The 72089-nt window shown below is 37.3% G+C and overlaps 4 protein-coding genes and 1 pseudogene across 4 annotated transcripts; 3 read left to right on the plus strand and 2 right to left on the minus strand.

The window, feature by feature from the left end:
- Window positions 1–13795: 13795 nt before the first annotated feature.
- On the minus strand, window positions 13796–14554 carry LOC113324853. The gene has a single exon (XM_026573138.1). The coding sequence runs from the start codon at window positions 14552–14554 to the stop codon at window positions 13796–13798; it is 759 nt and encodes a 252-aa protein (XP_026428923.1).
- Window positions 14555–28431: 13877 nt separating this feature from the next.
- Window positions 28432–29631, plus strand: LOC113324854 (putative F-box protein At5g62660). Its single transcript, XM_026573139.1, has one exon. The coding sequence runs from the start codon at window positions 28432–28434 to the stop codon at window positions 29629–29631; it is 1200 nt and encodes a 399-aa protein (XP_026428924.1).
- Window positions 29632–30804: 1173 nt separating this feature from the next.
- LOC113324855 (aluminum-activated malate transporter 2-like) lies at window positions 30805–32679 on the minus strand. The gene is made up of 3 exons (XM_026573140.1): window positions 32235–32679; window positions 31737–32137; window positions 30805–31619 (listed from the first exon to the last, which is right to left on the minus strand). Exons 1-3 carry the CDS (start codon window positions 32677–32679, stop codon window positions 30978–30980), a joined length of 1488 nt encoding a protein of 495 aa, XP_026428925.1. The 3' UTR covers window positions 30805–30977.
- A 3462-nt stretch (window positions 32680–36141) lies between these two features.
- On the plus strand, window positions 36142–37110 carry LOC113324856. The gene has a single exon (XM_026573141.1). It carries the CDS (start codon window positions 36142–36144, stop codon window positions 37108–37110), a length of 969 nt encoding a protein of 322 aa, XP_026428926.1.
- A 12291-nt stretch (window positions 37111–49401) lies between these two features.
- LOC113325547 lies at window positions 49402–49501 on the plus strand (annotated as a pseudogene).
- Window positions 49502–72089: the final 22588 nt, after the last annotated feature.

Genomic DNA, 72089 nt, shown 5'->3' on the forward strand with positions numbered 1-72089 from the left:
CCACTATTTTCCAAATTCAAAGTGATTTAATCCAATATTTATATTCATGCAATTTTTTTCGTTAAATTTGATTCTAAACTATTGCAACAAGTAGATTCTCAAAATAACAAGTGTAAATCCGAAATAGAACATCAAAAACCTAGGTCCAAGCATGCTCTATCAAAAGAAATAAAAATTGCTTAACAAGAATCATTCAAACAATTTTCACTCAAGGCAAAACAATCATAAAAATAATTGCGATAAATAAATAAATAAGAATATACCACTTTTTGTTGCAAAACTATCTTCCTCTATCGCCTCAGCAATGGGGTTTAGCTCTTCATATTAATCACTTGCTCAAAATACATGTTTGTTGCTCAAAAGTTGGTTAAAAGAGTGAAAGGTGTAAAACAGCTGATTTGCAACAGCGTAAAAGTGTTACAGATCTCTGGTACAAAGAGGAACAATGATTAACTGTTGTATATAAACGTTACTTATCTTCTGCTGTTGAACAACGACAATGTTCTGCGGCTTTTTTTCGTGCGTCAATGTTCTTCGCGTTCTTGAGCTGTGCAGCAGCAGCAGCAGAGTTTGATAAAACTCTGATTTTTTCTTCTCTGGCTCTCCTCAGGTCCCCAAACTCTCGACACCCCTTTTATATGACCCAAACAATCTATTTATATCAAAATACCGATTAAGTCTCTCCGAAATCTTCCAAAATCTCTTCCCCTCTCTTCACGGAAAGTTGCGGCAATTTCTTGTTTTAGAATTTCTACATGTTTCTGAGCTTTTCTTTTTATTCTAAACTCTTCCTTAGATAGATACAAATCTTTGGGAAGGTTCATAGCACTTTAATCTCTCTAAAATTCCCTAAAACAGGTCACACACGTGACTTTCCATATATTTCTGTTGTGATAAAAATCCGTCGATTGAGCCCAGTCTAATCGATTTCAACACCCATATCAGATTCCTAGACCCGTAAGGAGTCTATCCTATGAAAATCAGAGGTTTAATCGACCTCAAACTCCTCCAAATCAAGAACCCAAATCTGTTCTTCACTGCCACAAATTTTCCCGCCAATTTAAGGATTTGAAACCGTGAAGAAGAAGGGCACCTTCTATCCAGAGTAGGGGTGCCTTTAGCAGCTGCCTTAAGGGGTGTCCTGGGGGTGCCCCTTATCCAAACCGTGGGTCCGAATAGCAAGTGTCCTCCGGGTGCTTTCCGACAACTTTTCGAGCCAATTTTTTCCAAAAATGTTTATTTGCCAAAAATACCTACAAATAAATAAAACACCACAATAAGTACAAAAATGATCCCTAACAATATATAGAATCGAGACAAATCGGACACAAAAATGTGTCTATCACCGTCGACTTTAAAACAAGCGCTAAATGGGAGGCAACCCATAGGTTTTGTATTTCTTATCCTTTTGTTTTTTGTTTTGTTTATTTATTTTTTCTTGTTCCATATCATACTAGGATTTCCCACCTTGACTTTACTAGGAGGATTCAATTACATTGAGGACAATGTAAGGTTTAAGTGTGGGGGAGTGGTTAAGCATATTAAATTTTTTTTTTTTTTTTTTTGCATAAAACCTCCAACTTTTAGAGATTTTAGAGTCACTAGCATACTTCTAGGTATGTTTACATAGAGAATTCTGACTGACATAACTGAACTTGGAAGTGTTAGGGAACTACGTTCGGATTTCTTGCTTGTTAGAGTGTTAAATAATGGATTTAATCATGCCGGTGATGTAGATTAGGAACAGGGAGACATGCATTATTAGAGTTGTTGATCAATCATTAGTGGAGACTACCATATTTATATCATGCGAGGCACCGACCAGATTTCTTTATAAATAACTAAAGAGCTTTATTTTGAGTGTGTGTCACCGTACGTTAATTCCGGGTAGAATGGTGAGCTACCAAACCTCCCACCAATAGAAGCACTACTCTTTGATCTCTTGAGTGCTAATTTTGTCAATCATGACGGTGACGTCTATAGATGAAAGCCTCCTTCTTGTAGTTCGATTTGTAGTTAGAACCATTTTTTCTCTCGACAAAAACGGATCCATAGAAACACCATCATCATCAACAAGGGAGCGACATCAAAATCTATAAGGAAAGTTGAAAAAGTTCAAGGTTTACAAGCAACGGAACAACAAAAGAGTAAATTTCATATCCAAGTAAAACAACATAAAATGAGCAGATTTTTATATATACATGTTGAAGACTTATTTACAAGAGCAAAGAAAAGCAAAAGGTGAGAATTATTGAAGTTTATGATTTCGAGACGATACAAGTTGTGAAGAATCAAGGTTTATTTCTATTGTCTCTAAAAAAAAAGTAAATTGAAAAAAAAAAAGAAGAAAAAAGAAAAAAGTGAGACAAGAGAAAAATTTATCATTGATTTTATTTATTTAATAAGCTGTGGGGAAGGAAAATCTATAAGGAAGTTTCAAGCGACAAGGATTTAAGGTAAAGAGTTACAAATTGTCAAGGAATTACGAAGTTCGAGCATTTATCATCAATAGTTGAAGCCGAAGACGAAGACCAAGAAGATGAAGACGAGGAGTGGAAGATGTTTCTATTGGATGCCGTGAGAGTGGTGTTATCATAATTTTCAATCGGATGTGAAGGTAAGTAAGTAATCTCATCCTCGATAATAGTGGTTGATTTCCTTTCTTAGAGATCGTCAGAAAAATGGTTTTTCAAAACGTTAAAAGATGTGGGTTTTTAAAATATTTTGGAAGTTGTCCTTCCCACCATTCAACGTGTTGCAGGAATTCTCTCTTGATTCCTACCTGCACACATGTGAGAACCATAAAAGTACGTCCTTTGAGTGCAATTTCATAAAACCCTTTTTGGTGAGGCAGAAGTTGAGGCGAAATGCTTATTGATCGCTTCTCAAACACGCGTTCTCTCATTATGGTGTGGTTATTTATCACTCAACATTTAAGAATGAGAATATGTTATTTAGTATTTCTAACTTCTTATTACTAACATGCAGAAACTCTATGTCCTCATAGCTCTTTGGATGCTTGGGACGCTGGAATGCTTTGAAGTTGTAAGTTTTAGTTTGATTTGCTCGAGGACTAGCAAAGTCTAAGTGTGGGGAAATTTGATAGAGTGTATAATACATCCTATTTATTATCTATTGTTTATGCTTTCTCTGCTATTTTTCTTGTAAATTATGTATTTTACGTTTGTTTTGGTTTTATAGATACTTTGGAGTCATACGGAGGAAAAGAAGAAGAAATCACCCAAATTGAGTCGAAAATGAGCAAAGTAATCATTTCGCAGGCTAAACACTGTTTGGATCCAAACCAAAGGTTAAGGGACGACTCTTTTAGAGGAGTGTTAAACACAAATCAGATGAGGCTAAAGGGGACCCCATCTGGGTGGTTCTACAGTTGGGTGTCTAAATCCATCCCAAAATATAACCCTAAAATCGAGAGAAGCCTCTCTTTCTCTCATTCATTTCTAAACTTTCCTTTGAAATTGAGAAATAACGGCTGCTGCTATATATCACCTGAAACAGCAGAACCAAGAGAGAAGATGACGAAGAAGGATTCCCTGATCTAATCTCTCTTATTGATTTCAACTTTATCTTTTTAATTGCTTTGTTTATTCTTTTACTTTATAAAATCTAAAACCCTCCTTTTTGTGACATTATAAGACAACTAAAACCTCTTGCTCCTCGTGGGAATGATCCTTACTATCGTTATATTACTTGTTAATTATGTGAGAAAAATATTAATTAATTTGTTGTGGTTACGACACGCATCACCAAGTCCAATGCGTTCGAGGAGGTGATGGCCAAAATAGATCCTCTGTTTCATGAAGCTGGCCGTGCCATACAAGGTATGTCTCTTCTGCACTTGTGTCTCGTTCGGGAGCGTGTTCAGGATTTCCTGGATTCAGTTGGCATGGAGGAGGAATGGAGGCGCGCCGAAGCGTCTCAGCCACCGAGCGCGAGAGCTGAAAGGTTTGCAGCTCGGCTAAAACGTCGAAGAATCGAGCATGAGAGGCCTCCCAGTGAAAACAAGCATGATTACCCTATCTATAATGGAATCATAATTCTTGATTCTGACGTGGATGAACCGGATCATCCTGAGAAGTTTGTTGGGGAAGTTCCTGAGGAGGAGGTTGAAGTAGCTTCCGTAGAGGATATTGAAGCGACCGTTGGAGGGGCTGAGGTGGCTGCTGAGGAGATCATGGAAGCAGCTGTTGAGAGAAGCGTTGAAAAGGCATCGAAAAGGGAAGTCGAGGCGGATTCCAAAGAGGATGCAGTGGCTTGTGATGAAGGTGTTGAAGCATCTTCCAATGATGGCTCCGGTGAAGACACTGTTGAACTCGCTGATGATTAGACTTTCCGTTTGTTATCCTCTTTCTCCTTTTTTTTTTTGTAGATGAGCGCTTATTCACAGTTTGTAGACATTTCTTTTTTATACTCATTGGTGGCTGAGTTTAAGTTTATTTAAACAATGGTTCTTTTATTCACGTTATCTTGAGACCCTAACTATGGTGCTCTCCAGTAGGGTTACAATAGAATCTCTCAATTCCGTTGTCCAACCAAAGAGAACACAACATTCATAAGTGATGATGCGTTCTTATGTGACTGTGCACTGTCTTCATGATGATTGCATGTAGCCCTAAAAACAACGAAGGGGATGCAATAATGAAAATCATAGATTGAACACGAACCTATCTTTCCTCATGTTGCAATCCTCCTAATCACGTGATGATGGAGAGGCCGCTTTATTGTTGGGAGTAGACTGCTCTTCATAATACACTTGCCCTGATAATATACAATTCCTTTGGCCTTTATTCTTTCAGGACGTACCCCTCCAATGTTTCTCAAATGAGATGTTTCTTTTTAGGTTCTCAGGGTTTTGTCTTTCTGGTTTGAACCGATGAGTGATGATGAGGGTTTAGACCGGTTCAAGACTTTGTGTCACGATTCAGGGGTAAATGGATTTCTAAAAGCAAATAATACTTTGATTAATTGACAAATTAGAACCCTAATAATTATAAATGCAAGCAGTGCAATCATTTTGGAGGAATTAAAAATATTGCATGAGGGAAATTGTTGGAAGAAATACTACGGAAAACGCTGGAGAAAAAGGTAGCACATCGTTTTAGGTATGGAGAACGTTGGAGAAAAAGGTAGCACAGCGTTTTAGGTATTGTAGGGCTTGATCCATCATGAGCGAACCGTCACGCCTTCCATTTTGTTAGCATTGATGAGATTGCAGTAACCTCCCAAGATAACATCGGCTACCAGGTATGGTGCGTCTTCCCTTTCTGTAGGCAAATCAGACTGAGCGGTCATCTTCACTGTCATGTATCCAACTCTAAACGTGGTTACCTTCACTACCATATCTCCAATTTCGAATGGGTTTGGCGTTGTAAAACTACTTGATTCTGGGGACCGTTGTCTTTGACCGAGATATCTTCTAAATTTTTGACAAAACGTTTGAAAGGACCAGCATCCCATTCACATCTCCTAGTGGCAGCAGGGTTGTTGATCGAAGTGAGTCCCCGATCCTTAGCGGAAGAGGGAGTGACTGATTGCAAAAGGTGTTGTTCAATAAGACTTACTTGGGATCGAACCTTCGAAGGTATGCTGACAGGCTCTCCTCAGGAAGTTGCGTCACATTTGTGAGTGGCTGATACGACAACAAGTAGTCCTCGCGATTGGATGGCTTGTTGGAGATCCTTTCAGGTATAGACACCGGCAAAGGACATACTCCTAGGTTCGCCTTGTTGTCGTGTATCCATGAACGCCCCAGGACCAGATCATAACTCGGGTACTCTTTAACTATATGAAATTAAGCATGTTTTAGAGAATCTCTCACCTTAATTTCAAGATCGATGTACCCGTAGGCATATCTGACTTCTCCTTCTGAATTTTTGGTTATGGTTGGGCTGTGAACAACTTCCTGTTTTGAAACTTTTGCAGCTCTCAGAGTCTTGACGGTGACAATGTCGAAATCAGAGGCTGCGTCAATCAGTATGCTGTCGAACTCGACATCCTTCAAATGGGAGACGGTTAAGAGTCCCCAGTTGCATTTATTAGTCACGCCTTCCAGGAAAGATTGGGGTTTGGAAACGACTTCCTCGACTGGAAACAAACGCTTTCCTGATACAATGCGGTTGAGGAATGCAAATATGTCTTTACGCTGTGCCTTGAAGAAATACAGGATTTCACATAAACGCTCCATCATAGACTGTACGGTTTTGTGAATGAAGTATCCAGAAATCATGCCGCTTTTGACAGGAAGGGGATCTCTGTGAACACCTTCACTTCCTAATTGGAGTTCTTCTGCATCCACCTTTTCTATGAAAATGCACTTTAACTTGTTGCAGTCACTGGTTTGGTGATTGACGAACCTATGGTAACGACAGTGTTTGGGATTTGACATTTCTTGCTCGGCTGGTGGACGTCTGATAGGAGGTAGTTTTATAGCATCATCTTGAATCCACGCTTCTAAGATTTTTATGACTTCGTTCATTGGAAGTGGGAAATCTGGAGAAGCATCCCCAGTTTCTTGCGCGAGAGTCTTAGCGGCTTTCCGGGATGGGGTTGTCTGCACTGGTGTCATACGCTTGGGTTGTTGTTCCGCTGCTGGAGCTTTCCTTTTTCCTCCTTCACCTACCATGCTCACATAAGGGCAGGTGTTATATTGCTTGTTGATGAGACGTCTGTTTTCCGAGTTTTGCGCGCATCTTCACCCCTGGACGGTCTGGCTCTCTCTAACAACGTTAGCGCCGTCGTAGCCGAACGCTTGGCGGTTTCATGGAGTTCGGAGAACGTCTGGAAATACAAGTTTTCCAATAAAGCATGATAGATATGAACCATACCATTAATGCACGATTCCACCAGCTGCTGCTCAGTTACATTTGGGTCGTGACAATCCAAAGCTTGAATTCCGAATCTCTTGACATAATCGTTTGGATGCTCGTTTTTTCGTTGAAACATTCTTCCTAAGTATGAGAAAGTGATTTTCTCAGATACGAAGAAATATTTCTTATAGAAAGCAGTGACCATCTCACACCAGTTGGATATGTTGTTTGGTGCGATGTTATTGTACCAAGTGTATTCTCTTCCAGTAAGTGATTTTGAAAATTCCTTCAAGAGGAGTACATGGTTGTATTCATGTTCCCCCAAAGATTCCATAAAACGAGAAATATATTCACAAGCATTATCAGTGCCATCATAGAGGGATAACTGAGGAGAGGTGTATCTTCTCGGAAGGGGAACTATTTATACATCAGGAGGGTACGGAGGTTGATGCTGGTGCATATCCACTGGATTTTATTTGCCTCGGTTTTTGAGAAGACGCTCCAGATCCTCACGAGCAATGAAATTTGACGGCTGATTCCTCTCCCACGGTCGTTCAGGAGCAACACACACTTTTTCATCCATGAAGATTCTCTCTATCGAAGTGCTTGCGCCAGGAGCGTTAAATGTAGTCCTTATCGGCTCCGTAGGTTGACGTGGCTCTTGTGGTAACTGCTCCATCAGTGTCTCGAGGAAAGTAAGTACCTCCTTCTGAGTTGTAGGCATGTCTGTCTGGGCTTTAGAGAGAACTTATTTTCTTTCCATCAAATCAGCGATAGTAATAGGGGGTTGATTTCCCATTGTTCCTCCAGCCTCTCGTCCTGATGGAGGAGTAGCAGCTGCTCTGGTGACTGCCGGAGGCGTTACACTTGAAGAAATGTTGGGTTTGTAGCGGCTCTGGATCTGTTGATAGGAGGTGTCACGCCCAAAGGGATGCTTCCTGCTCCGCTGGTGTTGGTGGTAGAGGATGTAGTACCATGAGAGGCATTAATCGTATTTGTAGGTTGCACAGTAGTGCCGCTGACAGGAACATCAATGCCAAGAGTGTTGTCAGCGCTAGTACCATCAGAATTAGTTGCTGATCCAAACCTAAGATCCACCAATTTAAAATTAGGAAAATTGAATTGGGTATTGAAAAAATTGACTTCACAACCGAGAGATTAATCTCCCACTATGGTCGCCAGTTGTTTGAGGGCAAAAAATGATTTTGTTATTTTTTGGTAAATTTGGGGTGTTTTGATGAGAAACGAATTCAAACTTTAAACAAATGTACTGCACGGGAGTACTTTTGAGTTCGAGATATCAATCTGTAAGACTCTGGCCTAAACCAAGAAATGGTCGTTCCAGATTCAATTCGTCACAAGGTGAAGGAGAAGGGTTGATCTTAGGGAGGGAAGCGAAGAAGGTGTTTGAGATCAGAATGTTGAATTATGAAGGTGTGGTTGTTTATGACTTGTATCAGAAAATGGTTTCTGGTTACTTGTGTTGATAACACTTGTGTCGTCCGTCTGTTTGAATAGGTTGAAAACATATTTATACAAGTCATTGAGCGCATCCTGATCTCTTAGGAAATAGAGGAAGTTAAGCAGTGGAGCAGTGGGTTTGTGCGGAAGGTGGTGATCATCATGTTTCCATTATGAGGGAGGACTGATCACACGTTGACCCACTACTCTCATTAATGTTAACCGTCCATTGTAATGGGCGCGTTGCATGCCGCACGCTGTAAACCGCCAGACCAATACCCCAGTGAGAATACCCCAGTTTGTGACATGTTTGATGTCTCGATTGAATGGGTCAAGTCATGTGACTTGCCGCTAAAATTAGCATGTAGTGCTTTTAGGTCAAATAATAAATTATTTGTAAAACCGATATTTATAAAGCATTGCTTATAATCGATTTGTGTAAAGCATCGCTTTCGAATAAGAAGCTGAAAATAATCGACGTATTAGAAGCATCGCTGTTTTTGAGCTCAATCGAAATAAGGAACGGATTGAGCGTCTTAAAAGTAGAACGACCGGCCATCTTTGGGTAATCGTTTGAGGACCCTATGGTCGAGCTGTTTCTTGGTCGATCTCTCCCTATAGACGAGGGATGGCCGGTGATCACAATGCTACTTTGCTAGTTTTCTAAAAATAAATATACACCATCCAACTAGACTGGCAAAGTTGGATGGAAGAGATGATTTGCGGTAGTTGTATAATGTTGTTGATGCAAATTTAGGGTTTAGGGGGTCCACGCTGCCAACCCTCTTTGGGCGTGAGATTCGAGTCATCAGGCGTTAGCTCGAGCAGGCCGGTTGGTCACGTGTAAAGGTGGGCCGTCGGTGATCACGTTGAAATCTTCGGGGCCACCTGAAATAAAATCTAAGCCTCTCAACTAGGCCGACGAAGATGGATGGTTGTGATCGATTTGCGATAGTAGGGCGTTGCCGCAAACACAATTTTAGGGTTTTCAAAACAGCATGTTCACCCTACTTTGGGAAAGTGTTTTGATGCGCTCTGGTTTTTCCATGGACAGGTCGATTGACCATATGCAAAGGTGGGTTGCCAGTGAGCATGCTAACATCTCCCAAGCCATCTAAAATTAGATCTAAGCCACTCGATTCAGCTGGCGAAGATGGATGGCCGTGATCAATTTGCGTCAGTAACATATTGCCGCAAACACCAATTAGGGTTTTAAAGCGATTGCCCGTACCCTAGTTAAATCGAACGATTTGGTGTGCGATTGAATTCCCATGAGCAAGTCGATTGGTCGGGGATAATATCGGGCCATTGGTGAACACGCTGGCACTTCCTTAATCGCTTGTGGGAAAATCCAAGCCGTCCAACTAGGCGAGCGAAGTTGGACGGTCGTGACGCTTCTGAGACTGTTTTGGCCGGTCTAGCTCGTTTGAGCTCTCTTTTGATAACGCGATCATCCATGTTTGGGTCGGCGTTTGAATCACTTGCGGATGAGAAAAATAGGACTCGATCGACTAGAGCACTAGTGGGCCTGCTGGTGGTCACTATGGCGATTGCCTAGTTCCGTTAGGATTAGTCTAAGTTTGTTAAATCGCGCGGCCAAATCGTATGGCCGTGATTATTTTTGAGACTGATATGGACAGTCTGGATTTCCCTTAAGGAATTTAAACGCGTTTGATCGCGCTAACTTTTAATTAAAAGTTGTATAAACACGCTAATCCCTTTGTCATAGGGTGGTGAAGCCTACACGAGTGTTTTCATGTAGATTTCAATACTGACACTTCGGGAGATTCGTGCCACTCTGATGTGAGTGAACATCAATCGTCATATCATGCCAACATTGAAAGTTCAGTTGGGGAACATAACATAGAAAATACTAGGCGGGCCATGCATTAGTAAATAATGCGATAGGTTGAAATTTATAGAATATCTGGGGTCACTGCTTCATGCACCATTCCGATAAATTTCATAAATATGTTGAATTTCTTGATACGTATACAAGTAAATAGGTTTGAGCACTCATTACTTTGAAATAACTTTCATTCCTTTGCAGGATGACAACAAATTAAATACAGGATTTTACAGTTATGACCCTGAACTGAAAACCACCATCAACAGGGTTGTTGAAACTTTGATTGCACCTGGTTTGATTATTCTTGAGAGCCTTCTTTTCTGACATAAATATCAATCAAACTAGATCAAAGTATTAACTGGATCTTTAGAACTGTTTTTAGATCTATTGACAACTTGTGATCATCCATTGTTAACATGCTCTGTTCTGTGTGTGATCAATCATAAGTGGATTCAAGTTTGTGGTGTGCAGGTACATAAGAAGGAAATTCAAGATTTGAAGACAAGAAGATTTTTCTTATTGGTTTTCGTATCTCGTGATTTGTGCACACATCTTGATCGGCTAAGATCCGACTTAGATCCTATTTATCATTGATAGATTTGATAATATAGTCGTTTAGATCGCCAACTATCATTTGGTGGTATTTTTTAATATTTGAATCTATTAGTTGTGAATCTGAATCTAAGTTACCAATTTGGATCGATCTTACCCGACAAAAGAGTTTACTAGTTTAATTGGAAGAGCCCTTGTCAAACTCAACGAATCTTTTTATCAAAGTATTATTGAAGTAGTTACCAAACAACTTTGTTCCTTTACTGTTTGGAATACGATCAAAAGGAGTTGAGTGCTTAAGATTTTACATAGGTAAAGTAACTCAAGATAGTGATTTACTGTCTTGGGATTCACGTGCGTGACCAAATAGTCGTAGACACAGGGATACTAAGGGAACTAAGTAACTAGATGTGGATTACTTGGTCTCAACTATCCTAATTTTGCTTTTGTATAACAACTTAATTCTGAGAGAATTCAAAACTGGACTAGGTTCCGGGAGTTTTCTGCATTTTTTTTTCTTTTATTTTTTAACAAAAGGCATAAATTTTATTAGAAAAAACCAGAGTTAAAATTACAACCCCAAAATAAAAAAAACCAAAGAACATTGGAAAACAGAGCAAAAAGGGAAAAATAAAAAACTTGAAGCAACACTTAAACAAATTTATAATAAGGCTTCTTTGGGAATTCAAGGATTAGCAGGATGCTAGGTCTCTCATTGAAGATCACACTTTGTCTCTTTTGTAGGTGTACTCCCTTCTTAGCAAAGTGGTCAGCAGAGAAGTTGATTTCTCTGTAAACATGTTTGAAAGAAATTGAAAGAATGCTAGCCATAATCCTTTGCCATCTTACCAGGAGGAACCAAGGAATATTATTTTGATGTAAGGATGTAACACACATTTTAGAATATGATTGAATGACTAATGCTCAACTGTCCTTTCCAAAGCTTTAATACAGGAAATGAATTCTGCAACATAGTTAGTGGTAATCCCCAAACCACCAGATTATGCAAAAATGAAAGCACCAACATGATTTCTAACTATAAAACCATAGCCAGCAGTACTTGGATTCCTTCTAGAAGCCCCATCACAGCATAAGAGCAGTTCATTCTCATTTGGCAGATAAAAAAAGATCTCAATTATATTTGTTATTTTCATTTTCCTGGCTTGAATAGAGAAGTAATGTAAGATGTTTTTTTCAGCATCAGATCCCCATATTACTCCTTTTAATCTTCTTTCAATTCATGGACCATTCTTGTAATTATTAGCTGTAATTTGGATATAACAGGCTTCTCCTCATCATAATATATTGCATTTCTCAGGAACCACAGATCAACCATAGAAGTATAAGAGCTTATAATCCATAATTCTTTAACCACAGGACTAGAATATTTATTAATTTTCAAAAAAATCCTTAAAAGAATTTTGCCCGGGGAAGAGAAAGATACCTGATAGCCAGTTCCACATTTTTTTACTGAAATCACACTTCCATAAAATATGGTCCATGCTATCTTCTCCATCATGGAAAATGTAGCATCTAGAAGCAAAATGAAAGCCCTTTTTTCTCAAATTTTCCTCTGTTGCACAAACTTGTCTAGTAATTTTCCAAACATTTGCAGAGATAGAAGGGATTACAGCAGGATTCCAATTTTTTTTATACCAGTGAAATCTTGGATGATGCAATCTAATTTTATTCACAGCATCAGAGACTGTGAAATTCCCAGAATGGCTGTTACTCCAGATTAGTAAGTCTTCACCTTCTTTAATAGCAGGGAACTGTTCAATACTGAAAAACTGTAGGAAGTCCTCATGGAAACACCAATGATTATCAACAATCAAATCTTTCACTTTCAAATGAGGATGCAAGGCAATATAGGGATGGTTAGGGAATAACTTACAAATTGGTTCTTCAAAAATCCATCTGTCATTCCAAAGAGAAATTTTATATCCATTACCAACAATCCATCTAGTGTTCTCATTAAAATTAGGAAGGACCCATTTTATACCACTCCAAACTGAGGATCTTCTGTAGTAAGTAATTCAGTTCCCATTTTTATCCATGTATTTAGCAAGAAAATTTTTGGCCCATTCATAATGACAGTGGAGAATTTTCCATAAGAGCTTCATTAAGAGAGCTTTATTTATATCTTCTATTTTTCTGATGCCAAGACTACCTTCTTATTTAGAAGTACAAACATTATCCCACTTTAGAGTAATACATTTTCTCTCATCAGCATTGCATGTCCATAAGTAATTCCTATTAATTTTTTCACAAGCTTCTAAAACCTTTCTAGGCCATTTATAAATGGACATGTTATAAATTGGAATACTACTAAGGACATGATTCACCAACGTGAGTCTAGCTTGAAAATTTAAAAGCTTACCACTCCAAGAAGTTAGTCTAAGATGCATATATTCAACCAAATGCCAAATATGAATAGATTTTATTTTATTTTGAGCAAGAAAAACTCACAAATACTTGTCAGGGAATGAAGAAATATCCATTTGGGAAAAATCAACAATTTGTCTCTTTCTGGATTCAGATGTACCATCTATAAAACATTTGCTCTTAGTAGCATTAATCACTTGACCAGAAGCAACTTGGTATTCCTTTAGAAGGGATTTCAGATTTTCAATATTTTTCTTACCTCAATTGCAAAACAAGAAGATGTCATCAACAAACATTAAATGAGTAGGGTGTATACCATTTCTTACCACCATTTAAGGTATCCAGAAAGTAGAGTCACAGCTAGTATGAGATAGGTATTCCTATCTTGGCTGAAGTTTATTATCTAAGACCAATTATGAATATTTCTACTTAGAACATCTTGAGCAAGAATAAACAGAATGGGAGAAAGAGGATCCCCCTGTTTAAGGCCTCTCCCAACACCAAAAAAACCAATTGGGACACCATTGAGCATAATTGAAAATTTAGTAGATTGAAGTGGAACCATGATCCAATTACAAAATTTAGCAGAAAAACCAAATTTTTTAAAGCTCTGTATAAGAATTCCCAGCTCATAGTATCATAAGCTTGTGATATATCTAATTTGAGACCCACATTACCCCCTCTTCTAATGGATGACATTTCATTACCAACTCGGAAGATACTAAGATTTTCTCATGAATTTTCCTATTCTAATAAAAACATATTGTTGCTGAGAAACAAGACTTTGCAGATAACTAGTAAGTCTCTCAGTAATAATCTTAGTGATAATTTTAAAGCAGAAGTTGCTAAGGCCAATTGGTCTAAAGCTTTTAGCATTGTTAGCCCCTTTCATTTTAGGAATCAAGACAAGAAACTTGGAATTCATACCACTAGGAATCATGTTATTTTTCCAGCGGAACTGAACAACATCCAATAAGTTTCTTTTGATGATGTCCCAAGCTGCTCTATAGAAAACTCCAGTATATCCATCAGGACCTGGTGCACTATCAGCATTCAGATTAAAAACAAATTTCTTGATTTCATCTTCATCAGGACATCCTTCCAAAAAAAGATTGTCAGCATCAGAAATAATTTGAGGTACAACATCAAAAATTGAGTCATTAATCTGAACAGACTGATATTCAAATTTCTTTTTGAAGTATTCAATTAAAAGATCATAAGTACCCTGTTGAGTAGTTATAATATCACCAGAAGCATTCTCCAACTCAGTAATTGTATTTTGAGATTCTATCATTTTTATACTAGTATTGAAGAATTTAGTATCCACATCACCATCCTTGATCCAATTTAGCCTAGCTTTGTCTCTCAAAAAAGTATCACAATTATTTGCAGCCACTTCATATTTACCTCTAGCAGTAACTAAATTGTTTAATAAAGATATATTAGAAGGATTAACATCAGATTTTAAAGTTTCTTCCATAACCTTGTCTTCAGCCTTTTTTAAATTAACTTGACATCTCCAAAGACTTCACAGTTCCAAGACTTAAGACATTTTTTCAATCTCTTTAACTTGTTCATGAAAATAAAGATAGGATTACCAGTGATTTCTTCATTCCAGGAATCAATAACTACTTGTAAAAAGGAAGGATGAGAAAGCCACATTTGATGAAATCTGAAAGGTGTATTAAGAGCTCTACTAATAACAGTATCAGAACTTATAAGGGGACCATGATCAGAAATCCCTCTAGAAGCTACATGTAATGTCATCCACTAAAAGTGTCTAGCCATTTCAAATTAAAAAGAGCTTTGTCCATATTGCAAAGAATTCTTTTTTTTTCCCAACTCTGCCATTACACCAAGAGAAATCTAAACACTTTTAGGAGCCTGAATAAGCCCACAAGAATCAACACAATCATTAGAGTCACTCATAGTAGAAGTAAGAGGACTCCTACCACCAAGAGAAATTTTCTGCATTTGCGATACAATTTCCTTATTCAAAATCTGTTTTGGGTCCGATTCTAGTTATAAATCATATAATAGATATATGAGTTATAACTGGATCAAGAGTATACAGCTTATGCATGATGTTTCTTTTTTGCTTCTCACTGCCTTCTAACGCAGCACTTTCTTGAAGCCTCTGGCCACCAATTTTCTACTATGTTTTTCTCCTTTAAGCATCCATCTTTTATTTACTATATAAAAACATAAAATAAATTAGTAAAAGTAATTATACTTGAAAACAATGAAATTACTGAATCTGGGATAAGATTTGATATTAAAGCCCAAAAGATGAGATAAATGGCAATAAAAAGATGTAGAAATATGTAATATTTGGCACTCATTACTTCCATGTTGGAGGATATTTTTGTTTATTTCCTCTTCTCCTCTTGCTTGTAGGAGGGTTTTTATCTTCCTTCTTGTTCTGTTCAAGTACATTCTTCTTCTTCTCCTCAACTTTTTTTTTTAATTATTTATCTAGCCTTTCATCATATTTCTTCTCCTTGTTAGAAGGTGTAGGAGGAGTCTTTGAAGCTATTTTTTTTGGTACAATTGGTTCTTCCCTATACAATTTCAATTTGAATATGAGGTCTTATTCTCCTAAGATTTCAGGTTATTTGCATTATCTGATTCGCTGATAAAATATTCTCCAAGTGGCTTCCCTGGTCTTCTTCCTATTGTAATAATTCTGTGTCTCTCTGCAGTTTGCTTCGGGGTTTCTTAGGTGTTATCCAGTGAATAAGAACCAAGGTCATGTTGGTTTAAATCTGGGAAACAGTCTCAATTTGTTTTGCTGGATCACGAAATTGCTCATTTTCAAATTGAGACATACCAATGGAGAACAAAGGACGACTAGAGTTTATATGTTGGAGCCTATCTACTACAGCTATAACAACTTCCATTTTATTCAATTCTTCATTCTTCTGAATTTTAGCATCTACTTTTTCTGGAAATGTACAGATTTGCATATTTTCATGCCCTTCGAGTACTTGGTTGATTTTTGTTAATTGGAAATGGAAATAATAAACAACTATATAATCAAGGAATCAGGTGTTTCTATTTATTTACAATAGCTAGTGTTCATTATATAGGATGAAAATAAAACTACCAGAGTTCATTGTACAAAATGAATTGAAAACAGTCAGAATGAACTCCAACTACAAGTTAGAGTTCATTTAGAATGAACTGACAATAGGTAGAGTTTATTGTACAGAATGAACTCCAACTATAAGTTGGATAACTGTTAGAAGTTCATTTTTAGAATGAACTGATAAATAGCCAGATTTCATTGATTTAATTATAGTCTTATATTAATTTAAAAATTTTACTATAAGAAAAAAGACATTACCTAGATACATACTTTGGGTTCCATTTTCAGAAAGAACTCCATCTGAACTGTTGGATGATGGAAACAATCCGGCTTCTTCTTCATGCATCAAGTTTTGGAGCTTACTCTCAGGATCATTAAAATTTATTTTTCCAGAAATATCCTGAACTGTTAACCTTGGGAAATTGATTTCAATCCCACTAGCTCCTTCATCAGGATTCAATTAACATCTTCTTTATCATTACTAGGTACAATAACATCTTCTTCAACTTCCAATCTATCATTATCACCATGATTTTCAGAATTCACTTTATTGTTAATTTCATCACCCAACAATGCATTTTTGTACTCAGTGCTGAAAGCAGGTTGTAAGAATTCTGTCGCCAATTTTTTCATGTATTGAATCACATTACATTGTCATTTGCCTTTGCATAATGTCATAAACTTCAGATTTATTTGATACTAAGTAGTCAACAAGTTTCCCAATCTTCCTGGTAAAAGACGATTTCAAAATTGCTATTTTTGCAAGTAAAGATTATAGCTGTTGTTGTCCAATATCAAAATTTTCTATCTGCTCGTTATGGTCCAGTTTCATTTTTTCAATCTCTGCAGCATGTTTCACTTTCAGTGATCCCAACTCTTCAGCATGTTTAACTTTCAGTGTTTCTATCTGAACAGCCATATCGTTGTGTTCTTCTTCAAGCAACTCAACTTTCATATTCTTCCTTGCTTGGTTCATTATTCTTTGCTCAATTACAATGTATTTCTCCATGAAATTTTGTGACAGCTGTATATATATACAAAAATAAAATCTCAGGGTATATTTTGGAGTTCATCAAACATAATGAACTACTATAAGAAAACAATTAGAAATTTTAGAGTTCATCAAAAATGATGAACTCCATCTATATGGGTATGATCGACACATGATAGTTCACTAAACAAGATGAACTTCTCTAAGAATACAGTTCATCAAAGAGGATGAACTGCATCTGCATGGGAATGACTAGCACATGATTCATCACATAATATGAAAACCATTTTTTACATAAGCAAATTCTAAAGTAGTTTCTTACCTCTCCAAATTAAGAAATATTCATTTGAGTTGTTTGCGGATATTGCTGATTCTCCACCTTGCAAATCTGGGCCTATAGAGGTTGTTGTCTTCTGTTTCTTGCATTTTCCACTTGGATTTTGATTCATTTGAATGCTCAGCAAACCAAATATGTAAAAAAATAAGTCCACTAGTTAGTTATCAGAAACAAGCATATAAGCAAAAATATACAATTCATCATATATAATAAAATTTCATCTCACTAATAAAAATACACGTAATATCCTTCAGTAGAACATCTTCCAACACTTTCCATGATATGCTTATGAATCACGTGCGGCTAAGAGATTATACCTACAGACTCTAGGCACCCTATGTATATTTGTTCTGGATGGAACCTCCATCACCAATACTAAAAAAACAATCGACAAAAAGAAAAATTACATCGTTGTACAAGATCATCATTATGCGTTTTAGACTTAACCAACTGAATGATCTTTTCTCTAAATTTTTTTATTTCTTATGTCATAATATTTTTTTGTGGGTGGAATGAATTGGTGTATTGTATAAAACTTTCCTAGTATATAGTCTGTTATACTTATGCAGTCTAACAATGCAACTTTTATTCCTCATTCATCTTGGATACACGTAATGCCAAACATTAATGAAATCTATTCAGCTGAAAATCATAGGACGTCTGTTGTGAAAACGCAGGGTACCAAATACACCACCAACGTTTTTGTTCGACAACCTATGTGGATAAAATCTAATATAATTGCAAGTAGACCAACTTAATGATCTTTGACAATATGTATATAGATTTTATATCTCTAACTCTTCTCAATCAGTACATATATAGAAAATGAGTCCGTGAACCTGATTGTTAAGAAGAGTACTTGGACGATCTCAAAAATCAATATCCAAGATCAATCTAGTCGTATCCAAATAATCCAATCGTAATTCTGCCAACTAATAAAACTTGTTATCTATCTTTCAAGATACGAATTCTATAAAAAACGAGTCTCGTAATCGATCACAATTAGATGGACGTATCTAATGGAAACTGCAAGATGAAACTTAGCTTATATAAAGACAACTCTCTTTATTGATATTTAGAAAATCTCTCAAAACTAAACACAAGCTCTAATCTTGCTCATATGATCAACCACAACTTTGGTGATCATATATATATAGAATTATGAATTCCTTTTCCTAGTCCTATTACCTTATTACATGTCTTTCCTTTTCTTAGAACTAGATGACTTCTAATTCCCTTAGGATTACATCAATTTCCTAATCTTGTCCTAACCAGCTTGTTAGTGACTTCTATGTTGAAGTTTAACCAACATTCTCCCCGTTAAGATTCAACCTTACCCGTGACATATCTTGTACTCCAATCAATTGTCTCATTTATTCAAACTTGATCCGAGCTAATGCCATTGTCAATATATCTGCTTTCTGCTCAGTTCCTGGTATGTGTTCAACGTTGATGACCTCCTTCTCGATACATTCTCGTATGAAATGATACCTTTTGTGAATGTGTTTCGTCTTCCCATGAAACACTGGATTTTTAGTGAGTGCAATTGCAGACTTATTATCAATCTTGATGAGAACTTTTTCAGGTTCTCTTCCTTTGATTTCACCCAACAGTTCTTAAAGCCATATTGATTGTTTAGCTGCTTCTGTTGCGTCCATGAACTCAGCTTCACAGGATGAGAGGGCTACAGTATCTTGCTTCTGTGAACACCATGTAATAGGTGCTTCACCTAGATAAAATATATGACCAGTTGTACCTTTTCCATCATCTTGGTCAATATTATGACTGCTGTCACTATACCCAACAATTCCTTTTGATCCTCCTCGACCATACTTCAATCCACAGCTGATTGTTCCTCTTAGATATCTCAATATCTGCTTTATTACATCACCATGAGACTTGCATGGACTCTGCATATAACGGCTTTCTACTCCCACAGAGAAAGCCAAGTCTGGTCTTGTGTGTAACAAGTATCTTAGGCATCCAACATTTCTTTTATAACTCGTTGGATCAATCTCAGCTTCTTCTTGTGCCTTTGAAACTTTAAGTCCAAACTCCATTGGTATCTTAGTTGGATTACAAGTTTCAAGTCCTGCTTCTTTCAGAATTCTCCTTGCATAAGCTTCTTGTTTAATCTGAATCCCATCTACTCCTTGATGGACTTCTATGCCAAGGTAATAAGTGAGTTTTCCGAGGTCTGACATCTCAAACTTTGATGACATTTCTCTCTTGAACTCATTGATCACCTTAAGGGAGTTGCCAGTCAAAAATAGATCATCTACATAGACTGCAATCACAAGAAGCGTTCCATTTTCTTCTCTTCTGTATACTGATGTTTCTTTAGAGAACTTAACAAATCTGATTTCTCTTAAGATTTGATCTAACTTTGTATTCCAGGCTCGAGGAGCTTGTCTTAGACCATAGAGAGCTTTTGACAACTTGTAAACCTTATGCTCTTGTCCTTTTACTTCAAAACCTTCTGGTTGTTCAACATACACATCTTCTCGCAATTCACCATGTAAGAATGTTGTCTTAACGTCTAAGTGGTGAATTTCCCATGAGTTTGATGCTGCCTCTGCAATTAATAAGCGTATTGTTTCAATTCTAGCAACTGGTGCAAAAACTTCATCAAAATCTATGCCTGATTCTTGTACATATCCTTTAGCTACAATCCTTGCTTTGTATTTATTGACAGTACCATCAGCATTCCGTTTTATTTTGAAGATCCACTTAAGACCAATCACTTTTACCCCACCTGGCTTATCAACTAGAAACCAAGTCTTGTTTCTGTTGATTGAAATAATTTCTTCTCTACATGCTTGTGTCCATTTAGTCGAGACCTTTGCTTCCTGAAAATTACTTGGTTCATCATTAACAGAAAGTAGCATAATCTCACATTCTTCTGCAGCTTGAAGAACATAATCCTCCAGATACTGTGGCTTTTGTATCTGTCTTGTTAATTTTCGCAGTGGAATGGATTGAGTTATTTCATCGATCTCCTCTTCTTCTTCTTCTTCTTCGTTATTCTTTGGTAGCCCTCGAACCATCTTGTTCTGAGACATAGTTTTTAAGGTTCTGAAACTTATGTGTCCTAATCTTGCGTGCCACTTCCATGTCTGATCTTCCAGTCTCATATTCAGACATAATGGCCTTCCAATCATGAGACTTATCTTGTAGAGTCTATTCTGTGAGCGTGAAACTCTAACTGAAAGTCTTCCACTTGGGTCATGAACTGTTAGATAATCTTGTCGCATTTTAACATCACATCCAACTTCTGTAGCTTGTCCTAAACTTAGAATGTTGCTTTGTAAGTTTGGGATGAAGTAGAGTTTTGTGACAAGCTTCTGTTCTCCGGTCTTGCTCTGAAATAGAATTGATCCTTTCCCTTCAATTTCTACAGAAGATCCATCCCCAAACTTCAATTGTTCTTTGATTTTCTCATTGAGTTCAGAAAATTAGTGTCTCTTACTAGTCATGTGATTGCTGGCTCCATTATCTAAATACCAGATTCCTTCTTCTCCATCCTTTGATTCGTAGTTCTTTGGTATTAGTTTCCCTTCGTTTAAGAATACAACTTCGTGCATGAAAAGAGCTGTATCTGCTTCCCTTGTTTCATTCTTGTTTGCTTCTTCCATCTTTTGTATTCTTTCAGGGCATACAAAGGAGAAGTGTCCTGGTTTATCACATTTGTAACAAATAATGTTTGATCTATCATTCTTTTCTTTCCCTTGGTTTTGATCATTCTGAATTGTTGTTCTATCTTGTGAGTTAAACCTTCCTCCCCTTCCTCGGCCTCTGTTTACTCTACCACCTCTTCCACGACCTCTTCCTCTTGTCGCAGAGTTTTGTTGGTAAGAGTTTGTGTACAAGAGTTTTCCTTGAGTTTCTCCATTTTTTTCTTCATCAAGGATTCTCTCTTCATATGCTTTCAATCTTCCAATTATATCTTCATAGCTAGTCTTCTTTAAATCTAAGACTTGTTCGAGAGAAGCTATGATATGAATATACTTGGATCTTGGTAGGCTGTTGAGAAACTTCTTGACAAGCTTGTTCTCTTCAATAGTTTGTCCAAGTGATGCAGCTTTTGAGGCTATCTCTGATAGCTTTCCTGCAAAGCTATCAATAGTATCAGTGTCTTTCATCTTCACTCTTTCAAATTCAGACATTAAGGTTTGCAGACGGGATTCTTTAACTCGATCAGCTCCAATATAACGTGCCTTTATTGCATCCCAAATTTTCTTTGAAGTTTCCTGTTCACCAACTTGTAGAACAAGACATTCTGGTATTGCTTGAAAGAGTAATCCAATGGCAACATTGTTTTTGTCTGGGTCCAATGTACCAGGATCAATTGTTTCCCAAACTTTGTAGATTTTCATCAGTACCTTCATTCTCATGGCCCATACTATGTAGTTTGTGGCGTTGAGGATTGGAACTTGTATTGATGGTGGCGTGAACTGTTTTGCACCCACAATGGTGGTTTCTTTTTCCATGGCTCAGAAACAAGCTCTGATACCAATTAATGACAACTGCAAGATGAAACTTAGCTTATATAAAGACAACTCTCTTTATTGATGTTTAGAAAATCTCTCAAAACTAAACACAAGCTCTAATCTTGCTCATATGATCAACCACAACTTTGGTGATCATATATATATAGAACTATGAATTCCTTTTCCTAGTCCTATTACCTTATTACATGTCTTTCCTTTTCTTAGAACTAGATGACTTCTAATTCCCTTAGGATTACATCAATTTCCTAATCTTGTCCTAACCAGTTTGTTAGTGACTTCTATGTTGAAGTTTAACCAACAGTATCTACTAAGATTAAATACGTACAACTTGCATAAATCCAATTATAAAGAAAAACAGTATAATACGGATAAGAAAAAAAAAAGACACCAAAAGTTTTGTTAACGAGGAAACCACAACTGCATAAAAAATCCAGGACTTCATCCTAGATTTGAACACCAAACTGTATTAAGCCGCTATAGACACTAGCCTACTATCAGACTTTGGTATGGAATGTAGTTAAGACCCCATCCACCCTCCAATCGATTCAGTTACAATCGCCCTCCTTACGTCTCTTGAACCTCGCAAGGCTCTATGCAAGTGATTCCCTTACGTCCTTTACATCCTAAGAGTTTCTTTAGCCTAAGTAAAGACTTTTGATACCAATATTCTTCTAACAGATAAGCCTATTTGATCTCCCATTAGATCAAAGAACAAAGCTTGGAAATATGTTTGCAATAGAAAAGGATAACAAACCTCACAATCCGGAACACTTACTCTCACTTAGATAAGAAGCTTGAATCTTTTAACACCTCTCAAGAACAATCTTCAAATTATCAATTAAGATCAGTTTTCTAATATCTATCTTGAAGGATTCACAAAGTCTGAGACGAAAAGAACTTTGTCTTTTCTATCTATCTTGCCTGAAAGAGATTATGAAAACCTCAATAACAGAAAAGCAAGATCAAGATACACGATCTATCAAGGTAAAGATAGTCAAGCCTGACTTCACGAATCCCCAAAATAAATTCATTCAGTCGTAAACCTAATTATGTTTCTCAAAGGAAACTTAGATTCATAGAAGAAGACTCTATCACAAATAGGATATAAAGTGTCAGAGATTGAATTTCCCAGTTGAAAGAGCATTTCTATTTGTAGTTTTTCAAGACTGAGGGTTGCTAAGATAACTTGAGAATCAAGCAAACACTTTCTATGTTTAGATGAAACATTGTTTAGGGTTTCTATTAAACATGTGAGAAATAATTTTTGAAAATACAATAAAAGAATATACACTATGGTCCGGTTACAGACTGTGTATAATAATTGTTCGTTTTGTAAAATATGCCATATGAACAATAAGCAATTTGTCGTTCATTTAAACACCTAAGAATTTAATCATGTTGCACACACACAAGTGATTAAATGATCAATGAAGTCTTTGAAGTGTTTAAGAGAGTCACAACAACGCTAAACATATTTAAAAAATAAGTCTTTGAGCATATGTTAAATTCTACTGGGACAGTTGCTGAAACGGTGCTTGTTCACGATTCATGGTCATACGGTTTGTGAACCGGTTCCCCAACCCTAAAAGACTATCAAAGTCAGTTTGACACGGTTCACGAACTGGGTTCTCCAACTTCTAGCCTTTTAATACCAACATAAAAATTTAGTTCGCCACCGTTCATAAATCGGGGTCGTGAACTGTCCCAGTTTGAACTTGTGGTTTGTGAACTGGTTCGCTAACCTTCCCTGCGTTTCTGAAACTCAGATATCTATGGTTTGCGAAATGGTTCACCAACTTTCCGTGAGCAGCAATGTCAGAAGTTTTGAATTTCTCTCTTATGATGTTTAAAACATTCCCAAGTGATAAAATCATTTGCATGGGCAATTTTCAATTGATCCACAAATTAATTCTCAAACAATAAATTGTTTCGAACTAATATTTTTAAGGATCATTGAACATCTTTACTAGAATCATATTCCGTGATTTTTAACAAGACAATCTTGACTGGAATTTTTTTCTTTGTAAATCTACTAGAAGTCATACGATATAGTCTCAACAAATATAATGGTAAGATAATGAGTAAAATAGAATAGTTCAGTCTTCACATACCTGATAAAAAATTCTCCAAATATCTTCATCGATTTTCAGTCTTCGAGGGTGATGTCTGATACTCAACTACCAAATTCTAACCTAGTCCGAGACTTAACTTAGTAGACTAGAAATCAAGATATAGTTTTGATCATCTAACATTGAATACAAGTTTTAGATAGCAAAACTTGTGGGTTCAACCGAGAATTGGTCTAACATATTGTGCCCTTAACGATGAATTCAAATACACACTCTTTCCCAGGAATTAATGTGTGAGCGTCCATTATAACTTGACAAGATTTCACTATGTTATTCCACTCTGATCTAGCAATAGTATATACTAGAAAAAAATACATTATAATTAAGTGCAATCTGCTCGGCATTTAAAGCTTCCCATTCTTTGTAATCTCTAATACTCTTAGCAAGTGAAATGAAAGCATCAAAGCTACCCCTGTACTTTATCTTTTTTACTTGCTTTATTCCCATCCTCATCTGCATAGAAAAGGGAAAAAAGTAATTATTATAATGAAATCTGGACAAAAACCATTTGTGAAAGCAATATAGGAAGTCTTATTTATAAGAAAATCGCAAATCTTAAAATTTCATTGGACATAATAAAGTCCAACACCTAAAAAGTTAAGAGTATCATTAAACGGAATTAGCTCCCTCTACATAATTAAGCATGCCCAACAACTGATAGTTCATCAAATAGAATGAACTCGTACTCCATTCGTCTCTAAATAGATGATTAATTCATTTTTAAATTTTGTCTCACTAACAGATGACCTATATCATTAAACAAGGGGATATTTCTAAATCTACCATTTTAATTGATTATTTTTATTATAACCAATGGCCTTGTTTGGTAAAATTTATGATTATCTATTTATGAATAATCATAAATAAATAAATGATTTTAGTATAATCATTTTATAATAAATTCCCACAAACACCTTTCTCAAATAATTGATTATGTATGGAAAATGCTCTCAAAAAGGAGAGGGAAAATCAATGATCTAGGATTCTTTTTCTAAGTCCCCTATTGTCTTATTAGCTCTCTCTTGATAGTTTAGAGAAAATAAGAACAAAAAACCCAACTCAATTTTATAAAAAAAAATAATTGATTATAATAATTTTTAAAAACAATTTTTTTATGTTTCTGAAAATAATGAATTTTTTCAATTATGATTAAATAATCAATTATTATAATGGTTACCAAACACATACATAATCCGTTATGAGCTATATAATGGATTATGAGATGATAATCCATTATAATAATGGTTACCAAACAGCCCCAATATGTATAATTTGATACGCATGTTTATATTCGTTACACAGGTGTTTTAAAATGCTTTCCAATGGTATAAACTTTATGAATATCCGTGGTATAGTATGAGAAATAAATCATTTCTGAGTTTTACTAATTATTATCCATAAGGGTATAATTATAAAAAAATACTTAAAAGTACTATTATCTCCTCCTTGCCTTAACATTCGTGTAAACTTGAACTAGGTCATCTATATAGGGACATAGGGAGTATAAGAAAACAACTAAAAAATTAAGAGTTCCATCAAACAGAATGAAATTCATCTACATAAACATGCACAACAACTGATAACTCATCAAACATAATGAACTCTTATAAGAAAACAACTAAGAAGTTTAGAGTTTCATCAAAAGTAATGAACTTCATATACATAAGCATGACCAACATGAGAGTTCACCAAACATGATGAACTCCTATAAGAAAATAACTATAAATTCTCTAATTCACTAAACAAGATAAATTATATCTACATAAGCATGACAACCAACTAATATTTCATAAAACATGATGAACTCCTACAAGAAAACAACTAGAACGTCCAGAGTTCACTAAAAAGGATGAACTCCATCTCAATAAGCACGGCTAGCCCCTGATAGTTCACAAGAAAGGATGAACTCCTATAATAAAACAACTAGAAAGTACAAAGTTAATCAAAGAGGATAAACTAGACCTCCATAAGCACGACTAACACCTGATAGTTCATAAAACATGGTAAATTCCTACAAGAAAACAACTAGAAAGTATAAAGCTCAATAAATAAAATGAACTACATGTCCATAAGCACGACTAGCACATGATAGTTCACAAGACAGGATGAACTCTTACAAGAAAAAAAATAGAAAGTACATAGTCCACTAAAGAGGATAAACTCCGTCTCCATAAGAACGACTAGCACATGATAGTTCACAAAACAGGATGAACTCATACAAGAGAACAACTAGAAAGTACATAGTTCACTAAAGAGGATGAAGTCCATCTCCATAAGCACAACTAGCACATGATATTTCACAAAACATAATGAACTCTTACAAGAAAACAACTATAAAGTACAAAGTTCATCGAAGAGGATGAACTCTATCTCCATAGGATGAACATCAACAGAAACACAATGAACATGCATTTAAAGATCAAAATTAACTTTCCAGTACTAGATCTGAGATTAGGTTACAATTATTTTTGGTATCGTACCTTCGATTACGTCAAGATCTTGCTCCGATGTTGTTTACACAGTCGGTTCTTCTTGAACCACAACTATTTTCTTGTGTTTTATATGCTTTTGATTGTGATTCCTCTTTGATTTCGTCATTTAGGGTCTTTGTCGAAGTTTTCTGGCTGATTGTTTTGATGAAATTGATTATGGATAGCCGATTAGGGTTGTTTCTGAAAGAATATTAGCGTTTTGATTAGTTGATGGAGCATAATCAGGTTTTTCTCTCTGATTCTGAAATGGAAGTGAAAATGTATCTAGAGATGATTGGAATAAATGAGGGAAAGTTATATAGTTTCTGATATTTCAGGCGTTAACCGTTAACGAAGAATATTTTGGTCATTTTTGAAATTTTGGTTTTACCTATTTCCCATCCCAACTATACAAATCATATTTTGTATAACTCTTTTTAGATTGGGTAAACAAAACTCACTACAGTATTCCCCAATCTCCATACTTAACCTAAACTCTCACCATCACCACCACCACCACCGTCGCTGCCAAGTTAATCATCTTTAGAAATTCATTTGCAAGTTACGATCAAATGAGGTTCGGTGATCAAATCGCAAAACTAAGTTGGATTCCCATACATACTCTTGTAAGAAATTCCATTAATATAAAATTGATAAAATTCGGGGTAATTGAGTCCAAAACCTAATTGAAATAGTAAACAAAAACCCAAACTAAATAACAAATTTTGTGATCAAACTACATTTTTTGTGCTTTTCATTTTGGGTACCAAACCTTTATATCAAAAACAATTGAAATACAGTGGTACTGGTAGTAATGTATCGAGATTGGGGGGGGGGGGCATCATTGTGCGCATTGACTTATTACACATGTTATAATAAAGATAAATTACGCTGAGATTTGAGATTGAGGAAGAAGAACAAAACAGAGCCGATCAAAAAAAAAAAAAGAAACAAAGAAATAAACAAAAAAAGAAAAAAGAACAAGACAAGATTGATAAACCTTATTTGTTACCTATACAGTGTATGTTATGGTGTGTTTTGCTTGCCCAACCTAAAACATATTAGACAAAACTTAATTTGTATAGTTGGGATCGAATTTAGGGAAAATAGGAATATGAAATATGTAAAACCTTTTCAAATAATTATGGACCTAATGAACCAAACCAATATGAGCTCGGCTATAAATGGACTAAACCGAATCTTTCTCTTGCAAATAAGTATTTGTTTTTGAATTGGAGATTGCCAAGTTATTACGATTTTTTAAAATTTTATTAAAGGATAATCTTTTTTTAAGGAATGATGGGTTTCAAAGAGCCCCAAAGATTAATTTATTAGACTACTTCGTTTAGATTGAGGTTTGAAGGATTACATCGAAAAGATGATAAATAGATACACCCTTTTATTTCATCATTATATATTTGGTACCGATAGAACAATTGTATAATGTAATATGCGGTTTTTGAGATTATGTTAAAACCAAATAAAATGGAAGAAATCGATTTAAATGGTTATAACGTTGTAGTGACCACTGTGTATCGCGGGCATGATCCGTCCACCACGTGGCCACGATCCCTCGTACTGGTTATAACCGTCGTAACGTACCACTGTGTATCGGAACTTTGTAACGCATGTCGTCATAAAGGCCGTTACCACCTTACACGGCCCTTAACACTCCATAGCGGGATCGTAGGAAAAGGAAAGAAGCACGGTTGCACGATATAAATCGGTTCTGGGTCCATTATTATTCATCCATATTTGGGTCTCTTTCACTTCCACTGCTGTCTATCAAACCCTAGTTTTTGCTTCAAAATCCTGTTCCAATCTAACGCGATGAACAACAATGATTCAGAATCCCTTAAAGAAACTCCCGTTCTTCCTCATGATATCATAATCTATGATATACTCACCAGACTCCCTCTTGAGTCTGTGGTTCGGTTCACTTGTGTCTGCAAACTATGGTCCAAATTACTCTTGAACAACAAGAAATTTGCTAATCTTCATCAAAGGAGGAACTCTCCTTCCTCATCACCACCAGGTATTATTGATTACAAATTCGATAAAAATACTCGCAAGTGTTATTTGTCATTATTTGATGTCGATAAGAGTAAAAGAAGGATTGTTAGGTTTAAGCCAGAAACTGATTATAGGGTTGATAATATGGAAATTAAACAATCTTTCAATGGTTTACTGCTGTTCTGTCGATGTGTTAAGCGTAATTCTGTTTACGATTATATCGTTTATAACCCGATTACGGGTCGTTCTGTTAATCTTCCAGTACCAGATGGGATAGGACTGCATAATTGTGAATTTTGTTTGGGTTACGACCCTGTGGGGGAGAATTATAAATCTGTGTGTTTTGGTAATTATGATGATAAGTATTTTTGCAAGATCTTAACACTCGGAGAATTTGGAAGGGATTCTTGGAGAAATCTTGTAAAGCCTGGTTTTGGTTTCAATACACCTTTCTCTTTTGTAAGGAATGGAGTTGTTTTCTCTATTGGTGTTTTATATTGGATTAGTGATGGTACGGAAGAACCCAAGACTGTTAAGAAGACGATATATAGCATTGATTTGACCACAGAAACTTTGTATACCACTAAAATCCCTAATGACGCATCACAGAATGTGGATTTCTGTAATCTGGTGGAGATGGGAGGATTGTTATGCTATTATGAATTGAACCACAAAGACAAACTAGTAAAATTATGGGTTTTGAAGAAGAATATTGATAATCAGTGTGAATGGGTGAGAGAAAGGAACATTGAACTGGCGAAGAGCTTTCAAAATGCTGTTGGAGTACTATCCTACGAGGATTTCAAATATAACTGTCATTTAATTGAAATTGTCACAAATCCTAAACCAAAAATCATATTCATGTGGTATGGGGCTCGTGAAGTCGACGATGAGGATGCACTTTTAAGCTATGAGTACTACTCTTGTGATGTGGAGCTGAACAAGATTGAGTTAATACTTGGCTCAAAGATGGACGGCAAAGGTGATTGGCATGTGAACAGCATTGCTTACTTATAGACTTTATGTACTGATGGATTTGAAGACAAACAGAATTACAGAACATGTCAATGAAATGTTTGAAGATCTTCAAAGCTTTTTCACGAGGGTGCAGTTCGTATTCTATCTTCTCTTTTTAGTTCCTTCTGTTTTCTGTTTTGTTATGTTTTCTTAGCTTTGTTAGTGCAAGTGTGCTACATTTATCTTTTCCCCTATCAATGATATTAGTGTTTTTGAGAAAAAAAAAGTGCCTGCGCTTCTTCTGGATTCTGTTTCAGGTATAATTTCTCTCATTTTAGAGTGAAATTGGCAGTCTATTATTATTTTTATTTTTGATAGTCTTCCAAAAGGCTTACACACTTGAATAAGAGCTGGGAAGGACCTTATTTCAGCAGTGTGGTTGAGTTTACCAAGTTCCTTCAAGTTTAACCAATTTAACCAATTAAGATTGGCAGCAGCTTTAACCAATTAAACCACAACCTAATTAGATGGTGGTTGAAAATGATACTTCCGAGCCTTTATTTTTTAGTTTTCACTTGTTGATTTAACCCTCCGAGATCCCAAGCTGGGTTTGTCTTCTTCTCGCAAATCTGGGTAGCATAGGTCCAGTCACTTTCCACTACCAAGTTTTGGGTTCTCAGTGCCTTTACCCAATTGCCATAATTCTATGTGCCTCCCAAATATATTTAGCCTAAAAGCAACAAAAGGGAATTAAAGAAACAGTTCTCATTTCAGGATCCTTCCCAAATAGTATATCCCGAAGGATAATTATATCAATAGGCTATCATGCTTCAATTTTTTTTTATATCAATCGAATTTCATGCATCAAGAACTCTTTACAAAAATAACGTTCAAGCAAATCTTAACAAATATATATTGAGCCATTCTCCACGATGTAACAACCGTTGCTATTAGTAGAATTAAAGATGGAGAAAAAGCAACAAGTGGGGAAGCGGGCAAGCGTTGCTAATAGTAGAATTTGGGTAAAGATGGAGAAAAAGCAACGAGTGGGTAAGCGGGCAAGCGTTGCTATTAGTAGAATTCGGGTAAAGATGGAGAATTAGTAGTAGAAAAGTTGGGTAACGACGGAGAAAAAACAACAAATGTGAAAGCGGAATGTAACCCACAGAAGAAAAAAAAACTATGGAACATGATTTACAGAAAATTAATTATCACAAAAATTTCTCATAGGCATGGTAATTAAGGTTCTTTTACCATTATATCTACAACTGTACGTATACTGTTACAATTGTTAAAGCGCCTGCAAATACAAATTTCTTTACTTTTTTCCCATAGTTGTAGTCGATGTCAAGTTATTACCATTTGAAGCCAGGCGTTGTTTCACTGAATCATGTATATTGCAAGTCTTATAAGATCAAGGGATCTTCTAAAATCCCACTTTCCAGAGCTGTAGACAGTGCGCATACTGTAATAATTGCATGGGTTGCATTGTCATGGCTGCTTGTCTCCACAGTAACTGAAGTTAGTGTTTCTTCATGTTGTAATTGTTGCTTCGGCTTATCTAACGAGGTTGCAGTGGTCTCTGCACCTTTGAACTTTGCTAGGCGAGAAAGTTCATTGACGGAATCGACAATGTTACTTATGCACCCAATGATTTCGATTAATAGAGTAGTAACCTTAGCTGCTGGTATCAACTCAAAAATGTTTGTATTCTCCATTTTAGCAGTTCTCAGGGAGGATTTTAGGTTATCTGCTGCAGATATCGAGTTCTTCAGGTGTGTAAGAACAGAATCCGGATGCCTCATTGTCTTAACTGCAATTGATAATTCTTTTAAAGCCTTGCCTGATTCAATACTCATTTCCATGCATCCCTTTTGAACTATCTTCTTGAATTCCAATGGTTGGACTTGAGATTTATTAATGCAGTTGCTAAGAGACTCGATACGGTATGCACATTGACGAGTTAACATACCAATCTTTAGATATTGTTTCCATGGATGACGGAATCCAAATCCGCCGTGTGGTGGCTCCCAACTCGCAAAGTTTGCCTAGAAAAACAAACAACGAACCTATTTTACTCAAACAGTGTGAAATAAAAAGAATTGCGCTAAACATTTCTAGTGATAAAGAAAACTATAAAAAGTTTACTACAAAAGTTCACTTACGAATGATTCTTCGGCTGTCTTAGAATTCAATATAGTTTTGTATCCATTAAGATGAAGGAAGGTTTTCTTATCATCCTTAGCCATTACCCCGTCTTTCTCAAAATTTTCGAAATATTCTCCTCCAAATGCCTGTAAGAAATCTCCAAGTTTGTCTATATTGACAATAATGAGTTTATGCAAATCTTCACCAGCCCAAACAGGGAAAACAAAGATTGATATAACCACACATGAAAGACCACCAATTATAATTGTCGAGAATCTGTGAAGAGCAAGTCTTATAATTTTATCCTCTCGATAACCCGACACAGATACTAAACTAAACGTCAATATGAATATCAACACTCCATAGTCGTACCGCGCTTTAATTCCCGGAAAGAATCTCGAAAACGAAGCTACCGCAGCTGCAAAAACAGAAAAGCAAGATACAATCAAAATCTGAAAGAACCATATTCATAATCATATATAACTAGCTTATTAGAGTAAATCACAGGTAATTACCTAGTAGGAACACAAAGAGACCAAGAAGAATGGGCTCTCCTTCTTTACCAGCTAGGGTTGCCAAGTGATGAGCACCAACACCCAAAGCACCGGCTAAAAATGTAGCAATGGCTCTATTCAACCCTTTGCCTAAAGTGGCACCAACACTGAATTCAAAAACAACCACTACTGTTAAGATAGCCCACATAGTTGCAGAACCAAATCCACCATAAACCGGACTAAAATAGTAAAGAAGAGAAACTAATGCTAGTGTTATTCCAACTTTGATTGAATGAGTTATCCTTCTTGGATCATCTTTTCCTATTTCTTTTACTTTGTTTGCAAATTCAGCCACATTTTTTTTCAACTTCATAAACAAAGCTTTAAACCAGCACAACAAGAACCCATGTTTGGAAACTGCACCATTGTTACTCTTCAAGTCTATGTTACCTGATTCAATATCCATGGCTAGCTGATGAGCAAATGGGTGTTAGATAGTAGAATTAGGAAGAGAAAGATAGAGAGAGATGGTTGGAGGATGAAGGAAGGAATGCGTTGTGAATTTATAGGAAGAAATAAAGTAGGAAGGACATGAATGTTGAGTGCTTTACCTTTTTCCTTTGGTTTATGAGAGATTGCTACACATGTCCGGTGTTTGTATTTGTAGAAATGGAAAGCCAAATAGTTAAAGGAGACTTGAAATAAAGAAAAGATGATGAAACCATGAAAGGCAATTAACTAGATGATGGAGATGGTGATCATTGTCTCTTTGAAACTTCTCAGATGAAAACAAAAATTAGTGGGTGGTATTGTACGTGTAAAACTGTAAAGTTATAACACATTAACTGTAGCCCATTACTCCAATGCCGATCGAAGTTTCCTCTGGGGGGTTTTATTTTCAGACATGCTAAGTTCATAATTGTGAGTTTTCAGAGAAGAGAGCAAAAGATCACTTGTCAGGCTTGTACTACAGACTATAGTTTCAAGAGGCCAAGATAACTCCAACAGGTCAACTAGCTAGTGTATGATACCCAGTGGACATGCCATCATTCTGACATTCCATGATTCCATCATAGATTTAACAGTCAGGGATGACAAACCAACAAATCTCATTGCTCAATGCGAGTCAACTCAGTACTACACAAGTGAAATTCTGTACCGACTAAGAAAAGACAGAAAGAAGAAATTCTGTACCGACTGAGATTAAATTTGCCAATTTGGTCTGACTCTCTCTATTCATGATTCCAGGAAGCCGACTTTGCTTGCTTTTTTTTAAGTCAGCCCAAGGAAAGTGCATGTATAAACAAAACAAAATCACCACTTATTACAGTACTGTCAAACATGATCTATTGGTAAAAAACAATTGTTAAAAAGGACCCTTTACACATCATGCTAAAATTTGTATAATAACACCTAAATAATCCAAAACTATAGATGTTAGTTAATTAGATTACGTCTGATTAATCAGTTAGGTGATCAGGCACCGAATCAATGAATCATAACGTACTTGATTAATTAACTAAGGTTGCTGATTTTGTTCTTGGCAGTATAAAATCTTCCTCTCGTTTCTATTTCGACTTCAAAACACGTCATTAAGAGCAACTGCAATGGACGAGTAAACCCAAATTTTCAGTCGAGTGGGCTGGTGTAGTGGGACGGACCATCGATCAAAATTTGATCAAAGAGTAAAATCCAGACCAAATTTGGTCTGCGATCAAAACCAAATCCAAATATAGTCGGGCGTTGATATAATCTCCGCTACACATCGGGCGTTGATATAATCTCCGCCATTCATCGGGCGTTGATATAATGTCCGCTACACAAGGGACGTTGATATAATGTACGCCTGAAACGGGGCGTTGATATAATGTACGCCCGATAGGGCGTTGGTAAAGACAACGCGCGAAATAGGGCGTTCATATACTTAACGCCCCACTTTCACAATTTATGAAACTTGCATGGGGCGGGCTTTATACCTCCGCCCTTTTTTTTTTTTTTTGTTTCTGAAGCGTATACTATACCAACGCCCCACTCGCGCGTTATCTTTACCAACGCCCCACTCGGGCGTTATCTTTACCAACGCCTGATCCCAGGCGTAATGTTTATCAACGCGCGACCAAATATACTCTTTTCCCACTACGCCACATGACGGACTAAACCCAAATTTGGTCTTTTTTTTTTAGTCTTTGGTCTTTGGTTATACTCGCACCACTGTGGACGCTCTAAGACCATTGACCATTTTCCTCTTGGGCTTTACCATTATGCGTGCTCTTTTCTTCTGCCACAATGAACGTGCTCTTGGGCCTTACCATATGCATGGTCTTTTCCGGCACAATGAACAGTTCCTTAATTATTATGGCAATCAATCTTTTTCCAGATGATGCACCAATTCTGAACAATTTATTCTATCTTCTATGATTAGAAGTAGCTCGTGAAAGCTTGCAGTCTATCTGCTTTTATCCCTAAAAGGCAGATTGTTGATAATATAGAGATTGCCCATGAAATGTTGCATAGCATGAAAAAAAGTAAATCAACGAAGGGGTATTTTGCGTTAAAACTTGATCTTTCTAAAGCGTATGACAAAGTAGAATGGAATTTTGTAATTCATCTATTTAGGAAGTTTGGCTTTAGTCAAAAGTGGTGTGACTTGATTTTTGAGTGCATATCTACAGTGAAATCGACTGTTATATTGAATGATGTTCTTGGAATACAATTTTGTCCTTCGAGGGGTCTCCGACAAGGAGATCCATTATCTCCGTACTTGTTTATTACTGCTTTGGAAGGTCTGTCTAGATTATTCTTACATAAACAATTTTCAGGGGTTAAAATCAATAAGAATTGTCCTGTGATTTCGCATTTGTTATTTGCGGACGATTGTTTCATTTTCAGTAAGGCCGATATTGGTGAGATTAGGAAACTAATGCAGATTCTTGACATTTTTACCAGTTCCTCTGGTCAGAACATCAATTATCATAAGTCTGGTGTGTATTTTAATAAGAAAGTGCATCATAAGCATGAAAAAAATCATTGCAAGAATTCTGCGAGTCCAAAGAATTTCAAAAGACGAGAAATATCTAGGAACCCCTCTTTTCTTTAATAGGAAAAATGCTTTAAATTTTGAACCTCTTCTAGATAGAGCATATAAATCTTTGAGTGGTTGGAAGGCAAAAAAAATTTCGCAAGCTGGTAGAACGGTGTTAATTAACTCTACTCTTTCCGCTTATCCTTGCTATCAAACGGAATGTTTTGCATTTCCCAAATCTGTGTTAGATGGGATAGATAAGATGCAGAGAGATTTTTGGTGGGGCAAGAACAACCCTAAGAAGGCTTATTATCCTAAGGCGTGGAGTAATATTAGCACATCTAAGGCTAGTGGAGGTGTTGGGATTAGGAATCCTCATTGATTGAATATATCTCTACTTTCTAAACCGTCTTGGAGGCTTGTTAACAACTCTGATGATCTACGGGTCAGACTTCTTAAGGGAAAATATTTTCCTAGGTCACATCCATTTCATAAAAGTAGAGATAAATGTGTGTCTTGGATTTGGACCAGTATTAGAAAAGGAATTGCAATCGTTAAAAATAACAGTATTTGGGAAGTGGGAGATGGTAGGAGTATCAAAATAGCTTGTGATAATTGGGTTCCAAATGTGGGTATTCTCAACAACTGGAATCATGAGGAAATCAAATATGTTTCTGATCTTATTGATGAAAATGGATTTTGGAATGTGGATTTGATAGATTCTGTTTTCTAAGCTGAAATTGCCAATAGAGTAAAGTCTATATATGTTAATGTGAACAACCATGATAGACTGAGATGGAACGGAACCAAAAATGGGGAATTCACCACTAAGTCAAAGTCATCCTATAAAATCATTTCAAATGAACAACATCTAAATACGGATAAGTTCTGGCTTAAAAATGGCATATGAAAAATTTACCTAGAATTGCTATGTTTTTTTGGAAATTGGCTGCTGATGTTATTCCTTTGAAGGCCAAAATGAATAGTGTTTTGAATCATGTAGATCCATACTGTGTTATGTGCAATAACTTCCATTTGGAAACTTCTCAACATATGTTTCATTCATGTAATTTCATTAGGGCTGTGTGGTTTGGATTGGGAATACAAATGCCTAGTTACAATAATGATTTTTTAAATTGGATAAGATCTTGGTTTGTTTCCCCTCTAAACGAGTGGAAGGAAATTTTCAGCATAATCTGTTGGCACATTTGGAAGTATAGAAACTCTGTTGTTTTTAACAAGGTTAAGCCAAATCCTGTCGAGTGTATTGCATTGATTAAAAAATCTATTAGAGATTGGGAAACCACTTATGGAAGAAAAGATGTGCAACACCATTTACGAAATAGTAAATTTCATTCCTATACAGGTGGTCCAGAGGAATGGAAAGACAACGTCTTCTATATTAATGCTTCATTTGAAGAGTTTGATGGCTCGTATGGGATTGGTTTAACATATTGGTTAGATAATAGATTAACTGACATAAGAGTTTTTTCAGGATGGACTACAGGAACAACTGAACCAGAAGCCACAGCGATGCAGAAATGTATGGAGTGGGCTGTGGAGAAAAAGATACAAAACATAAAAATCCGAACGGACTGTGAGAATGTTGTTTCCTTTTTAAACAACAGGCCATCTACCTGCGAATGGAGAACAATGAGAATTCTGAAGGATGTGCTATCTTTTTTAGATGATAACAATAATGTTGATATTGGATATACTAGTAGAGACTACACAAGAGCGGCTGACCAATTGGACAGATGGAGTAGAGTAAAAAAAATCTCTTTTGTGAGAAATGATTTTCTTCATAATGTTGTAAAATGTAAGGTGCTACATGGGATTATAAATGGTGAAAACATAATGATGTACAACCCTTGATCTTAATATAATTTTCTTCTTATTAAAAAAGAAGAAGTTTGCAGTCTATCCACACTGGTGTTACCCACAATCATGGCCCTAATAGGGGTGTTCACTTGCTTGGGAGTATACCATTTCAAAGGTATAAGATGTTTTGTCTTATATAGGATTCGGGACACCCCCAGATAATAAGTACCCCATATTACAGTAAAACCTTTGGATAAGAATATCACAGGTAGACCAGAATCGGTGTATGAGATCATTGTACTTACTAAACAGGCGGTGACCTTATGGAGTTGCGATAAGGATACTTTCAAGATGATAACTGTAATCAAATTTTGCATAACTGGGAACTGGTAATTCATTTTTAAGCATCATTTTTGGGATGTGCAGTTATTAATTCAGTGTCTCACTCATGTCTGGTAGTCATTGTATTGATTCAGACTTCTCTTGGCAGTGAAGTAGGTTTAGAATGACATTCTTAGAACCGTGAAACTATTACTGCAATGTTTCTTGGAACTGGTTTTGCAGTTAGATCTTTCTTTGCAAACACAATCACTGTTTTTGGTGATCTGTAATCCAAGTAGGTTACTGAGATTGGCGCCTGCAACATTCGTTCTTATTTTTTTTATCTCTCCAGTGTATTTCAGAATGTTGCAGGATTTGTACTCCCACCACAAAATGCTACATTCTCTGTGTTTTGGTCTGAAGTCTCTGTGCATACAATCCTAGAGCGGAGTTTGGTGTTTCTTTGATTTTACAGCTGCAGTGTATTGCAGTTTACCCGTATAGGTTGGCAGTGTAGCGTTTTCTTCTGCAGATTTTTCATTTTATTTTCCAATCCAAACCTTGTCTGTTGGATACTTGGTTTCGTACTAGCTGCAACTTGTACTTAGGCTTGGTCTATCTCTTTCAATATAACTTTTCACTTTCGGAAAAAAAAAGAATATCCTAAGGATCACGAAAATAAAATCTTATACGAGAGTTATTCTTATACAGAGGTCTACCTTGAATAAACCAAAAGAAAATTTTTCATACATGTACTTGAAAAAATACATACATAAACATAAAATGTATCTAGGTAAATATAAACTCAACTATGACACCGAAAATTGTCAAATGAAATCATATAAGTGAAAGATATTTGTATTAAGTTATGCACAAAAAAGCAAATTAAAGATTCCACTTGGAAGAAAAATGATCTTGTAAAATGGTTACAAGAATCCCTTCTTCTTAAACTTTGATATATGACAAGACCTATGTTATTTATATTATATTATCAATTATTCTTATGTGGAGGTAGGATCCTTAAGACGGAACTGGATAAAATTATCACTTATTCCAATATGGAGTTTATGTTGAATATTTAGTAGTGAAATTTAATGTTTGGGTAGTTAGTTTGCCAGAGGTTATATTTAAAACTTGTTGACTTTCAAATCTTTTGTGTCCGACAACACGTTTTCCATTCCTTTGTAAATACATATCCTCATTTGTGAGGTAAATGATATACAACAATTGATTTTAATACCTTAAGTTTGAGTTGGTATCAGAGCTCTCATGGTAGAGCTGAGTGCTTCTATGGAGTTGAGTGTTTTTTTTAGAATGAGTGCTTCTTGCTTCAATCGATCAACATTCCGTTATCATTCTGCTGCGATTTTATTTGTGAAGTTTGTTTATCGTAACCCTGCTAATTGAGACTTCATAGTTTTATCATTTAAACGTTGATTATTTCTTTAAGAGAAATTTGTTCTTATTGCTGTAATTATCTCTTGCAATATGTTTGCAACTTTTCTGGATCCATTTGCATTTTCTCAGTTAATTTGATTTAATGGCTATTGGTAATGAATCTGGTGTTATTATTACACCTGTAATGAATAATATTTCTTTACAAGAGGCCACTACGAATCCCTGTGGTGTAAAATTGAATGATAAAATTTTTACTCTTTGGTTTCAAATTGTAACTATTGTTTGTCTCAAGTACATGCAAAAATGGATATTTAACCGGTTCCACCCCACAACCCACTTTAGGAGAACATGCATATGATGATTGGTTTATAAAAAATTCTTTTGTAAAAGGTTTGATTGTTGGTGCCATGGAACTGTAATAAATGAATGTATTTATCCGTTTGCCTACAACGAAAGATGTTTGGGATGCCGTGAAACATCGATACTATGAAGGAGATGATAAATCAATCATTTACGACTTATCTCGTAAAGTTATGGCAACAAAAAAAACAAGTCCATCGATGGCTACCTTTTTTTATGATCTTACAATTATTTGGAAAGAGCTTGATCATCGTAAACCAATTACTTTTACCTAAGCAGATGTAATAAAAATTCGCAAAGCAGAAATCGATGAAGAGCGAGTTTATTTATTTCTTGCTGGTCTTGATGATGCTTATGATTCTATGAGAGGAGAAATACTTCGTAGTACTCCACTTCCTGGACCAGAAACGGCTTCTTCTATTGTAAGACATGAGCAACAACATCGTGGCACTATGAAAACTCAAGTGGTTTCCCCTCAAATATCTATGACAATCAACATATCTAGGAATACTTTGTTTCCCAACAATTCTCCTCAACAAACATAAGTGAAAAATGTATTTATTATGGAAATGGTAAGCGCACCATCGAAAAATGCTTCAAGAATTGGTTATCCTGAATGGTGGAATACTCGATCAAAAACAGAGAAAGGAAAAGGAAATGCAACTATTTTTTCTACTTAGATGATAGCGCAAGGAAAAAAAATTACTCCAGAAGTTGATGAACTTACTTCGAGTGCATACCATCTCACTCTCCAAGAGTCAGGTAATATTGGCCTAACTCTAATAGATCCTAACTCAAATAAAGATCATGGTTGGATTCTTGACTCTGGTGGAACTAATCATATGATATTTGAAGCTTCTGTCTTGAAATACGTGTGTACTCCTAATTTTTTAACCGTTTATAATGCCAATGGTTTTCCATATCCGGTTTCCAGAGCTGGGAGATGATTTGAATTTGAAAAGACGAGGGTACCCAAATATACCTCAATCTAAAACTTTTCCTACCTATAAGTCCTTTCTCCGAAAGTGATTTTCTATGGACTGAGTCGAGAAAATGCAACTAATCGGTTCACACTTCGTGTGATCGTCTATGGATACGAGATCGAGAAACTACAACAACGAAGTATGTTTACTTGATAAAAAGGTTCGGACTTAACCAAACTCAATATGATTCACTTATCAAGTAAATAAGAATTAACGTTTGTGTGATTTACTTTAATTATAGTAAAACAATTATAATGCGGAAAATAAAAGTAAATGACACAACAAGATTTTTTTAACGAGGAAAACCGCAAATGCAGAAAAACCCCAGGACCTTGTCCAGAATTGAATACTCTCAGGATTAAGCCGCTACAAAAAATTACACCTAACTTCGTACAATTAAGACCAAGCAACTAAACCTATAGTTCACCTAGTTCTGTTTGTATTCCCACGCCTCCAGCTTATAAATAAGTCACGTACTTGGAACAATTCCTTTGGTTCGTATTCCAAACAGTAAAGGAACAAAAAATCTGTTTGGTATCAACTCTCTTCAACCAAGTGATATGAGTCAGACAAAGGATCTTCTGTTTATCTTAACATAAAATCCTTCGTCAGGTCCTTAGATCAATCTTATGTTCAATTACCAAAGTAATCGTTAAGATTTTTCGATCAACACTCTTAATCCAAAGAATTGTGTTGATGCCGATCTACTCAATTAATCAATCCAATTCTATCACAAGGATAAAACGGATTATTAATTGGATCCTCTTTTTATCGAAACAAGTATTGTGCACCCTAAAAATTATGAACCCACAAATCAGAAATCTTCAATATCTTCTTCGTCTTCAAATCTTCTTAGATCTTCAATAAACACCTGCACACAATCACTTGAATCACTTGTGATCAATCACGCACAGAACGGAGTCTGTTAACAATGGATTATCACAAGATCGTCTTTAGAACTACAAACAGTCTAAAGATCCCTGTCGAAAATATGAACTAGTTTGAGTGAATCTTATATCAAAAGAGAAGATCCTCAATCATAAACAAACTAGGTGCAATCAAAGTTCAACCACCGTTAGTCAACAAATCAATGTAAACAAAGGATAAACCGCAATTATATAGTTTCCCACCAAGTCATAGAGCTTCTCAATCCCAAAGAAGACTTTAAACTGAGAGGTGATGTGATTTGTAGATAGTGGTAAAAAGTGGTTCGATTCTCATACTTGTGAAGGATATTAATTAGACTTAAATTCTAATACTAAAATAGAAAACTCACTAAAAATTATAGCAAACTCAATCAAAGATGATATCAATACTAAAAGAAACACTGAGGCTAAGATTCCACTATTTTCCAAATTCAAAGTGATTAAATCAATACTTATATTTGTGCAATTTTCTTGTTTAATTTGATTCTAAAATATTGCAACAAGTATATTTTCAAAAGTAATAATTGTAAATACCAAGTATGAAGCATCAAAAGTCTTAAAACTAAGCATACTCCATAAAAATAGATCACAATCACTCAAATAAAAATCATATTCAATAATAGTTCAAGGAAAATAATCATATAATTATTGCAAATAAAAAGATAAAAGAGAATATACCACTTTTTGTTGGAAAAATAGCTTCCTCTATCGCCTCAGCAATGGGGTTTAGCTCCTCATATTAATCATGATCTCAAAATATGTGTTTGTTGCTCAAAAGATGATTAAAAGAGTGAAAAGTAATAACACAGACTGTTTGCAACAGTGCATTGGTGTTGCAAAACAGCTGTTACAATGGAACTGTTACAGTAAAACTGTTGCTTTGTCGCTGATTTTAAGACCCTAGAATAAGACTGCCCTGAACAGTTTAATGTTCTTCTGCTGTTAAACAACGACACTTTTCTGCGACTGTCTACCGAGCGTCAATGTTCTTCGCGTTCTTCTTCTTCAGCAGCAGCAGCAGCAGAAACAGAGTTTGGTAAAGCTTTGATTTCTTCTTCTCTGGATCTCCTTAGGTTCCCAAACTCTCGACACCTCTTCTATATGACCCAAGACATCTATTTATATCAAAAATACCGATTAGATCTCTCCCAAATCTTCCAAAATCTCTTTCCTTCTCTTCACGACCAAGTTGCGGCAATTTCTTGTTTTAGGATTTATACGCGTTTCTGAGCTTTCCTTTTTATTCTAAACTCTTCCTTAGATAGATACAAATCTTTGGGAAGGTTTATAGCGTTTTAATCTCTCTAAAATTCCCTAAAATAGATCACGCACGTGACTTTCCATATTTTTTGCTGTGAGAAAAATCCGTCGATTGAGCCCAATCTAATCGATTTAAACACCCATATCAGATTCCTAGACCCATAAGGAGTCTATCCTATGAAAATCAGAGGTTTAATCGACCTCAAACTCCTCCAAATCACGATTGCCAAAACTGTTCTTTAACTGCATTTTTTTCCCGCCAAAAACCTGGTTTTTGAATGTTGAAGATGGTTGCCCATTATCCAGAGTAGGGGTGCGATTAGCAACTGCCTGGAAATGGGATGCCCCTTAGTAATTAGGTTACCCCTTATCCAAAGTGAGAGTCCGAATAGCAAATGTCCTCCGGGTTTTTTCCGACAACTTTTCGAGCCAATTATTTCCAAAAATGTTTATTAGCCAAAAATACCTAAAAACAAATAAAACACCATAATAAGTACAAAAATGAGCCCTAACAACATATAGAATCGAGAAAAATCGGACACAAAAATGTGTCTATCAAATACCCCCAAACCTATTATTTGCTAGTCCTCGAGCAAAAATAAAATAGAAATAAAATCCTAACTCACTGTCGCATGCATCGTCGATTGCATTTAGCGTATACAATAAGCCTTTAAACCCCTATGTGTCCCTAGTGGCGGAGTGTTGTCTCCGGAGGGCTTACCAGAGGTATACCCACAAAACCTTTTTACTCCAGACCCTAGCTATCTACACAGAACCTTGGAAGGCACTAAAGAATCTCCTTGGTTGGCATACTTATTGACTACAGGAGGAAGTACCCTGATGCGAAATTCCAATTGTTGTACACGAGTTTTCACTCAAGCATACTAAAGTTCATATGAAGTGACAGAGCTCTACTCAGATAGTCGCACTATGGACATCAATATCCGGAGTCAAAACTAATCACATGGATAGATCAAGAAGATGTATATAGAAAAACATAGATGGTTTTGATGTTTACTAGGTGAACGGTGTTTCTCATATCTGTTTGAAGGCCTCCGCCAAAATGAACCTATCCTAATTGACTGGGATACTAGTCTAACTAATATCAACACACTGGCATATACAAGGGAACCAGTGATTGATAATCTTAACTCTAGGTCAACACAACTGGCATATACAAGGGTTCCAGTGGTCGACTTTATTGAATTTATTCCAGTTGGTCTGATGGTCTGGCCTCTCTTTTTTTTTTTTTTGGTATCTCAATCACTCTAATTCACTCTAGCATTGGTAACAACTTGAATCGTGAGCCCCACCTAATCACTTAGAGAAACATAGTTTAAAAACAAAACAAAATAAAAACAGAAGTGAAAAGGACTCAACGAGATATGGTGAAACTATCATGTTATTTCTAACACCTGAGCTTTGTGCTTTTATGAATAGACTCTTTAGATGTTGTCATCTAGTCAGATTGGTTCCTCAACTCCGACAACCAAAATGCTTCCATCCACTTAGATTAGTGCCATCCTTAATAGGGATAAATTTCTGGGATCTGGAGTTTATTTATTGCAACGAAAAGGTAACAAAAAGTTCTACCCCACCCCCAAACTTAAATCTAACATTGTCCTTAATGTTTTTAATCAAAGAACTGTACCAAAAATATAAGTAACAAGAGGAAATAGTAAAGAGAGAAGTCGGAAAGATAGTACCTGGGTGAAGTGTAACCAAAAACCTACAAAAATATTATACAACATACAAAATCTCCAGAGGGACCTCCTTAACATCACCTGTAGGAAAAGGCTCTAAAAAGGGCTTCAATCGCTGACCGTTAACCTTCGAAGAACTACTACCATCTGGTGTCTCAATCTCAACAGCGCCATGAGGAAAAACAGTACAGACCACAAAAGGACAGGTCCACCGAGAGCGCAGCTTCCCGGGGAATAGATGCAAACGAGTGTCATACAGAAGAACTTTTTGACCTGGAGAAAATAACTTTCATAAAATATTCCTATCATGCACAAGTTTAATTTTGTTCTTATACTCCTTAGCACTATCGTATGCATCTCTACGAATCTCGTCCAACTCATTGAGCTGGAGCTTTCTTTGAGCTCCTGCCTTGTCAAGTGAAAAGTGTAAGTTCTTAATAGCCCAATAGGCTCGATGCTCTAACTCAATAGGCAGGTGACATGCCTTCCCAAACACTAAACGATAAGGTGAAATTCCAATGGTTGTCTTAAACGCAGTACGGTAAGCCCATAAGGCATCAGTAAGCCTCGACGACCAGTCTTTCCTATTTGGATTAACTGTTTTCTCTAGAATACGTTTAATTTCCCTATTGGAAACCTCTACCTGACCACTAGTCTGAGGGTGATATGGGGTTGCTACTTTATGGGTAATACCGTATTGTTTCATTAAAAGAGAAAACAGTCTATTACAAAAGTGTGAACCTCCATTACTAATTATAGCTCACGGCGTACCAAAACGTGTAAGTATATTCTCTTTCAAAAACTGGACTACGACCCTGTGGTCATTCTTTCTACACGGAACCGCCTCAACCCACTTAGACACATAGTCTACAGCGACAAGTATGTAAAGATAACCAAACGAAATAGGAAATGGACCCATAAAATCAATTCCCCACACATCAAAGACCTCAATCACTAAAATAGGGTTCAAAGGCATCATATTTCTACGGGAAATGGTTCCTAACTTCTGGCAACGCTCATAAGAAACACAATGACTATGGGAATCTTTAAACAACGAAGGCCAGTAAAATCCACACTGCAAAATCTTAGCAGCAGTCTTCTTAGCACTAAAATGACCCCCACATGCATGTTCATGGCAAAAGGAGATAATACTAGACTGGTCACTCTCAGATACACATCTCCTAATAATCTGGTCCGGACAATACTTAAACAGATAAGGATCGTCCCAAAAGAAATGCTTAACCTCGGCTAAAAACCTAGAACGATCTTGCTTATCCCAATGTTGAGGGGTTCGACCAGTAACAAGATAATTCACTATATTTGCATACCAAGGTGATTGGAAAACAGAGAACAATTTTTCATCAGGAAAGCTATCCCTTATAGGAAGGGAATCACTAGGGGAACTAACAACTAGCCTAGACAAGTGATCTGCTACTACATTTTCTGCACCCTTTTTGTATCTAATGTCTGGGGAAAATTCCTGTAACAATAGGATCCATCTAATCAATCTAGGTTTGGTATCCTTCTTAGATAAAATGTATTTTAAAGCAGCATGATCTGTATAGATTATGATCTTAGAACCTAATAGGTAGGACCTAAACTTATCCAAGGAAAAAACGATTTCTAAAAGTTCCTTCTCGGTAGTTGTGTAGTTCATTTGGACATCATTCAGAGTTTTGCTAGCATAATAAATCACATGAAGTAATTTGTTTTCTCGTTGTCCTAAAACGACGCCTATAGCATAATGTGAAGAATCACACATAATCTCAAAGGGTAGGTTCCAGTTAGGTGCCTGGACTATCGGGGCAGTAGTGAGTAAAGTTTAAGCTTCTGAAAAGCCTCTAAACAAGCATCATCAAAGATAAACTTAACATCTTTTGCAAGAAAATTGCAAAGAGGTCTAAAAATCAAGCTAAAATCCTTAATGAATCGACGGTAAAAACCTGCATGCCCTAGGAATGACCTAATATCTTTTACGGTTTTTGGGACCTGTAAAGTCTTAATAAGGTCAACTTTGGCTTTGTCTACCTCTATACCCTTCGAAGAGACGATGTGCCCTAATACAATTCCTGATTTAACCATGAAATGGCATTTTTCCCAATTAAGCACTAACTTTTTTTCCTTACACCTAGTCAACACTAATGTCAAATGATGCAAGCACTCATCGAAAGATGAACCAAATACTGAAAAATCATCCATAAAGACTTCTAAGAACCGTTCTACCATATCAGAAAATATGCTCATCATACAACGCTGAAAAGTTGCAGGGGCATTACATAGCCCGAAAGGCATGCGTCTATACGTAAAGGTACCAAAGGGACATGTAAAAGTGGTTTTCTCTTGGTCTTCTGGGGCAATAACGATCTGATTATAACCGGAGTATCCATCTAAGAAGCAATAGTGACTATGTCCAGCTAATCGCTCTAGCATTTGGTCGATAAAAGGAAGGGGAAAGTGATCCTTCCTTGTGACTTTGTTCAATTTCCTATAGTCAATACACACACGCCATCCCGTGGTCACTCGGGTTGGGATCAATTCATTATTATCATTCTGGACTACAGTGATACCTGATTTCTTGGGGACAACCTGAACAGGGATGACCCACTTACTGTCTGAAATTGGGTAAATAATACCCGCATCTAACAACTTAAGCACCTCTTTTCGAACTACCTCTTTCATGTTAGGGTTCAGTCGACGTTGCATCTCCCTAGAAGGTTTGGAGTCTTCCTATAAATGAATCTGATGCATACACACTAGGGCTGTCAATGGGTACCCATTACCCGGAACCGGATCCGATAGACTTGGGTCCGGTTCCGGGTCCTAAAGTTGGACCCATTAGCAACTTAGGACCCGACGGATAATTACCCGATTTGACCCGAATCTAAACGGGTCCAAACGGGTAATACCCGTTGGGTATCCGCGGGTATTGGGTACCCGTTTATTCATACTTTTATTCATGTTTTTGCTAGTTTTAGCTTTGATATTTTACTCGTTTTAAATTTTTCTCTTACATTTAATCATTTTTAGTACATTAATAAGAAATAATAATAAATTTTATAAAAGTTATTTAAATCCAAGACAAAAAGAGACAAATATTAAGTTTTTGAGGTTTTTTTAATAGTTTTCTTAAGACCCAATGGGTACCCGGGACCGGAGGGTACCCGAGTATTTAAACGGGTCCGGTTCTGGGTCCACAAGTGTAGGAACCGGACCCGGAACCGTTAGGACCCGAATCCGACCTTTATAAGTAGGGTCCGGGTCTAGTGATACCCGGGAGGACCCGGACCCGTTGACACCTCTAATACACACAGTAGGACTTATACCCTTAATGTCTTCTATAGTCCACCCTAAAGCTTACTTATTGTCTTGAAGTACATTTACTAGCCTACTTTCCTGATCACTATCCAAATTGGAAGCTACAATTACAGGTAAAGTCTCAGATGGGCCTAAAAACACATACTTTAGAGTATCGGGTAGTGGTTTAAGGTCCAACTTTGGGGGCTCTTCTAAATAAGGAATTAGGGTGGTCTCAGAAACTGGTAACGGTTCAAACCTAGCTTTCCATCTATCAGTGTCTAACACAGGGGTAGAATCTAATAGAGCATTCACCTGTTCAATAGTGCTATTGTCGTCAAAATCTAAACCAAAATGGGATAGACAATTTTCTAATGGGTCTTCAGGCAAGATGTTTGGTAATGACTCCTGAACTAAGGCTTCTATCATGCTCACCTCCTCAACACATGTGTCATCTAGATCATGAGGTTGCTTACTGACATTAAAAATGTTCATATACATAGTCATATTTCCAAAAGATAAACTCATCGCACCATTTCGACAGTTAATGATCGCATTAGACGTAGCTAAAAATGGGAGACCTAAAATCACAGGTATCTGGTTCTCTGGGTCAGGGACAGGTTGGGTATCTAGGACCACGAAATCCACTGGATAAATAAACTTGTCGACCTCAATAATAACATCCTCGATAACACCTCGAGGGATTTTAACAGACCTATCAACTAACTGCAGTGTCATCTGAGTAGATTTCATTTCACCAAGTCCTAGCTGTAAGTATACATGGAATGGCAGTAAGTTCACACTGGCTCCTAAGTCAAGTAAAGCTTTTTCTACCCGGAAGTTACCTATTGTGCAAGCAATGGTAGGAGAACCTGGGTCTTTGTACTTTGGAGTTGTGGTGTTCTGAATGATTGAACTTACGTGACTAGCTAAAAAGGCTTTCTTATGGACGCTAAGTTTTCGCTTTCACGTACACATATCCTTAAGGAACTTGTCATAAGCAGGAATTTGCCTAATTGCATCTAATAAGGGAAGGTTTATGATAACTTGCTTAAAAACCTCCACTATGTCATTAAAGTTCGATTCCTTCTTTGTTGGTACTAATAGCTGAGGAAATGGGGATCTAGGCCTAAAATCAGACCTTTCAGGAACCGAATTCACATCATCAGAAACTTTATCAGTCTCTTCAGCTACTGGTCCTGAGAGGTGAGATCCTGAGGGGTGAACTACAGTATGTTCACTATCGGGAATGGTTACCTTATTTTCTACAACTCTACCACTTCTAAGGGTTCTAACAGCATTCAATTTATTCGATGGTTTTGCACCTAATTCATGAACTCCTCTAGGGTTGGGTTGTGTTTGTCTAGGAAACTTACCTTTTTCTCTCAAAGAATTACTTATCAGACCAACCTGGGTTTTTAACTCGGAAATAGCCTGACTATTTTCTTGTCCTATCCTGTTACTAGCTTGTAGAATCTGTTCTACGGATAACTGGAATTTTGCAGTTTGCTGAGTTAACAAGGAGAGAGATTTCTCTAAACGTAGGATTTTCTTATCTGACTGATTCTGAAACTGAGCTAGTCCTGAAGGATTCTTAGTATAGCCAAAACCTGGGGGAGCATTAGAATTACTAAACTGACATTGACTTTGGCCCTTAGACCACGAAAGGTTCGGATGGTTTCTCTAACCAGGATTATAGGTTTCTGAATATGGGTCAATCTTTTGACGGTTATCAAATCTAGTGTTATTATAAAGAGCATTGGCCTGCTCTTCAATATTCTGGCCTTCCCAAAAAGGCTCCACTTTACCACTAGTCTGGTCCACTTCTAAGGCTTCTAACCTTTTTGATGTAGCAGCAATTTTGTCATCTGATTCATAGACTCCTTCTACCCTATTAACGTTTCCTCTACTTAAAAGAATTGTTTTCTGGGGTGCGCTACTATTTTCCCATTGCTGGGTTTTTTCGGCGATTTCATTAAAAAATTCCATCGCCGCATCAAAAGTTGGTTTTCAAATCCACCAGTGCATAGAGACTCAACCATGGTCGTTGTGGAATAATCTAAACCCTCATAAAGGATCTGAACTAGCCTAACCTTTTCTAAACCATGATGAGGACACTGGGATAATAAATCATTGAACCTTTCCAAATACCTATATAAAGATTCTCCCTCTTGTTGTGAAAATGTGCATATTTGCGTCCTAATAGACGATGTTTTGTGCCTGGGGAAAAACTTATTAAAAAAGGCAGATGTAAGTTGTTCATATGTCTCAACTGACTCGGAGTCCAAACTATACAGCCATGACTTGGCCTTATCTTTCAGGGAAAATGGGAATAACCTAAGTTTCAAAGCATCATCATCTAAGCCTCTAATTCTTAGAGTACTACAAATTTCCTCAAAATCCCTAACATGGTAATAAGGGTTTTCATTTTCTTTCCCTAAAAAGATTGGGAGCATCTGTAAGGTCCCAGGTTTCAGTTCATAGGGTTCCTCCGTTTCAGCTAACTTAATACACGAAGGACGGGTAGTCCTAGTTGGATTCAAAAAAGCTTTCAAAGTTGTCATTTCTGGCGCTATCGGAGCAACAGGGATTCTCTCCTTAGTCAACGAACGTTCAAAAACAGACTCTTCAAAATCCGGACTTTCTAGATTAAGGTAATCGAGACGCTTCGAACTACTAGGTTTCTCTTTAACAAATCTACCTAGTGCGTCTCTTTTACATTCAGGCATACAATAGAATTTTCTAAATTGGAAGGGTAAGCAAACACAGATCAAGGCCGACTCAACCAAATCAAACCTATTGATTTCTAGCAAACAAAAAGCATGATGGCTCCACTTAGATTGTTTCTAGACCAGCTTCTAATCCTTCGAACGAGAATTCGTTACAATTTAAGAAAACCCCTCTGGAATCAATCCGAGTTAACGTAAGTTGAATAGAGGCGAGGGAATCTCGGTGGAGCTTTGATACCCAAGGCCTCACCGGTATTACAAGGCGGCGCAGTCATGCATTCAACTTACAGAAACCGTCAAAAACTTCGAAGTATGTTTAAAAGAGTAACCAATATTTTTCGAATGACTTTCCTGTTAAGCTCGTTACCCTATCGGTCTCGTTCTAGTCAAAATTTTAGGCTTAGGTTCGCTAGGTTACGTGTTCCTAAAGCGGGCAAAAAGAGAACGGTGATGAAATCCGAACCCTTATCTTGTATGGCCAGGCCTTGCCCTTTACTAGAAAAATAAATGTCCGTATTCAATCCTCAACATATATGCATACGAAGGAGTCCAGTAACTCGCTGACAGGGGATTCACGAGTGTTTAGAATCTTACCTCCCGTTCCAGATGGGGGATGAATCGGTTGTAGTCGACTCGGGCCACTGACTCCGATGTCTAGTGTACGAACCCAAGGTGCAGAGACAATATCGTAATTGTCCTCCTTCTCTACAAACAATTTATATTTAAAGTACCCTTCAGTACGGTAATAAAAAAAAATAATGTCCCAAAGTCCAAAAGTCCAAAAAAATAAAGAAAAATTACAAAAATAATAAACCCTAATACAGTTTTTTTTTTAAAATAAAATAAACAAACCCTAAACTAAATTGTCTAAAATAAAATTTTCTTCTTTTCTGTTCTTTTTGCTTTAATCTTTAGCTCCAAGTCTTTATGAAATCACCAAACTCTTTGGCTCAATTTTCTTTATGATCCAGAACCTGTAGACACAAGATAAATACCCAAAAACATAAAAAAGGACAAAAAAAATAAAAAAAATAAAAAATAAATCTAAAACCCTAAAAACAAGTCCGCGTCGGCGGCGCCAAAAATTGATGTGATTTGTAGATAGTGGTAAAAGTGGTTCGATTCTCAGACTTGTGAAGGATATTAATTAGACTTAAATTCTAATACAAAAATAGAAAACTCACTAAAAATTATAGCAAACTCAATCAAAGATGGTATCAAAACTAAAAGAAATACTAAGGCTAAGATTCCACTATTTTCCAAATTCAAAGTGATTAAATCAATACTTATATTTGTGCAATTTTCTTGTTTAATTTGATTCTAAAATATTGCAACAAGTAGATTTTCAAAAGTAATAATTGTAAATACCAAGTATGAAGCATCAAAAGTCTTAAAACTAAGCATACTCCATCAAAATAGATCACAATCACTCAAATAAAAATCATATTCAATAATAGTTCAAGGAAAATAATAAAAAGATAAAATAGAATATACCACTTTTTGTTGGGAAAATAGCCTCCTCTATCGCCTCAACAATGGGGTTTAGCTCCTCATATTAATCATGATCTCAAAATATGTGTTTGTTGCTCAAAAGATGATTAAAAGAGTAAAAAGTAATAACACAGACTGTTTGCAACAGTGTATTGGTGTTACAAAACAGCTGTTACAATGGAACTGTTACAGAAAAACTGTTGCTTTGTCGCTGATTTTTAGACCCTAGAATAAGACTGCCCTGAATAGTTTAATGTTCTTCAGCTGTTAAACAACCACACTTTTCTGCGACTGTCTACCGAGCGTCAATGTTCTTCGCGTTCTTCTTCTTCAGCAGCAGCAGCAGCAGAAACAGAGTTTGGTAAAGCTGTGATTTCTTCTTCTATGGCTCTCCTTAGGTTCCCAAACTCTCGAGACCTCTTCTATATGACCCAAGACATCTATTTATATCAGAAATACCGATTAAATCTCTCCCAAATCTTCCAAAATCTCTTCCCTTCTCTTCACGGCCAAGTTGCGGCAATTTCTTGTTTTAGGATTTCTACGTGTTTCTGAGCTTTCCTTTTTATTCTAAACTCTTCCTTAGATATATACAAATCTTTGGGAAGGTTTATAGCATTTTAATCTCTCTAAAATTCCCTAAAACAGGTCACACACGTGACTTTCCATATTTTCTGTTGTGAGAAAAATCCGTCGATTGAGCCCAATCTAATCGATTTAAACACCCATATCAGATTCCTAGACCCATAAGGAGTCTATCCTATGAAAATCAGAGGTTTAATCGACCTCAAACACCTCCAAATCACGATTGCCAAAACTGTTCTTTAACTGCATATCTTTTCCCGCCAAAAACCTGGTTTTTGAATGTTGAAGATGGTTGCCCCTTATCCAGAGTAGGGGTGCGATTAGCAACTGCCTGGAAATGGGATGCCCCTTAGTAATTAGGTTACCCCTTATCCAAAGTGAGAGTCCGAATAGCAAATGTCCTCCGGGTGCTTTCCGACAACTTTTCGAGCCAATTTTTTCCAAAAATGTTTATTGGCCAAAAATACCTACAAACAAATAAAATACCATAATAAGTACAAAAATGAGCCCTAACAACATATAGAATCGAGAAAAATCGGACACAAAAATGTGTCTATCAAGAGGCCGTAAGAGATTTCGCCTAGTTAGGTTACTCTCCTCTCCGAATAGGTGGCTTCACCAGTAGCAGCACAACAAGAGGTAGTTTGCTGTTATGAAGGATTAATTTGATAGAAATGAAAACTTCAAGTATCTATAGACTAGGAAGTTTGGACACCAAGAAATTTCCAAAACCAAAAATATTCTCAAGCTATTCATTAAAGCACAAATTCGGTTTCCATAATTCCTGGAAATGCTCTGTCCAAAAATATTGATCGAAATCTCTCAGAAAACCATTAATTAGTAAATGCACATTGCTAATTCTTATTTTCCTAAAAATGAAATTAATAACCTTAATTAAAATATTCTTAACTTATTCGTGTTTCGATCCTGGAATTCTCTTACCTTAGCTATTAAGTAATAACTTTGAACAATTAAATAATAAACATTCACATCACGTGTTCAAAGTATGTCGACATCCTAACTTTGTAAGTTCTCTTTCATCCTTACAACATTGAAACCGATTTGCCACACTTCCAAACAAGTTTAGAATTGGTTCATATGACTTTCAAGTACTATGTGATTGATCAAATAACATTCAATCACAAATCATGGGTTTCACGGTTCTACCAAAACAAGTTTCGGTTCTACCTCCATGTGAGTACTGTGCATAGTCACACTAGCTTTCCAAAATTCGTTTCACTAGGTACTAGAATCGGTTCCCCACATATATATATGGTATCTAACTTGAATGTGTTTCACATGTCCATAGGATCAGTTCCCCTTTACCTAAAACCGTGTTGCACATGTCCATAGGATCGGTTCCCCTTTCTGCTATAAACCTGCTTCACCTCATACAAGGATCGGTTCCCCTTTGTGATGTAATGCACCTCTTACTAGGATCGGTTCCCCTTTTCCCAGTTTTGGTCAGACATAAAATCACAAACCCGATCATGTCATCTCAGGTGATTACTTAAAATCGGTTTCACCAATAAAAGTCATACCAATACATAAGTCAGGCCTTTGTGAATAGTTTTACCAAGAACACAACAAGTCATGAACGGTTCTACTAAATCACACATATTGTATGTTCAAAAGATACGGAATGAACAACAATCCCAATAACGCCTAACGATTTCCTTTTCGATTCACAAACCAAGTTCATGAATTTACTTCCTTAGAACACATGTAAACATTGTTCCCTAGGATGAAATCCTCACCTCATACCCATACACAATCACAATAACATTCAAATGATTATGGATATGTCTTATCTACAAAGTTTAATGGTTAAGCAATGAACCTCGTATTGTATTCCTTAATACTATGTCTATCTAGAGTTCAAACATGCTTCGCAGTTTTGTTTTCAATATGCACGACTTGAAAAATACGTTAGGGAATGAAACAACTCAAGTCAAATATCACTAACCTCAAGTAGAAGGATGATTGTTGTCGTTGTAGCTCCTTGCTTCTTCACATCTTCAAGTTGGGCGGTCGAGATGATGTGCGGCAGTTAATGGCTGCCGTTTATTTAATTTAGGTTTTAAAAGCCGAGTGGCCAGCCCATTTTGGGCCAACGTTTTTTGGTGTTTGCGGCATGCTGTGGATCATTCGACCATCCAACGGTATAGTCTGGCCACTAGTGAGTGTATCCGTTCCTTGTCCGTTGATCGGAATTGAATCTAGGCCGATCAATTCGGCTAGCGAAGTTGGACGGCCGAGATCGTTTTGCGGCAGTAATGTAACACTGCTTAATAGAAATTAGGGTTTTGTAAGTCGCGCGACCAACTAGCTCTGGGCAATCGTTTAGTGGCTTTGTTGGCGAGTTGGAAGGATTCCGATTGGCCAAGTCGTTAGTGGGGCCCGCCGATGTGCATGGTGGTGCTTTTCCGACCATGTTAAGAAGTGGCTAGACTTGATAAATCGAGTGGAGAAAACGTACGGACGTGATCATTTTTAGACTGACATGGGCATCCTATATTAAATTCTTTAAGGAATTAGGTGTGTCGACCAGCCAACTTCCAACTTTATTTAAAAGTGCGTGTGGCGCATTTAAAGCGATCTATTTGGTCGATGGGAAAGGGGGCTGACAAGCGGCAACATGGAGTGTGGCCGATCGTCCATGGGCGGCGCCTGCTGGAGCAGATCGACCGGCCAAGTGGCTTGGCCACGCCTCCCTTTGCTGCTGCTTTTACTTGCCGCAGTTCCTCTTTATTTCTTGTTTTCTACTTTTGGTAGGATTTTGCTCCTACTGGTCCATGGAGGATTAATTTCCTAGCTTACCTAGGTTTGGTCTCGACCAATAGGGTTAGATATATTGCATCGGCGCAAAAAACCTAATTTTTGCAAATTAATTAGGTTAAAATTTGAATTTTGCGAGCTGTCACAAAATTGGTGAATTCTGTGTGATGACACAAAATGCTTAATTTTATTCTCAGAGAGAAGTCAACGCGTCTTCTGACTGCGTACTTTCATGCAGACCTTAATCTTGATACTTCGGGAAATTCATGCTACTCAGCTGCGAGTGAACACTAATTGTCATGTCATATCAATATTAAGTGTTCATTCGAGGAACATAGCATAAGAAAAATACTCAATAAGCCATACATTAATGAATAATGCAGGCGAGAGATTAATAAAATTTATAGAATGTTTGGGATTGTTGCTACATGCACCATTCTGAATAAATTTTATATACATATACTGAATGGCTCAATACATATGTAAGTTAAGACGCCTAGGCCCTCATTATTTTTAAATGGCTCTATTTCTTTACAGAATGACATCACATTAAACACATGGTTTCACAATTTTATCCCTGAACTAAAACCACCATCAACATTAAGTCTCATGCTTAGTACGTAACAGTGACATTCTTGCGGGGTAAGCACTAGATGGTGACAGATAAAATGGAATTATCAAGACAAAAAAATGGGAGTTACCAGGAGAGATGTATTTGGATTTCCGCAATGAAGCCGGGAAGCTAGTGGTCCTTGTAACAACGTGTTGCTAAACTTATCCACATGGCGTAAGTATGGCAGTCATGGGACCGCCTGGTCATCCTCGTGCAGGGACCGAGAGGAGATCCTTCTCCCACTCGGATTTGGAAAAATCCATGAACATAAAAAGGGAGCGACGCTCCTCTTTTTTTTTTTTGTTTCCGTTCGATCCTCCTCAGTAGTAGTTGGTGCCGTTGTCGCCGCATGCAGCTTCATCGCCGAGCCGTCGAACATCAACGAAGTAAGTACTTCCTACTCGTCTTCTATTTTTTTGTGAGTATGAATTCCAGTTTTACGTGTTACTTCCATAGGTTTTGGAATCCCATTCGATCCTGAGTGAATCTTCTTTTGCTGGTAGCGTCGGAGCGAGGATTAATAACATCGGTAGAGGTGATCAACGACAACAGGATCATAGTGAGGCCAATAGGAGAATTTGAGGTAAGTGCCACTGTGGCTCTTTTTTTTTGAAAATCTAGTTTTAGGTTTTGTCCGTGGGCATAATACCCGCGGCAAGAAAGAAAAAAATTTCTTTCGAGTGGGTGCAAGTCCCCACTCGACTTGGCCGTGGGTGTGATGTTCCGTGGCCAAAATATTTTGCCAAAATTTTGTTTTTGCATATAATATCCATGTTAGTTTCTGTAGGTTCAGACCACTGGTGGCCATATCGAATTTTGATAAGAACTGGCATGTTTGGATCTCCTTTTTTTTTGAAGTATTAAGTAGTGACTCTTCTCTCGTCTTGATCATTGTAGTTACTCCAAAAGTGAACAGTAACATAAGGAATTCTTGTTTGGATAAGATGTCACCTAGAGATGGTTCTACTGCTACACTGGGAAGTGTTAACAATTCAAAAGATAAGACGAATGTAGATGATGAATTCTCCACAAGGTCTTACACGGTTGCAAGGATACATGACTTACTGATTCAGAGAATGAAGGAACTGTTCAGTCGATTTATCCAGAGCGTGTGGTAGGGTTTTGTCTCCATAGGAAAGAGTATTTGGCTTCTCTGATAGACGCATTTATGTGTCTAATTTGTCCCAATTGTATATATTGTTAGTGCTCGATTTTGTACTTATTTGGTTATTTTATGTCTTTGTAGGTGTTTTTGGAGAAATAAGCTTTTGCGGCGAAATTGGCTCAAAATGTGGCATTTGAACCTCCGTAGATAACGTACCAGAAGCTCCCCAGAAGTATGCCAGAGACACCCCAGAAATACCCCGGAGGAACCCCGAAAAAGTGCGGAAAACATCCCAGAAAAGTACTAAAGGCACCCAAGAGAAATTGATAAAGGCACACACACTTTGGATAAGGGCCACCTAGGGCATCCCTAAGTACCTGTTATCGACACCCCTACTTTGGATAGGGGCAACCATCTTCAAATTCCAAATCTTGAAAATTGGCGGGAAATGTTGCTGCAGTGAAGAACATTGAAGAGTTCGAATCATTGGGCTGTTTTTAGGGAGATTAAATCGTGGGAATCAACTGGGCTGGACTTCATAGAGGATATAAGACCATGTACATGTGTTTGGACCCAGCCAATTGGGCTAGAATAGCCGGAGAAACAAAACAAAACCCAAACAGGTCACGCACGCTGCTGTTCAAGTTTCAAAGATTTGTGAGAGATATTTGGGAGAGTTTGACGCTGGAAATTCATGTATTTAGTCTTGTTCACGTCTTAAGAAGAGTTTGGTTCCTATTTAATAGCTAACAGAGCGTGAAAAAGAAAAACAGAACGGATTATCCTTCCAACTGGCAGAGATTTGATCGAATTTAAGGGACTCTGTTGAGCTATAAATAGGTGGTTTTCGAGTCTTATAAAGGATAGCGAGTTTATCAAGAAGTTTGGGGAAGTTTAGAGACCACAGAGACGCAGCAGAGAGGCTGGAAGACGAAGAACAGGAAGCTGCAGGAAAGCTTCCTTCTGCTGCTCGAAGAAGAAGAAGAAGAAGACGAAGAACAGACAGTCAGAAACCGTCGTTCTTCAACAGAGGCAGCAACAGCTTGCATGTGTCGTTGTTTACAGCAGTATACATTGAGCATACTTTATTTCTTTGACGCCTTCTGTGAGTCTCAGAATCGTTGTATTATAATTTCTAACTCTTTTAATCATACTTTGAGCATCAATAATGTATTTTGAGAACATGATTAATATGAGTAGATAAATCCCAACACTGGGATGATGGAGTAAGCCGTTCTTTATGCATATGATAATTATATTTAATTCTTTTATGACTACTTGCACTTTTATTAATTGTTTTATGATTTTTCTTAATTGGTTTTTATATCGTATGATGATGTATGCTTGGTCGAAGTGCTTTTGATGTGTCATGCTAGTGATTTACAATCAATCTTCTAAAAATCTACCTTGGCAATAATAAGAGTCGATATCATTTGAGCTATAATTGTTTGGGAATAAATATATGAATTGTGTAAATGATTAATGGTGGAATCCTGAGTCCTAGTATCTCTTGATCTTGTGACATATTTTGTATATACAATTTTGTTTTTAAATCTTTTCAAGTCCGAGCAACGAACTCTTATTTACCGCATTAAAAATATTACAACAAAATGGCGCCTCCGACGCGGACTTGTTTTTAGGTTCTTTTTTTTTATTATTATTTGTTCCTTTTTACGTTTCTTTTTGTGTCTTTGATTTACAGGTTCGAAGTGCAATACTAAGGACTTGGGAACAAAAAGCTTAAAGCTAAAAGCTTAAAGCTAAAAGAGAAGAAAAAAAAAGACATAATTTTTTTTTAGGATTTAATTTTTATTTTTATTATTTTTTTTGTATATAGCTTTTTTTTTTTTTTAGAATTTGTAAATAGGCTTTACTTTTCATAATTTTTGTAATTTTTGGACTTTTTATTTGGAATTTATTCTGGACTTTTGGACATTTTATTTTATTTTTATTTTTATTTTTTTAACCCTACGGAAGGGTCTTATTATTAATAAAAAATAAATAAATATAAATTGTTTGCAGGGAAGGACGACGATTACAATATCGTCTCGGCCCCTCGGGTTCGTACATGACATAGGAATCGTGGCTCGAGTTGACTTCAACGGTTCATCCCCCGTCTGGTACGGGAGGTAAGCTTTCGAAACACCCGCGAATCCCCTGTTTTTAAATTCCTAGTAAAGGGCAAGGACTGGTCAATACAAGATAAGGGTTCGGATTTCATCACCGCTCCCTTCTTGCCCGCCTTAGGAAAACGAAACCTAACGCGAACCCAAGATTAAAACTTGACTAGAACGAGACCGATAGGGTATCGCGCTTATCAGGAAAAAATTTCGAAGGATATTGGTTACTTTCTTAAGCACACCTCGAAGTTCATGATGGTTTCTGTGAGTTGAATGCGTGACTGCGCCGCCTTGTGATAGCGGTGAGGCCTTGGGTATCAAAGCTCCACTGAGCTTCCCTCGCCTCAATTCAACTTACTTTGACTCGGATTGATTCCAGAGAGGTTTGCTTAAATTGTAACGAATTCCCCTTCGAGAGATAGAAGCAAGTCTAGAAACAATCTAAGTGAAGCCATCATGCTTTTTGTTTGCTAGAAATCTTTAGGTTTGTTTTGGTGGAGTCGAGTCGTCCTTATTTGTGGTTGTGTAGAATACCCTTGCAATTAAGAATGTCGAACTGTTATGATAGAAGCCAATACAATGAGTATCGTCCTGAATTTGAATATGGACATCATCAGTTTTATGACCATGGTGGGAATAGTAGTTGGGAACGCCAACCTTTTCAAGGTTATGGTTCATACCATGGTGAGCCCAATTACTATCCACACGCCAATTGGTCTTACGACCAAGAAAATCAGGAACACTGTAGTACTGGTTACTCGTTTTTGGAAACTAGTCCTGATTATGATATTTCTGAACCTGTTCCATCTCTAGAAGAGACCCAACAACGGATTGAAAGGACGTATAAACGTTTAGTTGCAATGAATAATTCAAAGGAAGAGTGTACACGATATTCTGAGATGATAAACGAGAGTGGTGAACGTATAAGTGTTATGCTCAGTGAAATTCAGGCACGTCTAGAGGCAGAAAATGAACAGTTGGCTAATGCTGCTCGAAATAATCTAAATTTCCAAAATAGGGTTTCTAATTCTACCCTTGATATCAATAGCGAATATTTGCCTAATTTAGAGGACGAGGCTAGAATAAAAGACACTACTTATTTAGATAAGGTTCAATCATCTTTGTACTATTATGATGATGAGGATAGTAGTAATGAAGAATCTGAAATATGTAGGCATAGTGATCAAGAATCTATTAATCCAATTGAGCTTTATAATGATTATATTATTTCTAGTTCAAATCCAAATAACTTTTATGATTATTCACCTATTCAAAAGGACGAGGATTTGATTAGGGATACCACCGTTTTAGACGATGTAGTTTTTCCTTTTGATTACGAAGCCGATAGTGGTTTAGAGGAACAGGTTTATTCCGAAAATGTTGTTTTAGAGTCTAGCGACTTAGAAACAATAGTATTAGATGAAGAAGATATACCCGTAGAGATGAGTAAAGATGCACTACCTGATAATAAATTAGAAGAATCAATTGACCATTTTCAAGAATATAATGATCCAGAAATTAGGGAGATTGTAACTAGTCTATCTAGAGACACTGAAAACTCTAAGTTTGGGGGTGATTATCACCTTCCTAGTGCCTTACCTTTAACTCTCAGAAAGTCCCTTCACTTAGGACTTGATATCTCTGCCTCGACAATTTTACAAGATTACCTTCATACTCGTTTTCCCGAACCTAATGATGTCCAGGAAGAAGTTCAGTCGTTAGAAACCCATCCTCTGGTTGATGTGGTTTACCCAGGCTATGATCCCCAGATTGACTTTGTTTTCCCACCAAATAGTTTTCTTCCAACTGTGGGAACGTTTATATTCCAAATGTGTCGAATATTAAGTTGTGAGACTAAACCTAAATGCTTTAGGAAATTAGAATCGACACATTTTCTTAAGAATGACCACTATTCTCATTGTGGTCAATTACGTAAGTCAAATATTATTGACTTAGAGGATCCTCAGTTATTTAGGTTATTATTGTGCGCTTCTAAGATCATATTTGAGTTTTTCCAGACTCTAGGACCTAATGATTCGGATCCCACCTATGAAGAAACGCAGCCAATGAAAATTTTCTATGTAGACCCTTTCATAGAACCTGAACCTGAAGCACAATTAGATATAAATTTCTTAATCAGGAAACTACGTAAGGGCATGCTATTCTTGTTCATTTTCTTGGTTTACTGCGGTTTCCTTTGGTCAGCTCTATTTGGTTTTGAAGACCCACAGTTATTTCGGCTACTGTTATACGGTTCGAGTTGACTAATCCTTTCCAATGTCTGGCTGAGGACTTTAAACTTAGAACTTCTTGGGAGGTAACCCAATCTCATGCAACACGGTAATATCTTTCCTTAACTCTTTTGCTTCAAATGGTAACAGTTTCTCCTTTTCATGCTTTTAATTTTATCTTTAGAACATTGAGGACAATGTTAGATTTAAGTTTGGGGGTATGGGAGAAACTTTTTAGTTGCAGTATGAATAAATAAACTCCAGAACCTAGAAATTTATGCCTATTGAGGATTGTACTAACTAATCTAAGTGGATGGCAGCATTTTGGTTGTAGGAGTTGAGGAACCAATCTGATTAGATGGAAACATCTAGAAGAGTCTATTCATAAAAGCACAGAGCTCAGGTGTTATAAATAACATGATAGTTTCACCATATCTCGTTGAGTCCTTTTCACTTCTATTTTTATTTTGTTTTTAAACTATGTTACTCTAAGTGATTTGGTGGGGCTCACGATTCAAGTTATTACCAATGCTAGGGTGAATTAGAGTGATTGAGATACCATGAAAAAAAAAATTGAAAAAAAAAAAAGTTATAAAAAAAAAAATGAGACCAGACCATTTGACCAAAAGGAATAAATTCAATAAAGTCGACCACTGGTACCCTTGTATATGCCAGTTGTGTTGACCTAGAGATAGGTTATCGACCACTGGTACCCTTGTATATGCCAGTGTGTTGATATTAGTCAGACTAGTATCTCAATCCATTAGGATAGGTTCATTTTGGCGGAGGCCTTCAGACAGATATGGGAAACACCGTTCACTTAGTAAACATCAAAACCATCTATGTTTTTCTATATCCATCTTCTTGATCTATCCATGTGATTAGTTTTGACTCCGGATATTGATGTCCATAGTGCGACTATCTTAGTAGAGCTCTGTCACTTTATATGAATTTTAGTATGCTTGAGTGCAAACTCGTGTACATCAATTGGAATTTCGCATCAGGGTACTTCTTCCTGTAGTCAATAAGTATGCCAACCAAGGAGATTCTTTAGTGCCTTCCAAGGTTCTGCATAGATAGCTAAGGTCTGGAGTACAGGTTTTGTGGGTATATGTCTTGTAAGCCCTCCCGAGACTATAACTCGGCCACTAGGGACACCTAGGGGTTTAAAGGCCTATTGCATACGCTAAATGCAATTGACGATGCCTGCGACAGTGAGTTAGGATTTTATTTTGTAGTTTTGATTTTCTCGGGACTAGCAAATAATAAGTTTGGGGGTATTTGATAGACGCATTTATATGTCTAATTCGTCCCAATTGTATATATTGTTAGTGATCGATTTTGTACTTATTTGGTTATTTTATGTCTTTGAAGGTGTTTTTGGAGAAATAAGCTTTTGCGGCGAAATTGGCTTAAAATGTGGCATTTGAACCTCCGTAGATAACGTATCAGAAGCTCCCCAGAAGTATGCCAGAGACACCCCAGAAATACCCCGGAGGAACCCCGAAAAAGTGCGGAAAACATCCCAGAAAAGTACTAAAGGCACCCAAGAGAAATTGATAAAGGCACACACACTTTGGATAAGGGCCACCTAGGGCATCCCTAAGTACCTGTTATCGACACCCCTACTTTGGATAGGGGCAACCATCTTCAAATTCCAAATCTTGAAAATTGGCGGGAAATGTTGCTGCAGTGAAGAACAACGAAGAGTTCGAATCATTGGGCTTTTTTTAGGGAGATTAAATCGTGGGAATCAACTGGGCTGGACTTCATAGAGGATAAAAGACCATGTACATGTGTTTGGACCCAGCCAATTGGGCTAGAATAGCCGGAGAAACAAAACAAAACCCAAACAGGTCACGCACGCTGCTGTTCAAGTTTCAAAGATTTGTGAGAGATATTTGGGAGAGTTTGACGCTGGAAATTCATGTATTTAGTCTTGTTCACGTCTTAAGAAGAGTTTGGTACCTATTTAATAGCTAACATAGCGTGAAAAAGCAAAACAGAACGGATTATCCTTCCAACTGGCAGATAAGAGAAATCAGAGATTTGATCGAATTTAAGGGACTCTGTTGAGCTATAAATAGGTGGTTTTCGAGTCTTAGAAAGGCTAGCGAATTTATCAAGAAGTTTGGGGAAGTTTAGAGACCACAGAGACGCAGCAGAGAGGCTGGAAGACGAAGAACAGGAAGCTGCAGGAAAGCTTCCTGCTGCTGCTCGAAGAAGAAGAAGAAGATGAAGAACAGGCAGTCAGAAACCGTCGTTCTTCAACAGAGGCAGCAACAGTTTGCATGTGTCGTTGTTTACAGCAGTATCGTCTTATCGTTCTTTCTTTGACGCCTTCTGTGAGTCTCAGAATCGCTGTATTATAATTTCTAACTCTTTTAATCATACTTTGAGCATCAATAATGTATTTTTAGAACATGATTAATATGAGTATATAAATCCCAACACTAGGATGATGGAGTAAGCCGTTCTTTACGCATATGATAATTATATTTAATTCTTTTATGACTACTTGCACTTTTATTAATTGTTTTATGATTTTTCTTAATTGGTTGTTATATCGTATGATGATGTATGCTTGGTCGAAGTGCTTTTGATGCGTCATGCTAGTGATTTACAATCAATCTTCTAAAAATCTACCTTGGCAAGAATAATAGTCGATATCATTTGAGCTATAATTGTTTGAGAATAAATATATGAATTGTGTGAATGATTAATGGTGGAATCCTGAGTCCTAGTATCTCTTGATCTTGTGACATATTTTGTATATACAATTTTGTTTTTAAATCTTTTCAAGTCCGAGCAACGAACTCTTATTTACCGCATTAAAAATATTACAACATTCTCCCATCGACTTCAAGATTTGCCATAACCCACTACGCTCTTATGACAGATGGATGAGATACATGATGAGCAATGGCCATGTCAGGAACAATCTGATCAAGGCACAAATCGCGGATGCTGTCATGGCGTATGCAACACTTCTTATTAGGAAAGATGCTGCAGGTTTGATTACTTTCACTTCTAGATGGTGTATGTCCACCCACGCGGCAATATATAGATGGGGAGAGATGACTATTACTTTAGAGAGCGTAGATGTTCCACTAAATCTTCGGGTTGTGGGAAATCTCGATTTTAGCTTGTCCAACGAATAAGAAATAATGCACGCCTCTCTAGTTAATAAGGCCGAAGGATATAATAGGCAGGAAAATGATGAAAAATTCTTCTATACTTGGTGGGTGTCTGAATGGTTTCCTACGAAACCGAAACCGGATCAGGTGTTGAATGACACGCTCAATGTCGCTGCATTTTTATGCTTGTGGCTATCTAAAGATGTTTTTGATGATGGCTCTAGCAAGAAGGAAATAAGACGGAAGCTTGTTAAATTTTCTATTAAGCTGGAGCAAGGTGTTTCTCTTCCCACAGGCAACTTGTTTCTTGGTTCCTTGTATACCCATCTGGATTGCCTAGCAGCGTACATGTATGCTTCTAACGTATATATGTAGATAAAATCATACGTTTACATCGCCTTTCTCCAAGCATGGTTGTGGGAGAATTTCAAAGATTATGCTCCTAATCCTGTAGCTTCGTTTTCCATTACATATGGAGGTGTTATAATACTTTGTTGGCTGAAGAAGCGTCCAAAACCTGGCTTAAGGCTCATCGATTACTTTGACAACGTGCATGTAGTTAACTTTCGTCCCTGGGTGCCAGCTCACACATCTATAGTTCAGACGGATACTTTTTCCTCTGTCCCGGGCATAACATTGCACTCTGATAAAGAGAATATGAGTATTGGAGAACCGTTTTTATGCGAAGCTGTACACATGGACATGTTCCATCTTTCTTCAAGGAATCTTTCTATGTGATTCCTTATAATATTGACTGAGCCGCTCGTTAGATGGGTTTTGACCATGGGATTATGTTCCTCCGTTCGTTGACGCCTTCAACAGACCTTTTGTCATCTATTTTTGATAGTAGTGTTTTCGGAACAAAGAAGAGCCTCCCATTCTTACTCCCAGGAAGAAAGCCGTTGGTAACCCCTATGTATAAGGAATTTTGGCAGGAAGAATTCCTTGCTCTTCATCAATCCGTGCAAGACGTCGTGATGGATCCACGCGACAAGCCCTCTCCTAAGACTTTAGAAAAACATAAGTTGTTGAAGCCGCTTCCTTCGGGTAAGCGAAAATCTTGTGGACAAGGTAGAAACAGTCCCCAGGAAAAGGAACGGAGGTCAAAAAGGCGTGCAGGTGGTATCCAATCAGCTTCAACATCCCCAGTGATCTTCAATTCTTCCAATATGCAGGTATGTATGATGTTCCTTCTGACCTGGCCGAATTATTTAAATATTTCAGATTATCTTCCCTGAACATATCTTTTTTAATTCAGGGTCTTGATGATATGAACGCCTTTGCTAGACTCGCAAGCAGCCGCAACATGGTGCCTCCCGAAGATAAATCCGGCGATACTGAGTCTCTTGAAGATGAAGAGGAAGACGAAGAAGGTTCGGGATCTGGCGGTGATGAAGAATGTACCTCTAAGTGTAGTAGAGAATCCATATCTTCCAGTGAGCCAACAGATGAGCCGGTGAGTTTCCTACACATTTTTCTTCTTGGATTATTTATTCTTTTATATGAAATAAATATTGAATTAGTGGTATTACAAAAATAAGTTGCACCTGAGGATAACCTTGTTCACGAGGCCTCCTAACAAAAATGAATTTTCCCGGATAATTGCTCCAAATCCAAATTCATTGTGTAACGCAAATCTAGCAGTGCAACATCTGGAATCAGACGGAATCATTATTCCATTGATAAATAAGAAGCGCCTATCGGGGACGGCGATGATTGGGGCCGTGAAAATATCTTTATGTCGATCCGCGAAAAAGTGGAAAATCTTCAGTTCCCAAGTGCAATTCTCCTGAATTAATATTTTCTTGGACAATGCGCTGCAGACCATTGCATTCACTGGTAAGATGATGGATGGACCTATGATAGTGGCAATATCTTGAATCTGACATCTCTTGATCAGTCGGTGGACGCCATACAAGAGGCAGTTGAACCACCCCGTCTCGTACCCAAACTTCCAGTAACTCCAGAACTCTTCTTATAGGGAGCGGGAAGCGCGGGTATTTCGAGTCTGGTTTCTCTCGCGTCAGCAGCTGTTGTCGTGAAAACTCTCGTAGGATTTGGCACATAAATCTTTTCGACGGTGGAGTCGATACTTGAGTGAGTGTTGAATCAGGTGCAGATCGTTTAGTTCAGCAATTTTGTTGAAGTGCAACTTCTCTTGAGGGATCTGCATCAATGACAGCAATGTGAAGTGGTTGGACTGAATACCGTCCATTGAAGCAGTTCTCATCTTCACAGATGCCCTAGTAGATTTCCCCTTCTTCAGGTACTTCTCTTTTTTAGTAGGGTTAGAGCGGTCGTGGCTGCAGACTGTTGGACAACTCTCTGAACTTCTGCGAGGGTCTGGAAATATAAGTTTTCTAACAAAGCTTCATAGGCCGTCTCCTTACCCTTATCTTGCAAATATTGTGATGCACCTGGTAGATCTATTTCCATAGTCTTGTGAAATTGCCTCAGCTCTTTGTCGTTGGATGAGTTTAGTTGGTCATTTCCTTCCTTCTCCCGTACGATGCGGCTGCGTACTCTGCCTGCATTGTCGTTGGCGGAGGCACATGCCTCAGGCAAGGATTCAACATTTTTTGTCTTACTTCTAAAATTGGTGGCGTTCTCCGAGCACATGTTTACTGATTCTTGCCACAACCGGTTTGCCATACTCTTTAGGAGATAAAACGGCGCATTTTCCAGCTTGATGATATTGTTCTGATTTGTGACAACGTCCTCCAGCATTTCCATCATACCTTCCATGGTGTTTGGATTTCGAGCATTCGTGGTTTTGTAAGGTTTCGATGACCAGGGTACATCATGAAATGGAAAGTTGGGATTGGTGATTAAAATGAATTTGATTGAATCTGGACCTAATATCCACCATCTTTAATTTGAGAAAACTGGAATGATAATTGAGAAATTGATTTCGCAACCAAGAGATTAATCTCCCACTGTGGTCTCCAGTTGTATTGGGGTAAAAACTGATTCTGCTGGAAATGGTAAATTGGGGTGTGCCGCCGAGAAACGAATCTAAACCCCAAACAAATGCACTACACGAGAGTACTTAAGATTCGAGATATCAATCTGTACAATCATGGCCTAAACCAAGAAATGGTCGTTCCAGTCTTGCTTCGGTCACAAAATGAAGGAGAAGGGTTTATCTTAGGGAGGGAAGCGAAGGAGGTGTTGAGATCAGAATGATGAACTATGAAGGTGTGGTTGTTCTATGACTTGTATCAGAATATGAAACTGGCTTGCGGAATGTAAGCTATCAGTTCTTTGGTGTTTTCTTCTAGATACTGTGTTGATAACCAAAACTATCGTTGTTGGTAAAAATAGGTCGAAACCTATTTACATCAGTCATAGTTGCATGCACCCTGATCTCATAGGAAGTGGGAGTAGTTGATATATGGAGAAGTGGGGTCGTGTGAAAATGTAGAAAACCACGTCTTACTATGAGGGAAGACGAGTCAGTTTACACCCACTACTTCTTTGTTGTCACTAACTGTCCGTCTTTCCTGACACTTTCTCATAATGGGCGTGTTGCACGCCGCACGTTGTAAACCGCCAAACCAATACCCTGATGAACATCCCCCAGTTTGTGACATGTTTGATGTCTCGAGTATTTTCGTGGAAAACATGAAGCAAGTTGTTGAGTGGGTCTTTCTTGCAAGACATAATTATTCTGACCAATCACGCGCAAGCTAGGCGGCGGGTAGTCATGTGTGATGAGTCAATTCATGAGACTCTCCGTAAAGAATAGCATGTAACGCTATTAGGTTAAATAACAAAGTTATTTGTGAAACCGATATTTATGAAATATCTTATGTATTCGATGCATGTAAAGCATCGTTTTTAATCAAGCAGCTCAAAACAATCGATGCATTGACGCATCGTTGTATTGAGCGTGGCTTAGTTGGTCCGGACCGGCCATTTTCAGGAAGCTGTTGGGAGCTATTTATGCATGCCAAATGTAGGTCGGTCGGTCCCTATAGGAGAGTGGGGGATGGTAGCGATCTTGACATCCTATTGGTCGGTCCAAGTTAGATCTAGACCGGTTAAATTGGCTATCCAAATTGTATGTCTGAGATGATTTGCGGCAGTTATTGGTTTCCGCTAATTTATTTAAGACTTCTACAAGAAGTACGGCCAGCCATTTTTGGGAGATCGTTTAGGAGCCATATGGGAAGGCCGCGGCTTGGACGATTGTTTCTTATGGAAGAGAGGTGGCCAGTGATCATGGCTACATCTTGTTGAATGCCTAGAATAGGAGTTTGTCCGGAAGATACTTCTAGAGAAGTTGGGCGGTCGAGATGATTTGCGGCAGTTAATGGCTGCCGTTGATTTAATTTAGGTTTTAAAATCCGTGTGGCCAGCCATTTTGGGCTAATGATTTTTGGTGTTGGCGGCATGTTGTGGATCATTAGACCAGCCAGTGCTATAGTCTGGCCGCTAGTGAGTGTATTCGTGCCTTGTCCGTTGAACGGAATTGAATCTTGGACGATCTATTCGGCTGTTAAAGTTGGACGGCGGAGATCATTTTGCGGCAGTAATGTAACGCTGCGGTTTTGTAAGTCGCACGGCCAACTAGCTTTGGGCAATCGTTTAATAGATCTGTTGGCAAGTTGGAAAGATTCTGATTGGCCAAGGCGTTGGTGGGACTGCCTGTGTGCATGGTGGTGCTTGTCCGACCGTGTTAAGAAGTGGCTAGACTTGATAAATCGGGTGGCCAAAACGTACGGTCATGATCGTTTTAAGACTGACATGGGCAGCCTATATTAAATTTTTTAAGGAATTAGGTGTGTCAACCACCAACTTCCAACTTTATTTAAAAGTGGGTGTGGCGCATTTAAAATGATCTGATTGGTTGATGGGAAAGGGGGCTGGAAAGCGGCAACATGGAGTGTGGCCGATCGGCCACGGGCGGCGCCTGCTGGAGAAGATCGGTCGTCCAAGTGGCGTGGACACGCCTCCCTTTGATGTTGCTTGCCACAGTTCCTCTTTATTTCTTGTTTTCTACTTTTGGTAGGATTTTGCTCCTACTAGTCCATGGAGGATTAATTTCCTAGCTTACCTAGTTTGGTCTCAACCAATAGGGTTCGACATATTGCATAGGGCGCAAAAAACCTAATTTTTGCAAATTAATTAGGTTAAAATTTGAATTTTGCGAGCTGTCATAAAATTGGTGAATTCTGTATGTTGACACAAATATCTTAATTGTATTCTCAGAGAGCAGTCAACGCGTCTTCTGACTGAGTACTTTCATGCAGACCTTAATCTTGATACTTCGGGAAATTCATGATATTCAGCTGCGAGTGAACACTAATTGTCATGTCATATCAATATTAAGGGTTCAGCCGGGGAACATCGCATATGAAAAATACTCAATAAGCCATACATTAATGAATAATGCAACCGAGAGATTAATAAAATTTATAGAATGTTTGGGATTGTTGCTACTGCACCATTCTGAATAAATTTTATATACATATACTGAATTGCTCAATACATAGGAACTCATTATTTTTAAATGGATCTATGTCTTTGCAGAATGACAACATATTAAACATATGGTTTCACAATTTTATCCCTGAACTAAAAACCACCATCAACAAATACCTATGGGTTTTGTTCCGTCTTTTCATAAATCAAGGTGAACAGGAACCAATTGATATACCAGACTTATATTCCCGAAGAACAACCTAGAGATATCAATCACCTCACAATAATATTAATCGTATGGTAGCGAAAAAAGATATTGTGGTTACTTTTTATCTTGCCTATCGAAGATTAAATCCCGAGCCAATCTTAAATAAGATAGTACTCAAACACGATAGAAACAGCAAGATCGGATCACGCAACTACATAGAAAATAGTTGGGTCTGGCTTCACAATCCCAATAAAGTCTTCAAGTCGTTAACCTACAGGGTTTCGTGAAAATCCTAAGGTTAAAGGAGAATCGACTCTAGCTTATGCAACTAGTAACACACAGGAGGTGTGGGGATTAGATTACACAGTTGCTAGAGTTCTCCTTTATATAGTTTTCAAATCAGGGTTTGCAATCTAAGTTACCTTGGTAACAAAGCATTCAATATTCACCGTTAGATGAAAAACCTGATTAGATTCAAGCTAATATCTTTCAACCGTTAGATCGAACTTAGATTGTTATAAACAAATTAAATGTACCCTCATTTAGTTTTATGTAGCCGTACCTAAACGTGTATATCATGTTGGCTCAACCGTAGTTAACCGAGGTTAGCTATATGAATACTCTCATATCAACCTTATTCATCTTAACCATAACTAGTTCAAATGACTCAAATGAAACTAGTTAAAGAGTTGTTCAATTGTTATATTCTCATAGAAGTACAAGAACACAATTGAAGCAAAATCGGTTTGATTCACTCGAATCAATTTTTATGAACATTATAGACACAGTTTTCAAAGAATGTATTCCTTAATATATAAATGTATTAGTTCATGAGCCTACCGATTTTAGAATTTTAACCACTCAAGTATGAAAACGGGTACGCATACTTAAGTAGCCGGTCTGAGTTTGGGTTCGCCAGTGTGCAAACGGGTACGCACACTTAGTACACTTCCAAATCCCAGCAGAAATTCTTGGACCTATACCTTACGCAAGTATGGGTACAGGTATGTGTACTTGGTACACGGAATTTCACAACTTCAAGTACGCATACGGGTATGCATACTTTAGTTCCGGTCATGGATCACATACATGCAAGAATGCACAATATGTTTATAATCCAACGATGGTTAAGTATTATAAACTCTTAATTCAATCATTGAAACTTTCTTAGAGGATGGCAATAGTCATTTTCACAAACTATTTGCATCAAAGCAATTTTCAAGTTATTGAAATAATCGTAACGAAACATGTTAAGTGCGTATTTTGTATATATTTAGTGTCGAATCCATGCTAGTAATTGATATACATTCTTGCGAATTATTGTATATTATACTTGTTTCTTTTATTTGTGTTTTATTAGATGAATCATCCAAAAGAAGTGGAAATAGCTACAAAAGTGAAGTCACAAGTGAAGAAGGGCCAAAGACCCAGTGGAACTCACTCAAATGGAGGATTCCTAGTCATCATCTTGAAGAGGATGAGAATACGAAGTCAATGGCGAAAGAACAAAGTCATTCCGAGTTCGTGTGAAGAAGTTACGAGTAAAACAAGAACTTGGAAGACTGAAAGGCAAGTACTATTGGCACCCCCACTTTACATTAAGGGGCAGTCATTCTGTTAAGGGGTGAATTATTTTAAAGGAACTACTAAAGGAAGTCAAGTCCTTTACTTGGGGGGGAGCCGGAATTCAAAAGCTGTTAAGGCGCCCGACCTATTTACTCAGGGCCACCGTCTTCTACCATTTATACTCAAGCAGGACAGAACTTGGTCGACTTTCACGACTAGTTCCGGCCATTCTCGTGTTGTTGCATTACAACTAATTTCGACGCAGGGAAGAACACGGATTTTGTGTACGAGATTTAGGAGAGTGTTTGAGTAGGACGAAACCAAGAGAGAAAGTGGTTGCTGCCGTTGGTGATGATCGGTGATCTCGATCATGATTGATCACGGTAACAATGTGGTTGTTGGTTGTCTCGAGGTGATTCTTGTGGTGTTACTGCTATTGAGCCAACCATGACAGTGAGGATCATCGGTGGTGAAGAAACATAGTTGAACATGGAATACTCGGGTAACGGAGATTGCCAGTGATTGATGGAGTTGGTCGTTGCTGCCATGAATGACGCAGAGATGATGAGGGGTGTTTCAGTGATGTACATGAGTCGAAACTAAACAGGGAAGAACTCGGGCAGTTAAGGAGAAATGAAGATAATGATCGATGCTGATGGACGGAGCTCGAGCTTTGCGTTGATAATGAGGACTGATGGTTCTTCGTTGTTGCTGGACCGGTGATAGAGGAAGTTAATATGGAGTTACATATCCGAAATTGGATATGGGGCCGATTTTGACAGAAGTCAGGGAGGCGGT

Source organism: Papaver somniferum, chromosome 11, assembly GCF_003573695.1.
Source record: "Papaver somniferum cultivar HN1 chromosome 11, ASM357369v1, whole genome shotgun sequence".
Taxonomy (NCBI): Eukaryota; Viridiplantae; Streptophyta; class Magnoliopsida; order Ranunculales; family Papaveraceae; genus Papaver; species Papaver somniferum.

Bases quoted from the DNA above. Each gene is read 5' to 3' on its own strand.
- LOC113324853 (XM_026573138.1), bottom strand. From the start codon at position 14,554: ATGGAAGAAACTTTAAAATCTGATGTTAATCCTTCTAATATATCTTTA.
- LOC113324854 (XM_026573139.1), top strand. From the start codon at position 28,432: ATGAACAACAATGATTCAGAATCCCTTAAAGAAACTCCCGTTCTTCCT.
- LOC113324855 (XM_026573140.1), bottom strand. From the start codon at position 32,679: ATGGATATTGAATCAGGTAACATAGACTTGAAGAGTAACAATGGTGCA. The intron at 32,138-32,234 runs GTAATTACCTGT...CTGTTTTTGCAG, and splicing joins TCTCTTTGTGTTCCTACTAG to CTGCGGTAGCTTCGTTTTCG. The intron at 31,620-31,736 runs GTAAGTGAACTT...TTGTTTTTCTAG, and splicing joins AGACAGCCGAAGAATCATTC to GCAAACTTTGCGAGTTGGGA.
- LOC113324856 (XM_026573141.1), top strand. From the start codon at position 36,142: ATGAAAAATTTACCTAGAATTGCTATGTTTTTTTGGAAATTGGCTGCT.